The 71,732-nt window shown below is 46.4% G+C and overlaps 1 protein-coding gene across 2 annotated transcripts; it reads right to left on the bottom strand.

Moving 5' to 3' along the window:
- Positions 1 to 31,029: 31,029 nt before the first annotated feature.
- GATA5 (GATA binding protein 5) lies at positions 31,030 to 57,992 on the bottom strand. 2 transcript variants are annotated; one of them, XM_014575088.3, is made up of 6 exons: positions 57,426 to 57,992; positions 52,974 to 53,149; positions 36,078 to 36,203; positions 34,646 to 34,733; positions 33,119 to 33,195; positions 31,030 to 32,160 (listed from the first exon to the last, which is right to left on the bottom strand). In XM_014575088.3, the coding sequence occupies exons 1-6, from the start codon at positions 57,949 to 57,951 to the stop codon at positions 32,005 to 32,007; spliced, it is 1,149 nt and encodes a 382-aa protein (XP_014430574.3). In that variant the 5' UTR covers positions 57,952 to 57,992; the 3' UTR covers positions 31,030 to 32,004. The 2 variants fall into 2 exon arrangements, with proteins under 2 accessions (XP_014430574.3, XP_006126243.3); XM_006126181.5 differs by having other exon boundaries at positions 31,036 to 32,160; positions 33,119 to 33,243.
- Positions 57,993 to 71,732: the final 13,740 nt, after the last annotated feature.

The raw sequence follows: 71,732 nt of genomic DNA, 5'->3' as shown, positions 1-71,732 counted from the left end.
AAGTGAAATATATCAGGTGCTAATACGCTGCAGGAGAGGAGGGAGGGGGACTAGACACAGATTGGAACTTCAGTAATGAAAACCAAACTGGAGCTGAGTTTTTCCAAAGGTTGGGTGCAGGGAACTGAAATGTTTAGGAGCTGGCTGGTGTCTCTTTCAATAGTTTATGATCTCACTTAGTGAACTTATGAACCACTTGAGATCTATTGTGAAGGCTTAATGGGAGGTAAGACGTGTATAGACCTCTTGATACACCCAGGTAAATATCACCCTAAATATATTTTGGGGGCTTCTTAGGTTTAGCTTTTGTCTGCCGGTAAAACAGAAAAAAACACTCCCCTGCCATGCAGCAACATCCTTGAGTTAGCACTGAATTGGGCTAGTAAAGTATTGCAATGAAACAGCTGACAAGACTCACCAATTTTCATGTGACAGTATAAACTAGAAAAAATCAGACCTGCTCCTTGAAAGGCCTGCCGCAAAGACTTGGGCCCAGTCCAAGTGCTATGTACCAGCTGTAGTGCTTACCCTTGGCTACTGAGCTTACTACCAATTAAAGTCGCACAGAGGAAATAGCTATGCTTGATATTTAGGTTTTGCAGGGACTGGGTGAGTACATCACAAACTAATTGGGAAAAGGACTCCCCCCCCCCCCGCCCGTGTACATATATATATGTATGTAAAGCCAAAAGTTTTTGATAAGCTGAAAGTTGTTGACTTTGTTATTACATATTTAGCTTTTCTATAGGAGGTATATGTGTGAGAGAGTTTGTGCGTCTGCCTGTCTGTCCATCCGTCTGTTAATCCATTTGTTCAAGAACTCTTCCAAAATGGCAAGACCTAAAACCACCAAATTCGGTGTGCAGCTTCCTCATATCATAACTTAAAGCAAGGTCAGGGTTTGGGATGTGCATGGAACGTGATGGTTTCTCATCAAACAGAAAGGGAGAGGTGTGAAAGCAGGCACTGTTATACTCACGAATGACCACAGGGAGCGGCAAGCATCCCAGTCCCAAGAAGCAGCTGCTGGCCAGCAGCATGGTCCACTCACTTTGGGGGAAGCAGCTGCCAGCCACCCCCCAATCCCTGTCCTGAGCCTCCACACATTTTCTAACCTTCAGCCCTGATTTCTGCACCCCCACTTCCTGCTCTGAGCTCCTCCTCACCCCTCAACCCAGAATCCTGCACCCCCATGCTCCCAGCCTCCTGCCCTGAGCCTCCTACATCCCCAAGCCTTTGCCCTGACTCCTGCATCCAGCCCCCTACCCTGAAGGACCCGAGCAATGCCGAGTATGTCTTCTAGCATACACACGCGCACTCCTCCTACATAAAAACTAAATGTGTAATAACAAAGTCAACAACTTTTGGCTTAACATAAAAATTATATTTTAAATGTATGAAGTCTTGTGAATAGAGCATAAAGCTAGGAATAAATTAGTAGAGAATTGGATTTAGATTTGAAATCCTTTACACCCCAACTGCAAACTGAGAATAAGGGAAGTGAATCTCATGCAGGTCTGACTGGAAGAAAACATGTAACTCACTCTAATATGTCTTTGCTCCTTGTCTCCCGCTAGTGGCTACTCCTTGAGTGTGTAACTGCCATGCCCCCAATCCCTCCAAGCAACCTCATCATTCTTCATAGGACTCTAACAGGAGCCTTATGTTACAATGTTGTGGCAAACACCGAGTTAAGGCAGAGGGACCGTGGGGATCGTAGCACGGTGTGAAGGTACTTTTAGGTCATAAATTGTATTTAAAGACTCTTTCAAGACGACAAGAAAATTTAAGAGAGCAGTTAGCTTCTGGCACGTAGCTGCATAACTTTATTTGAGTATTTAACTTCCTCCCTCATTCATAAAGTAAACATTTCTGATTTATCTGCAAGTGGCCGTACCCTCCTGCAGTGTTTTCTTAAAAGAGTCAAAAGGAGCAAAGAGACAGAAAGTGATTCAGGGAGCTTGACCCAGGAAAGCATGGGTTTTTCAATTATACACATTCAGGAAATGGTTGAATTCAGCGTTTTAGAAGGAAAGGTTAAAATGTTTGTGCTGAATTGTATTACATCTCTCACTAATAAATCCTGTAGGAAGTTGAAGGAACCTACTCATTCTCAGAATCTAGGAAAGACTCCCATAGTTTCAAAGGAAAATGTCCATTAATCACACTGGACAAGTGCACTCTAATAAAAGCTGCTGTTAAATTAAGGCAACTTTTATTATTAAACATTTTCCAAATTTAGTGTATTTTTTTAAATCCCCCCCCTTTTTTTTGCTACAAAATGATGGAGAATCCTGGTTGCCTTTTAACCTAAAACAATATTTTTAGAAAGAAAGAGAGCCTGTCTGAGCACTAGGAAATCTAGCAGGGAACAGCTTAATTTTTGACAGGGATTTCTTTACTGCCAGTTTGTTGGGGGTGTTTTAATAAGAACAGAAGAGAACTTGACCTAAACATCACCTTTGTTTTTTTTCAAAACAACACAAGATACATCAAATGGTAATAAGTGCCATGATTTTAAAGCAGAACTCTCCACTGCAGTTCATGGGAAGTTGTTTGAAAGTGGTTGATACTATATAGACTCTGGAGATATGTGTGGCATATGTGTGGCATAGGCCACTGTCTATCCTTAGCCACGGCTCACACTCTGTGTTCTAGGACAATTTTTTTTTTTTTTAAGGGAAGGGGGTACAGTGTCTAAAGCAATGGGATTATTCCAGGCTCTTCATTTGGCTGGTAAACTTCTGGCCTAAGTCTTTGATTCAGTGCCTAGAACACAGTAACAGGAGACAGGAAAAGAGAGCTCGCTTTCAATTCCTGTCACTGACATACTATTTGACCTTGGACAAGTCACTTAACCCCTCGGTGCCTCAGTTTACCCACTGGTAAAATGGAGCTATGTTCAATAGCTGTGTCAGAATGGAGAGGAGTCCTGTGGCACCTAATAGACTAACAGAAGTGTTGGAGCATAAGCTTTTGTGGGCAAAGACCCACTTCGTCAGATGCAGAATGGTGTTGTAAGGCCTCATTAGCTATTGTCATGACATCACTTTAAGACAGTGGTTTCCAACCTTTTCAAGCACGAGATCACTTTTTGAATTTAAGTGCAATTCAAGATCTACCTCAGATATAAATACCCTTGCCCCTGCTCACTCCATACTCCCTCTCTTGCCCATCCTCCCTCACTTTCATCAGGCTGGAGCAGAGTGGTGCAGGCTCTGGTCTTGGATTAAGGGATCTGGAGTGTGAGAGGGGCTCTGAGCTGCTCTGGGGCAGGCAGCTGGGATGTAGGAGGGGATTCTAGGAGCAGGCTCTGGGATGGCATTTGGATGCAGGGGTGCTTGGGGGGTGCAGGAGAGGGTTCATGACTGGGGTAGGATTTGGGATGTGGGCTCCAGCTGGGAACTGCTTACCACAGGTGGCTCCTGGATGGTGGTGCAATGGGGCTAAGGCAGGCTTCCCCCTGTCCTGGCCCTGCACCACTCCCAAAAGCAGCCAGCAAACTCCCTCCCATGTCCTGTTGTGCCCCCTCTCTGCTCTGTGGAGAAAGGATACAGAGTGGGACAGCAATAGAAAAACCTGGATAGACAAGCAAGTAGAACTGAATTCTAGTGCAATTTTACTCCCCCCCACTCCTTGTTAGATACTTAATTTCCTGCCAAGAATTCAAAATTCCCTTGCACACCCACACATTGACATTTTGGTGTCCAGTGCTGTGCAGAAATCAGGCCTCGATGGGAAAATTGACCATGATGTGAGTTAGACATTTTTATCCAAAGGCTCATAACGGTGTCAATTACTTTAGGCCAAAGCCCTTGAGGGTGGGATCATTGTGATTAAAACCTACGGCTCAGAGATGAGTTATTAATACTGCACACGGCTAAATCCTTTCTAGCTGTGTTTTCCTAGCAGGTGACGTTTCATGGTTTAAGACTGCTGCCAGTCGCACCCTTCCATGTGGGGAAGGCTAGGAATAAAAGCTATGGGCAGGAATTCTGGAAAGAGTAAGATGGTAACTTTGGACCCAGGTCTGCAAAGTGCAGAGCATCTCTTAAAACAGGAGTGGGCAATGAGCAGCTTGTGGTCTGGAGGTGGTTTGCCAGGATTAGACCATGGTGGGCTACTAGTGCTTTAATTACCTGCGCATCCACAGGTATGTCTGCTCACAGCTCCTGTTAGCTGTGGATCACTGGTCCTGGCCAATGGGAGCTGCCGGACAGGGTCCCATTCTAGGTTGTTTCCCACAACTCCCATTGGCTGGGAACGGCAGACTGTAGCCAATGGGGACTGTAAGCAGCCATGCCTGTGGAAGCTCAGGTAAATAACATGTCTGGTGGTCAACCAGAGATTAACCCTGACGAACTGCATCTGGCCTGCAGGCTGCTTACTTCCCTGCCCTGTCTTGAAAGGTGCTGAAGGCCTTCACCTACTCCATTGAAAACAAAGAAAAGGAAGTTTTTCTTCACTAAGTGCACAGTCAACCTGTGGAACTCCTTGCCAGAGGATGTAGCAAAGACTAAGACTTTAACAGGGTTCAAAAAAGAGCTAGATAGATACATGGAGGTTAGGTCTATCAATAGCTATTAGCCAGAATGGGTGGGAATGATGTCCCTAACCCCTGTTTGTCTGGAAATGGATAACAGGAGAGGGATCATGTGATGATTACTTGTTGTGTTCCCCACGTCTGGGGCATCTGGTATAGGCCACTGTCAGCAGAAAGGATACTGGGCTAGATGGACCTTTAGTCTGACTTAGTATGACTGTTCTTATGTTCTTAGGCCTGCAGTGGGAATGGAGAGCTCTCTGTGTCTAACAGGACAAGGGCCTTTAAAATCCCACCTGCATGGCCACTGTGTTATCTGTCAGCTCTAAGTTCTTGGAGAACCAGGGCATAGTACTCCTGGAGGACCTCCCCACCCCTGGGCCTCTGCATGAGCCAAAGCAATTAAAAGGCAGTGGCAGACACACCTAAACTCTCTGGACAAGGGTGATAGGGTTAAGGAAACATCCCAAGCCTCATCTGCATGGAAGTTAGGGCTGCCAGATGGTTTAACCAAAAATACTGAACACCCCCCCCCCAAAGGAAAAATCAGGAAAAAAATTCTGTTGAAGAAAAAAAAAGGGGGAGACAAAAGTTGTTGAGCAAAAAAAAAAAAAAGACCCCAACAGCAGTTATTAAGCAAAAAACCAACCAAACAAACAAACCAAAAACAAAAAAAACAAAAAACCCCCCCAGCATGGCCCCTTTAAGAAGAGGCTGTTTTTTGGCAGCGGCCATTTTGTTTTTCTGTTCCAGCCACAAAACAAGCCCCTGGGGAACCAGGTAAGTTGGGTGGAAGGGGGGGGCCAGTCGCTGAGTGTGTTGTAGTGTTGCCAGGTGTCCGGTATTTTTGCCTCCTGGCAGGGAAAAAAACCCAGAAAATACAGGACGTTTTAGTTCTCCGGTATTTTCTGAATTTTTTTTTTACCGGACAGGAGGTGAAAATACTGGACTGTTCGGGTCAGTACCGGACACCTGGCAACCCTACAGAAGTCAGGACAGACAGACATCTACATTAGCATTCAGACTGGAGAACGGCACTTCCAAAGCAAGAACCACACTGAATGATCATTTTCTATTTTCTAGTCTAAACAAAACAACATTGGCCTACTCCCTTGAATTATCTGTTGATTCATAAACAAATCTAGCATCCCCTTTAAACCACTGCTCTTTCCCTTCAGAAACCCATACCCATGCTCAAGTAAAGCGTCCTGATGGCTGGGTCTAAAGTCTGCATCAGTTCCACTGGGACTTCATCTTCTCCTGACTGATTGTGCCGGGACTCTGTTCTGCCTGGATCCAACACTCTGGACTTCCAGCTACCATCACCACCTGGGATCCCCGGTCAGTTCAAGCTTCATGGAGCAGTGAGATCTCTCATCCCTGCCTCTGGGTATAGCCGCCTGGCTAGGGTTGCCAGATGGTTGAAACAAAATACTGCACACACACACACCCCCAAAAAACTGGGAAAAAATTCTGTTGAAGGGGAAAAAAAGGGGGGGGGGAGAAGGACCAAAGTTGTTGAGCAAAAAAACAAAACAAAAAAGGATTCCAAGGACTTATTAAGATAAAACAGCATGTCCCCTTTAAGAGTGAGTGAGTGAGTGCAGGGATAAGAACAGGGGAGCGGCTGAGACTAAGACCCAGGGGACAGCATTTTGTGCCGGCAGCCTTGGGGAACCAGGTTGGGGTCGGGGGGCTGGGGTGTTGGGAGCCATGGGGGCTCAGAGGCGGGGAGGCTGGGCGCTGAGTGTTTGTAGGGTTGCCAGGTGCCCAGCATTTTTGCCTCCTGGCCGGGGAAAAATACCAGACATTTTAGGTGTCCAGTAGTCTCTGAATTTTTTACTGGACAGGAGCCAAAAATACTGGACTGTCCGGGTGAATACCAGACACCTGGCAACCCTACTCCTGGCCCTGCTTTATGTGATCAGTTATGGTTTGCTATCCCTAACGTTTGTTGTCAGATATGAGTCAGATTTAATATTGTAGCCATTTTTGAACATTTCAGCAATTACACAGTAACATGCATCTGTGTCGCGGGGTGGCAGCCAGCTCCCCGGGATCCAGTGTGCGCTGGAAGCTGGCTTTGTATCTGGCTCCTGGCGCGTACCATCTCCCACCTGCTGCCTTGCACTGCTGTCTCTGAGGCAGCAGCCGGCTTCCCGAGAGCAGGACCCGGAGCCGCGTGTAATCCTGTGGGATAACCAATAAGCCTGATTACCCATTTAAACAGCTGCACTCTTTCATCCCTAGCCCAAAAGGTATTTTTGGCACCTAACTCCCATTGATTTCATCAGGAGTTAGGCACTGAAAATACCTTTCAGGAGCTGGGCCCAATCCACATTGCCTATCACAGGCATCAATTGAAGGACAAATCCAGCTGTGTCCTATCAGCTGGCAGGCTCCAGTGAAGCCATGGCCAGTAGATTAGCGATGGGGTGCTTAATAGCCCTTAATCTACAATGATATAATAGATTTTAAATGCTCCCAGACAGTAGAAAAATATACTTTTTGTTCTTCTCAGTAAATTCCCATGCAAGCTGTGAGGCTCAGAGGAGTGCTCCCACTTACTTCCAAATGCACATCAACAATAGTCTGTTGTAGAAATCCCCCACCCCCTGTTTATTGTTGGAGGGTTACAAATCAGGGAGGAAAGATGACAAAGGTCAGGCTGTGTGATCACGTTCACACTGTGGTCTCATACAAATCACCACAATTTCTATAGACACAGCAGTGCTGGCTGGCATGCCGCAGAGTATCACTGGCAGCAAACACCTATTCCCAGTGTCATTAGTGCTCAATACTCTCCTACAAAACAAACAAATCCACATGTGTTGCTCCCTCCAAAGGCCAATTTATGGTGTCATATACGCATTGCTTTTCCACATTTACGACTATATGCTTGCAGATCCATACGCATACACTGCTTCTATTGCAGTCACTGTCCCCGACAGGGTAAATGATTAACCTCTTCCTGCACAGATTCGACCTGTCTGTTTCAAACTAGTCTTTCTGTTCAAATAAAGAGAGGTGCGTGCTTCTCCCCATGAATTATTTTAATCTCAATACTCTGTAAGGAAATACCATTGAAAAACTCTTAAACATATATTTCAAGTCAGATGTTACACTTAATTCCTGTGGTTAAATGCTTACCCATTTACATTATCGTCACAAGCAGGAGTCATTCGTTTTTATTACACAAGAAGAGAGAACAGATGGAAAGTGATATTTACACTTGAAATAACAATAGCTTAAGGGCTGTTTCCCTGCCCCCTTTCTTTCCTTAATTGAGCTTTCCTGTGGGTCTGCCTGGGTGTTCCCTGGATGCTATCTTCTCCTCCAGCAGGGTGGAAGGCCTGGGACAGGGACACAAGCTGGAAATTTCCTCCATGAGCATATTTGTAGGTTATAAAAAGGCCAAATCTTCAGCTGCAAGATTCAGATCTGAATGCTGAACCCCTCAAAATCTAGGGAGGTTTCTTTTGGGTAGTGGTAGGGAGTTTTATTGGGGTCCATTTCAAAGCATGTGTCAAAAGCCGAGCAGGGATAGTACTACAATAAATAAGAATAAAGCCTGAATTTCATCCAGTGATCATTTGGGCCTTTTTTGTTTGCTCTTCATGGACAATTGACTGAGAAAAATTTTCCCCACAAAGTGTTCAGTGAGAAAGAAAAAGTGCTGCGAACACTCATGCAAATATGAACTGACGCATGAATATTTGGGTGAATAAGGATTTACATAAGTGTATAGCCATCCTGCCAAGGCTTTATGGAATTTGGATTAAGGCCACGTCTACACTACAGAGATAAGTCGACTTTGGTTATGCCAATGATCATAAACCGCTGTAATTACAGCACTTGTGTATGTTCATACAACACTCCTTGTTATTTCCATTCCATCTGATGAAGTGGGTTTTATCCATGAGTCTATATACTTTTGTGAGTCTCTAAAGTGCCCAGGACTACTCATAGTTTTTAACACTCCTTGTGTTAGTGGAGCATGTTGATAGCTTTTTGCCCACCAACTCTGACTGAACACAACTTGGCTGGCCCTGCAGCATGTCAAAGATATTTTGGCCTTGGAAAGGGTTCAGAAAAGGGCAACTAAAATGATTAGGGGTTTGGAACAGGTCCCATATGAGGAGAGGTTAAAGCGACTGGGATTTTTCAGTTTAGAAAAGAGGAGACTGAAGGGGGATATGATAGAGGTATATAAAATCATGAGTGGTGTGGAGAGGGTGAATAAAGAAAAGTTATATATTAGTTCCCATAATAGAAGAACTGGAGGACAGCAAATGAAATTAATGGGTAGTAGGTTTAAAACTAATAAGCGAAAGTTCTTCTTCACACAGCGCATAGTCAACCTGTGGAACTCCTTGCCAGAGGAGGCTGTGAAGGCTAGGACTATAACAGAATTTAAAGAGAAGCTAGATAATTTCATGGAGGTTAAGTCCATAAAAGGCTATTAGCCAGGAGATAGAAATGGTGTCCTTGGCCTCTGTTTGTCAGAGGCTGGAGATGGATGGCACGAGACAAATCACTTGATCATTGTCTTTGGTCCACCCCCTCTGGGGCACCTGGCGCTGGCCACTGTCGGCAGACAGGCTACTGGGCTAGACGGACCTTTGGTCTGACCCAGTACGGCCATTCTTATGTTCCTATGTTCTTATGTCGTGAGCTGCAAATCTGTACATGGTACGTATACTGTGTACCATGGAAAGAAATAATTCAAGACTTATGTTGACATTGACAGAGCAGCTGCACCTGGTGGACTCTGAAAACAAGCACTGAGTAGTAGAGTTGGGTTGTAATGCAGGTAGGAGATAACAAGCAATGGCTACAGAACTTTCATGTGCACAACGCCATCGCTCACACCCCCTGTCCTGCAGCGCAAGGGCACCAAAATGAGAGCTGCCCTAAGGATGAGAACGCAAGGAAGAAATACTGTTGGGGGAAAGAGTGAATGGCCTTGCAGCAATAGGATTCCCTAATTGCGGTGGGGCGATAGATCTCACGCATATCCCAGTTTTGGCCCCCGGACCATCTTGCAATGGAATGCGTCAACCTGAAAAGGTTTCCCACCCCTGCAATAGGAGATGTAGAAATGCCCTTAGTGATTTTGGAAAACCCAGCCTGCCCCTTACTCCCATGGCTCATGAAGCCATACCCTGGAAACCTTGACAGCAGCAAGGCGTGCTTCAACAACAGTCTCAGCAGGTGCAGAATAGCCACAGAATGTGCATTTAGCAGATTGAAGGGCTGCTGGTGCTGCCTTTTTGGCATGTTAGACCTCAGTGAAGAAAATATCCCCATGGTCATAGCAGGCCTGCTGTGCTCTGCTTAACATTTGCGAAGCAAAGGGAGAATAGTTTCTCCAGAGCTGGAGTGCTGAGGTTCATTGCCTGGCCTCTGATTTTGAGCAGCCAGACACCAGGGCTATTAGAGGGACTCAGTGAGGGTCTATCGAGATCAAGGAGGCTTTGAAGCAGCATTTTGACAATGAATCAATGTGTCTATCTGTAATGATTTGAGCTAGGCTTGAATGGCCACCTTGAATGGCCCTAGGGAATGATTCCTGTTGGAGTGTCAATGGCAGTCTGCAAATGTGATACCTCTGTATTGCAATCAGAATTGCTGTTGCAACTATGCTGTTGTGGTAGGTCGCAAATAAAGAATCACTGTTTTTGTAGGACTCCATGTTTGTTACACAGATTAACATCTCTTACAAGCAACATGACAGTGAGCAGCACTCTCTCCAGCAGGGCTACTCAACATGTGGCCCGCGGTGCAGTTTGAGTTTACGTGGGGCTCAGCATATGTCCCGCAAATGGGAACCAAAGCAAAAAAAGTCAATATAGTCGTCTTCTGTTGATACACGTTTTAGTAGTTAAATCCCTGGACTGTCACTGCTCATTAAAAGTGTTGTCATATGGGTGGAAATCAAATAAATATTGCATGTTGTTAATATCAGCAGCACTGACTTAAATCGGGCCTGTGTGTTGTGTAGTCTTGACTTAATCTTTAAATTCATGCAGTCAGTGTCAAAGAAGCTATTTGCATATATTTGCATATATATTTGCATGTATATGAAACCACATTTAAGTTGCAGCCCTCAGCATGTGCTGTGAGTATCATTGTAGCCCCCGGGGCTTCCCAAGTTGAGTAGCCCTGCCCTACAGCAAGGCTCTCGTGGCTGTGTACAAGTCCAGCCACCATTATGGAAAATCTCCCTACAGGATGAGTGCAAAGAGTAATGCAACAGGCCAGGGATGTGGGAGGAATGGATGGGGATCGTTTCAGGAGGGTAAGACGGGGCTGTTCTGTATGCACTGCAGGTGGAGTCACACGTGCATGTGTTCTGCCTGCAGTGCAGTCAGAGATCTGAGGGTATGTCTAGACTACATGCCTCTGTTTCCAGAGGCATATAAATTAGACTACCCGACATAGTCAATGAAGCGGGGATTTAAATATCCCCCGCTTCATTAAAATAAAAATGGCTGCCGTGCTGTGCCGGCTCAGCTGATCATCGGCACAGCGCAGCAGTCAAGACGCAGATCGGTTGACAGGGAACGCCTTTGTCGACCGCTCCTGTAAACCTCCTCCAACTGGACTTAGTTGCACACTGCTGCAAGTTCCTTTTGTGCCCCTTCTCATCTACGCCACGAGCAATCTGCTCATTGATGTCAAAGTTTCTGTAGCTGGATTAGAGCGATACCTCTACAGCCTCCCCTCCCCACAGATAGCCAGCATGGTCAGCTAGAAAAATGTGATGTGACCTGTCCATGCCAAGCAAAAAAATCCCTAGGGCTTCAACAGGGCAGGGGTGTGTGCTGGTGCATCTGGCTTCAGCGCAATAGAATAAAAATTGCTTACCAAAGCGGTCATGCCGGGCATTGTGGGTCTCCCCCTAGAGGCCACTTATAGAATGACACTTTGTCACTCTTACAGAAAGCTCTATGGTCCTCGTTGAGGTGGTAGCGGGGGAGTTAAATTGGAATGGGGAGCATGGTTGTGTGTACACCGCCACTGCTTTGTCAATGAAACCTGACCGCTGTTGACAAAATGGTGTAAAGTAGACAAGTCCTGCCCCAGAAATACTGGCACATGATTTAGGTGACTGCTGAAACAACAGTAAATAGGCACTGCTGAGTGCTGACTAGTCCTTGGACAATCCATTGGCTGAAATACATTTGCACACACCAGTCATCAGATCATTTCAAGTAACAATTTTCTCCTTCTGCCACTTCCTTTCTCCAGTGAGGATAAATCTAGACTCCGAAGTTTCAATTCAATGAGACCTTAGCACCATGTCAAGCTATTAAAGTGTTGCCAAAGTATAAAAGAGACAGATCCACAAATCTCTCAAAGGGAGATTAGGACTGCCCAGCATAGGGTGTGTTCCTGAGGCTGCAAGTGCTGATGTATGTGTGTAACATTACTCACAAGAGCAGTCCTGTGGCACCTTAGAGACTAACAAATTTATTAGGTCATGAGCTTTTGTGGGTAAAACTCACAGTTGAAGTGGAAATTACAGAATCCAGGGTACATATAACAGCAAAAGAAATTACCTGTCAATTGTAGGACCAGTGAAGCTAATTATGTCAGGTGGGATGTGTCTCATTCACAGCATTAGATGTGGAAATGAGAATATCAAAGATGAAATTGCCTTTGTAGTGTATTAACCCATTAAGATCTTTATTCAAGCCTAAGATGACAGTCTCAGAGAGGTAGGTATGTTAGGCTGTAACTTGAGAAACAATAAGTAGTCCTGCAGCACCTTAGAGACTAACCAAAATATATAATATCATGAGCTTCAGATGAATCACAGAATCATAGAGTACTAGGACTGGAAGGGACCTCGAGAGGTCATCGAGTCCAGTTCCCTGCCCTCATGGCAGGACCAAATACTGTCTAGACCATCCCTGATAGCCGTTTATCTAACCTACTCTTAAATATCTCCACAGATGGAGATTCCACAACCTCCCTGGGCAAAGTCTAAGTATACCACATCCACCACTTCTCCCTTATCCACAAGACTCGTTATCCTATTAAAGAAAGCTATCAGATTGGTTTGACATGATTTGTTCTTTACAAATCCATGCTGGCTGTTCCCTATCACCTTGCCACTTTCCAAGTGTTTACAGATGATTTCCTTAATTACTTGCTCCATTATCTTCCCTAGCACAGAAGTTACACTAACTGGTCTGTAGTTTCCTGGGTTGTTCTTATTTCCCTTTTTATAGATGGGCACTATATTTGCCCTTTTCTCGTCCTCTGGAATCTCTCCTGTCTCCCATGATTTGTCAAAGATGGTAGCTAGAGGCTCAGATACCTCCTCTATCAGCTCCTTGAGTATTCTAGGATGCATTTCATCAGGCCCTGATGACTTGCAGGCATCTAACTTTTCTAGGTGATTTTTAACTTGTTCTTTTTTTATTTTACCCTCTAAAACTACCCCCTTCCTAATAGCATTCACTATGTTAGGCATTCCTACAGACATCTCAGTGAAGACCAAAACAAAGAAGTCATTGAGCATCTCTGCCATTTCCAAGTTTCCTGTTAATGTTTCTCCCTCCTCACTGACCAGTGGGCCTACCCTCTCCTTGGTCTTCCTCTTCCTTCTAATGTATTTATAAAAAGTCTTCTTGTTTCCTTTTATTCCCGTAGCTAGTTTGAGCTCATTGTGTGCCTTTGCCTTTCTAATCTTGCCCCTGCATTCCTGTGCTGTTTGCCTATATTCATCCTTTGTAATTTGTCCTACCTTCCATTTTTTATATGTCTCCTTTTTTATTTTTAGATCATTCAAGATCTCGTGGTTAAGCCAAGGTGGTCTTTTGCCATATTTTCTATCTTTCTGACACATCGGAATAGCTTGCTTTTGGGCCCTTAACAATGTCCCTTTGAAAAACTGCAAACTCTTCTCAGTTGTTTTTCCCCTCAGTCTCAATTCCCATGGGACCTTACCTATCAGCTCTCAGAGCTTACCAAAATCCACCTTCCTGAAATCCATTGTCTCTATTTTGCTGTTCTCCCTTCTACTCTTCCTTAGAATTGTGAACCCTATGATTTCATGATCACTTTCACCCAAGCTGCCTTCCACTTTCAAATTCTGAACCAGTTCCTCCCTATTTGTTAGGATCATATCCAGAACAGCTTCCCCCCTGGTAGCTTTTTCAACCTTCTGAAATAAAAAGTTGTCTCCAATGCAGTCCAAGAACTTATTGGATAGCCTGTGTCCTGCAGTATTATTTTCCCAACGTATATCTGGATAATTGATGTCCCCCATCACCACCATGAAGAAGTGGGTTTTGCCCATGATGACTCATGATACTATATATATTTTTGTTAGTCTCTAAGGCCATGTCTATGCTAGGAGATTATTTCAAATTTACTAAGTTTGACTTCTGGGTACCCGATTTTACAAATTCAAATGTCCATGTCCTCACAATGGGGAAGATGAGTTTACTAGACATAGGAAAATGAAGCAGCAATTTAAATAATTCCCGCTTCATTAAAATAAAAATGGCCTCTGCACTGTGCCGACAAGCAGCTGATCCGGCACAGTGCGGCAGTCTAGACGCAGATCGGTCGACAAGGGAAGCCTTTGTTGACCACTCCCTTATGCCTCATGAAACGAGACATACCGGAGTGGTCGACAAAGGCTTCCCTTGTCGACCACGGCGCGTCCAGACTGCCCCACTGTGCCGCCAAACAGCTGATCGGCACAGCGTGGTGGCCATTTTGATGTAAATGAAGCAGCAATTATTTAAATTGCCGCTTCATTTTCCTATGTCTAGTAAACTCATCTACACGGCTCCGTCGATGGAGCCATGTAGTCTAGACATACCCTATATGTGCTTCTACACTGCATTCATCCTGTACTATTTGCATGCCTCCTTAAAACCCAGAAAGAGTCAATGCTTTAATATTGCCCTCTACTTCCCCTGGGACTCTGCTTTTTAATTGTTTCATTGTTTATTCATTTCCCTTTCGTCCTCTGTTCTCTTTCTGCCTTTCTCCTCTCCAGCAATCTTGGACAACAGACGCAGGATGAGATACTTGTTTCAGAGCAACATCTATTTACACTGACTGAAGGCCTGGCCCTTGATGATCCAGATCAGAAGGTGAGATTTTTCCAAAACCAGCAAGGTTGGTCTCACTCTGCTCCCACTCAACTGAATGGGAGTTACAGAGAGTCTGAAAATCCCACTGTGCCTTACAGGCCTTAACTGAGATTCCAACATTAATTTGGCCTTATTACACTGAAAAAATCCTACAAGAACAGCTTAGCCATGCAAAAATATAGTCCTGTAACAAACAGTGTCAGGTTCTGTGAGACCAGAATGGTTTAAGTCTGTGATATCAGCATCCTGGTAATTTGCACTTTCTCCCTTTTCCTTGTGCGCTTTGGACACAGGTTACCTTAGTGGTATAGTAGCTGTCTGCTCTGCCAGTTTTGGTTGAAATAAAATTAGAATCCGGGATGCTGAACAATGTTCCCTCTAATATTTCCATCCATGTGCAGAATAAATTTTTCTGTGCACCAAGTCATGTGCCAATGTGCACCACCAGTTGAAACAAAACAAAAAAAAAACCCTAGTGCTGGGCGCTCTGATAATCAGCTGGGTGGCATTTGACTCTCTTCTGAGTGGCAGCACTGGCTCTTAGCTTACAGCAAACACTGATGCTGAATACAGTAGGAAGGCAGAGCAAGGTCCTTCCAGTGTAGGACCTCTAGCTAATTTCCACTGGAGAAGGCTCTACCTTGAAATAAAAGCGCTTTTCTCCAGGTGCTGTGCTTGTGCACACCTTCACTAAGGGTATGTCTACACTGCCACCCTAGTTCGAACTAGGGTGGCTAATGTAGGCATTTGAACTTGCAAATTGCATTCCTCCTGCAATGAGGAGTAATGGTAGTTCAAATTAGGAGCTTTAATTCGAACTACCTAGTCCGTGCCACGTGTAGCCGCGGGTAGGTAGTTTGAACTACGGGGCATTTAAAAATGGCGGCGCCCGGGAACATGCAAATAAAGCCCGGGATATTTAAATCCCGAGCTTCATTTGCAAGTTCGAATGCCTACATTAGCCTCCTTAGTTCTAACTAGGGTGGCAGTGTAGACATACCCTAAGTGCTTTCTGGGCAATACAATGTAAATTCATGCCAAATAAAAGACAGTTGGAGAAACACCCCTTGGGGGAAAATAAAACATTTTGTAAGGAGAATCCCTCCCACCCCCAATAAAAGGACAATACATTTATCTTCCTCAATGGTGCATACAATGGGAGGATTAAATATTCACTTCGGGGGTTTATCAGCAGCAGAGGTAAATAGCTGACTCTTAACGTTGCCAAGACATTGATTGGGACTGTAATGCACCCTGTTTTCCTTCCCTCCTCTTTCTTTTTTGTTTAGTATAATATCCAGTGAATAATAAAAGTGTAACCCACGTACCTCCTGGGTGTGGCCCCATGTAGTGGCACTTAAAGCACTTACAGAAAGAATGAGTGTGCTCTACAGCAGGGGGGGTAACCTCAGGCTCAGGGGCTGAGGACCCAGCCCCTGAGGCTCAGAGACCTCCCCCCAGCATTGGGGAGCCCATGCTGGTGCTCCAGTCCCCTCTCTACCTCACCAAGAGGCTGAAGAACACAACAACTACCAGGGTAGGCCCCACCAGGCTCTGGTGTGTGAGGGGCATGTGGGGAGGGTCTTTCTCCTCAGTTGGGGACTGCGTCAGGGAGGAGGGTGGGTTTTATGGTTTGTTTGGGGTTTTTTGGTTCTCGCTTGTGTGCGGCCCCCGAATGATTTTCCTGTGGGTCAGCGGCCCCTGACCCCCAAAAGGTTCCTCACCCCAGCTCTACAGCCTAAGCTGAGAGCCAGCTGGCTTTTAGCTCAAGCGGGCGAGGCTCATGCTCTAAGCTCCAGAGATCCCAGGTTCAGTTTGGCTTGTGGGTGTTACAAGAGTATCAGAGATGAACAAGTCCACTGAGGGTAGAAGGCAGGCCACAGGAACACAGGAGCTCTGGAACTGTCCTTCCTTTGGCAGTTGCAGGGCGTGAACCTCGGTAGAAGTACGAACCTGAAGGCAAGGTCTAGATTTGCAAGCCAGGCTTTTAGCAAAGCCAGGGAATGCAGATGTCAGACCCAGGACACGTTCATCGGCCAGCGACACATGCTTTAAAAATCTGGGACTCACCCCAGGTGGAGCAGCCTGACGTGAGAAATCTACTCTCACACCCATCACACAGGGTGTGATTGATTGTCACCACCGGCCTTTGGCTCTTTCCCAGGAGCTGACGGAGGCTTGAGGTGATGATGTACTCAGCCCTGTAGGAGGAAACCACATTCAACATATCTAAGGAGGGGCATTAGTCTCCGAAAGGCGGGTTCATCGCATGCAAGGAGGGCTGCATGAAAAGAAGGGATGAACGTGTGAGTTTGTGGGGAAGGGGCAGGAGAATTGGGCAGGGCCCTCACAACTCCATGTGGGGTAGAAAGCCCCGTCAGAGAAATGGATATGCAGGGGAGGCTCAGTATAGACAAAGGGTGATTGAGTAGGAGCTGGCAATACTATCCTTTGAGCTCTGAGATCCCATTAGGCCCCTGAAAGCATTGGAGTCAGCAGGCCTCATCCATAGCTAGTTGAAACCAATGCAAAGACTCCCTCAGACTTCACTGGGCTTTGGATCGGGCCTAAAATGCAAAAGAAAGTTGTGTGGAATGGAATCCTGGCCCCACTGAATGCGCTGGGACTTTTGCCATAGATGTCAATTGAGTCAGGATTTCTCCCTGGATCGCTACAGTCCGTCTTTCTCAAACCTGCTCGCCTGCGCAAGACAGTTTGCCGGCTTTGCGCAACTTAACATTTCTGGGCCCCTCCTCGGCGCCTGGTCTTGATGCCCTCATAAGCTGATGCCTGGCCCACTCTGACTTTCTACGATAGTGGTAGGCAACCTGCGACCGGTGGGCCCCTCAGGGCCCATCAAGGTTCTATGTGTGAGTTGCAAGACATTTTGTTTACCGCTGCCCATGTGCAAGGTTGTCAGATTCCACTGGTATGTCCATGTAGTTTTCCTAGTGGTAGTACTAATGTGACACACACATAAAGCCAGGCCACGGGAAGGGAGGTGCATGCAGATTGTCTGTGAGAGCCGTGCGTCCCTCTGCATCCAGTCCAAGTGCTGCTATGGTTCAGTCGGCGCACCCCGCAAATTCTAGGTACGCAAGTGCAGTGAGCAAAACTACCTTATCCCAGGAGACTGTCTTGATTACAACAATCTTGTGGCCGTATCTACACTGGGGGGTTATTTTGAATATAAATTCGATTTCTGGACTCCCGATTTAACAAATTCAAACTTCTGTCCCCTCACTACGGGGAAGAATTGAATATAGTCCGAGGCAGTCTCCATTAATGTAGATGTGCTACCTTGGACTCAGAGCCCTAGGAAGCAAAATGGGGAGCTGCAGGAGGCCTCCTGGAGGCCAATTAGTTCAAATTAATGGCACTGGAGCATCCACGCAAATGTTATTTCAGACTTACAAGTTTGGAGTTAGCATTATTCCTCATGAAAAGCAGGAGTACAGCGTTCGATTTCCACGGCCCCTTATTCCGGAATAACGGGCTTGGTAGTGTGGACTCATCGCTTACTAAATCAAACTTGGGTGGGAGGTTTATTTCAGACTAAGGTCCTAGTGTAGACCAAGCCTACGGCCCACTGAGATGCAAGAGAGCCACTTGTGAGGCCCACTGACTAGCCTCGATTGCCCAGCACTGATCTAAACCCATGGGCTCCATTACAGCTCCACAGCAAAATGATGCCAAAGGAAGCCCAGACCAGGTGCTGCTGGAGAGGATGGAGGCACATTGGGAGAGCTGGGTGGGGCACTGACCTGTTCTAGCCCTGGGTCAGGACCATTAGTTCTGCCTTTCAAAACTGGCATGAAAATGTAGCAGCTCGGCTAGAAAAGTCCAGCTCCTTCGCTGGCTTTGCCATTCAGAGGAGGGGAAGAAATACACAATAGTAATAGAATAATAATAATAATGAATAAAACACCAGGCAGAGGATCTTTTACTCACCTGGCCAAAAGCAAATCTGAAGAGCCTGGCCCAGGGAATGGCGAGGGTGGGGTGGTTAGAGTTTGACACAGCTGCGTGAACCCCTGATTTGGCACCCAGCTGCCAGCCTAAAGAGCTGGCGAGAGAACGAGCCCTGACAGAAGGAATTCATCTCTCTGTACCACAGAGCAGCTCTGGAGCCATTCAGCAGCCGCTACTGGAGTCTGCAGACAACACTAGCCCTGCAGGAATAGCAAGGCTGTTCATGATGCAGGGAGGGAGCAGCTATAGAGACCAGGTTCCTTCCCCTTTCCCTCCCATGCTCATTCCCGGGGAAGGCCTCTGGAGCTGACTCCAGGGCATACATGGAGGTGTGCCTGGCTCTTTAACTCTTGCAAAGCCTGCACTGGCTCCTCTGGTCCCACCGCTAGGGAGGCCTCTGTGAAGCCAACTCACTTTGGAACATTATGGGGCAGCTATTCGACTGGTATAAATTGGCGTGACTCTATTGTCTTCCATGGAGCTACACCGATTTACACCAACTAAGGACCTGACCCCATTATTTATATAAAGGCTTTCTAAGGAGCAAGTTTAACTATACTGGTTTATTGACTGACTCCTTTTTTAAGGCCTTGTCTTCACTCCACGGAAGTTTGCTGTTGACGTGATCTATCTTCTGGAGTTCAATTTAGTGAGTCTAGTTAAGACTCACTAAATCAAACTCAGAGGGCATCCTTGCCGGTGTCGGAAAAAGTAAGAGAAGCCAACAGGAGCGTTTGCTCCTGCCAGCCTCCTGTTGTGGTTACGTCACCATGCTCGGCTTAAGGTAAGCCAACTCCAGCTATGTATTCTACGTAGCTGCTCATTTACCGTGTTTTAGCACATATAACCCGCAGGTTATGCAAAGTTTTACAACCCTCCACCCCCCCCCCCCCCCCCCCCGGCGGGCTATACTCAGCTGCGTGTTATACAGGTTTATTTTTACTGAAAGTACAGGAAGACAAGACTGATTCTTACTTGATAAAAGCAGCATATTTTAATTAAATAATAGAGGCAGTGATGTTAAAATACATTACAAGTTAGAACTTTACTGTGCAACTAGAAAAATAATAAATATATGGTAAAACCATTAAAAAAAGCCATCCTCGCATTGTCATAAAATTCATGAGTTCATTCATTCTGATTATTACAATCAGCATCAGCAGCATCCTCCTCAGCATCTGAGTTTTCAAAATCGTCAAAACTTTCGTCATAGTCGCTGTCTTGAAAAACGTCCATTAAATCCATAATCAAGGCTAGGCAAGCTTTAGTGACAGTTGAGGTCTGTGGGGCCGAATCAGAATTGTTGTCGTAGTCAGATTCAGAGCTAAAAGAGTCAACGTCAGGAAGAATTTCACATTTACAGAACCCATTGTGAATAGCAGCTGGTTTTATTCTGTGCCAAGCAGCCAAAACCCATTTGCAAACTTCCATGAAAGTTGCATGGCGCTGTTGACCTGCCGGAATGAATTGTTCCCCATTTGTCATCCAATTGTCCCATTTCACTCGGATGAAGCACTTGAACGGGTGGTTGACAGCCACATCAAGTGGTTGCAACTTTCAGGTCAGTTCACCTAGAATTATGGCGATATGTGCACCCACGGCATTTGTATGTTTGTGAACTGAAGTTTCTTTGTGGGTGGCCAAGGAATCTAAAACCAGCAGAGATTTAGGATTTAAAAACTACCTTTTTGTGCACAAAAGCAGCTGTCTGTCCACATCTTCATAACATCTGTGTTCATCCAGCCCTTTTTCTTACAAACCACATAAACGCCAGCCAGCAGTTTTTCTCTAGGTATCGTTACCCTCTTAAAAATCACCATTGGTTTTAATTTATCACCATTTGCCGTGCATGCCAATACTACAGTAAAACAGGTGCATTCATGACCGGTGGTTGCTACACAGACTGTTTTCGATCCAGTTTCTACAACAGACCGAGTAGCGGGTATTTCAAATGACATGGGCACCTCATCCATGTTAATAACATTGCTTGGTTTCAATCCCAGCTAGTGAATTTCTTTATGTACAAAAGTTTTAAAATCATCCATTTTGTTTTCCCATTTGTCGGGAAGCCGTTGGCCAGCAGATGTGGGTGCGCGAACTGACAAGATTGTTTCTTCGCATAAATTTGTACACCCAATTTCCCGAGCCCCCCTTAAAATAATAGATTTTCTGTTCCATAGCCATAAGTCGAGCCTTGAGCTATATGGCTACCATTGACACCACTCGTTTGTCCTCTCTCTGTGCACGAACTCACTTCAACAGGTTTTCTTCCAGATTTGGCCACTTGGCTTTCCGCATTGCTCTCTTTTCCTAGGGTGTAGTTTCTCAAGCTCTGCTTCTTCCTTTCTCCACTCCCAAACAGACTTTTCGTTGACAGAGTATTTTCTCCCTGCCGCTCTGTTTCCATTGTCCTTTGCATATGTCACAACACACAATTTAAAATCGGTTGTGTAGGATTTGTGCTTAGGCATGTTTAAAAAGTTTTAAGTTTAAAATACCTTTTAAAAATTCAGTACAAGTTAAAACTACTAAAGGAATAAAGGAATAAATGAATGGTAAAACGGTGTGGTTCAAAGGGGTTATATACCAGCAATAAGGGTTGTAGCATATTTACTGCTCAGCGTCATCAGCTGCAGTTCATTAACACTTCATTACAGGTGCTGTTCATCTCCTGCAGGCTATACACATGCGTGAATTATCTAAGACTTTTTTAACACAATCAGGAAAAACCGCGGGTTATGCATGGGTGCGGGTAATACACATGCGCGGGTTATATACGCTAATTTACATTTGAACTGCCATACAGCTTTCAGTAAAAGGCTTCCTAATGCAAAGCACTGAAATCATGACCCTCTCAGACCCACTGTAAAAATTACACCCAATTAGAAAGTGTAAGGGAGTAAATGCTCCAACCAGAAGTGCAGCAAAAACTTTCTATTTTCCATGCAGAAGAATAAAGGAAACAATTAATAGAAAGCCTCTGCGCTAGTGAGCAAGGGTTTTATCGTGCTGTTCATATAACCCTAGACAAGACCAATGTGCGTTTAGCAGCTCAAGTGCTTCATTAGTTACTTGCTGACTTGGGGAAGACACTGAGGCATCTGCAGAAGGGGAAAAAAGAAACGGATGGTGGTAGTCATGTTGTGAATTCATCTGGCCAGGTGACCTTTGAAAAGTGGCAAGTGAGAGCTCAAAAGCAGCCATGCAACAGTAGGCAAAGCCAAACAGATGGTTACAGACAGGCTGGCAGGCACACACAGTAGCACAGTTACAGCTAGCTCCTTCCCCTGTGACCTCCTTGCAAGCCACACAGTGGCTCCTTCAGTTAGGAGAGGGAAAAAAACCTGCCTCTTGGGTGATACACTGCTATTGGGAACTGGATAGAATTAGACTATGAGTGTTGCTCTAAAGCAAATATCTAATCTTGTCCTTGTGTGTGGTGCTCAACAAGTTTGCAATGCTCATTATTGGTGGTATTGCAGAATTGTCTGGGGTCCTCAGTGGGGACTGGCTCCTCATTAAGCTAGGTGCTGTACATATGTAGTGGGAAGATGTCTCTGCCCTGAAGGGATTACTATGCACTTAGAAAAGACAGATGGGGGCATTGGAGGGGAAGCAGCAAGAGAGAAAGGGGATGAGGCTTGTCCAAGGACACAGAGCATCAGAGCTAGGACAAGGACTCAAGTTACCCTGTAAAGGACAGCCCCAAATCCACCGGATAGGAGCAACATACCCCATGGACAGGGCCAGCCCAAGAGTTTTTGGCACCCTAGCTCAGTGGTTTCAAACTTTTTTTTCTGATGACCCAGTTGAAAAACATGGTTGATGCTTGTGACCCAACAAAATTTGACTAGAGTGTGTGCTCCGGGGTGGGCATGAGGATCAGAGCTTTGGGGTGTAGGAGGGGGCTCTGGCTTTGGGGGGTTTCAGGGCTGGGGCAGGAGAGGCTTACCTCGAGTGGCTGCTGGTCAGTGGTGCAGTGGGGGTGCTAAGGGAGCTTCCTGCCTTTCCTGCACCATAGACCACGCTGCACCCTGGAAGCAGCCAGCAGCAGGTTCCCAGCCAATGGGAATGCGGAGCTAGTGCTCAGGGCAGGGGCAGTGCATGGAAGCCTGTGTGCTCTCCCCCCATCCCCCGCAACCTAGGAACTGGGCCTGTTGCCAGCCATTTCTGGGCCCAGCGCAGTCTGCGGTGCCAGGACAGGCAGGTAGCTGCCTTAGCGCCCCCACTGGTCACCTGATCCCCCCATAGCTATGAGGCTCAGTGCTTAACATTCCACGATGCAATACGGGGTCATAACCCATAGTCTGAACACCACTAGCCTAGAGAACTATGACTTTGCCATCCCCTCTCCCCCATTCCATATGACTCGCCTACACTGGGCTACTGAGAATGACTGGACTGCCAGATCTGGCCCCAGGCAGCAAACCCAGGCGACGCTCTTTTGAAGCTATGCCAGGACACGTTTTACCTGTGTTTACACATGCAGCCCGGCTCCACAATGTGAAATAGATATTACTACTCAACATGGCAAGGATGCACTGTTTTACAAGTGCAATATTTGGTACTTTTGTTTATAAGCGATAACGTATTAATAGCTATTTTTAAATAGCGAAAAAAATTCACATCTGTCTAATTTGGCGCCCCTTCAAGCCTGGTGCCCTAGGCCAGTGTTTCTTAAACTATATTCTGAGGAACACTGGTGTTCTGTGAACAACTCGCAGGTGTGCCGCGACCTCTTCTTTGTTTTTGTCTTTTTTTGTCTGGCAATTTTTTTTAAAGAACATTTTCGTAGGGGTTCTGCAAAAAAAAAAAAAATGGTTTGGTGTTCTGTGGTCTCAAAAAAGTTAAAGAAACATTGCCCTAGGTGACCACCTACTTTGCCTATATGGTTGGGCCGGCCCTGCCTGGGGATTTTGGCTACATCTAATTCCAGTCGCTTGCTCCTGTTTTTGCCGGGCAGTTGCAAAACCCTCCTACTGCCAGCACTGAAGCAGCAGCTCTACAAGGATGAGCGTCTGGTAAGAGTGCTGCATTTCCACTGGTGAAGCTGGCTGCTTCCTCCTGGTCCCTTGCATTAAATGATACGCACCTTCCACCAGGCTCGTTCCTCACATTTAAGGCAGAGTTTAGCTTCTCCCCCTGCCCCACCAAAAACAGACCTTGATACAGTGCAGGAGGAACAACAGCCTCCCTGGGTCCCTGCACTAGATGCCCAGGGTGGGCGGTTGCCCCAGAAGGAACAGGGCCTGGGGCAGCCAGTCCTCAGAGCTGACCAGAGAACATCCCCTCCCCAGCCCTTAGTGCTGTCCGGAGCTTGTGATGAGGTGCTCCTTCAGTGATGTAAAGAGCCCGAGGCTCCGGCCTCTGCTGCAGTAGTGTTGGCTGGGGGCCCCAGCCTCCTGTGAATCACTGGGTCCTGGTGCAACAGCCCCCTTTGCTATCCTCATCGTCAGGCTGATCGTGTATTTGTAGAATTAGTTCTGCAGTCCTTCTGCACACAAAACGGCCACTAAGTCAAACACATGGGGGCCAAGACCTGGAATGCAGCACAGGCAGCTTGGTGCCACAGGGCACGAGGTCTTGGAAAAGATCCAGAGAGAGCTGTGCTCTAACAAGACCACGGGGCAGCGTGTCACATTAGCTCTCTCCACCAGAAGGTAGAGGATTGTGGGTAGTACAGGACTAGGTTGGAGGAGGCTTATGGAGGCCCCACATCCCCAAAGGTAAGGAATTCCCTTTGATTTCTTTGAGGATCTGGGCCTGGGTGTAGCCAGCGGATGGTGTCAGAAAGGAAGGCTACACCCATCCCCATGGTTTTACTCTTGTCATAGTGTCAGGCCAGAGCTGATCCAGGCTTTCAGTCAACATTTACTGACAGGCAGGCAATCAATAACATTGCTGGAGCCATCAGTGTCAACATCTTGGCATTGTTTGTGTCTTGTGGCTTGCCTTGCAAGGGACACCCCCACACAAAAGCAAGCAGCCCTTTCTATTGTCTGTAGAAGTTATCCTCTTGCAGCATCCTGACACCGCCCTCTTGGGAGCCCTGGGAATTGCTCATTAACCTGTAGTGCCCCTCTCTCTGGATGGCGTCTCCCCATGTCCTCACTCCGCACTCATTCCAGACCTGCATCGCTCCCAGACCACGGCGTTCCCTTCTGGGCATTACCCTCTAGCAGTGCCCATTGCAGTGTTTCTCAGCCCCCTTCTGGGGGGTGTTTATCAGTCTCTGTACGCTGGGTCCTGCCCTCCCAGGGAACCCCCCGAATTCCCCTGTACCCACCTTGCCTCAGTGACCCACTACCACTCTTCATCTAGCCCTTTACCTCAGGGGCAACTGCTGTCTGAAATGGCCACTCATCATTGTGCTCCCCTGAAGCCCTAGTACTCTCAGGCCTTGCTTCAGGCCCTGTAGCCTAGGAGTCAGAGATCCCCAGCCCTGCCTGCCTTTCTTTCCCCAAAAATGCTCTGTTCCAGGAAGCCCCCAGCTTCCATGGCAACCAAGTCCCTCCTGCTCCTCAGCTACAGCAAGTCTGCTCCTTCTTCCCTCCTGGAGCCCGTATTTATGTAGCCCCAGCTAAGCCCTTATTGGCTAGTATCTGCCACAGCTGTGGGCTTTGCACCCAGCACTCACCCAAGGCTAGGTGTTTACTTTTAAAGGGCCAGTGCAGGACAGACACCCCATCACACAGCCTTGAATTTAATTGGTGTTTTGACTATATTACTGATTTTGCACATTGGGCTTTTCTTGTTCCTAGCTACTTTCAATCAATGCCCAGCCAAATGCATTAAGTTGGGAGGAGGTTGCTACCTTCTGTCACCCTCTTTACGCGGGAGGTAGGACTTTGGCAAGGCACTGCTCCAAACAGCAGTGCTCCATTTTCATAGGAACAGAGGCCACCTGGGTCTAGATAGAGCTTGGTGTGTTGGGAATCAGAGTGCCAGTGGGTCATTGAATTCATGGTAGACCCCTATGCCCCCCCAACACACTTTGGCCGCCCCTTTCTCTGCAGTTTATCCGGCTGCAGTGAGGATCACCTCACGCATTCAAGGAAAGAGTGAACTCGCAGGACTGGTACAGCTCATCAAGTGAACTCTTCCTCCATGGACAGGGTGACGAAACAGGTAAAGTACTAAAAAGTCTTGTGGGGCCCTCTTCCTGAGGCTCCACCCCACCCTCTCCAGCTTCTCCCCCTCTGTCACTAGCTGTCTCTCCACCCTCACTCTCTTTCACTGGGGTGGGATGCAGCAGGAGATGTGAGGTGTGGGGTCTGGGAGGGAGTTTGGGTGCAAAAACAGGTTCAGGGCTGGGGTGAAGAGCGGGCTGATGGAGAGGGAAAGGAGTGCTAGTTCTGGGAGAGGGCTCATGGCTGGGACAGGGGGTTGGGCTGATGGAGAGGGAAAGGAGTGCTAGTTCTGGGAGAGGGCTCATGGCTGGGACGGGGTTGGGCTGATGGAGAGGGAAAGGAGTGCTAGTTCTGGGAGAGGGCTCATGGCTGGGACAGGGGGTTGGGCTGATGGAGAGGGAAAGGAGGGCTAGTTCTGGGAGGGGGCTCAGGGCTGGGGTGCAGAAAGTGGTCAGGGCTCCAGCCTAGAAGAGCTTACCTCAGGCAGCTCTCAGTCCATGGCACAGCAAGGCTAAGGCAGGCTCCTGGTCTGCCCTGGTGTCTCCCAGAAGTGGTTGGCACATCCCAGCAACACCTGAGGGGGAAGGAGGGAGGCTCCACATGCTGCCCTCACATGCAGGCTCCATCCCTGTAGCTCCCATTGGCTGCAGTTCCCGGCTAATGGGAACTGTGGCATTGGCACTGGGTGTGGGGGCAGAATGCAGAGAACCCCGGACCTCTCCAACCCAGTGACATGCCAGCTGCTTCTGTAAGTGGCACAGGGCCAGGGCAGGCAGGGAGCTTGCCTTAACCTTGGAGTGCCACTGGATTTTTAACTTCCGAAAATCTCCTGGGTTGGCTGCAGTAGCCTCTGAGAGATAAAGTCTGATTCCGGGGAGCTCCCAGAGAAACTGGCAGGGTTGGTAACCCTAAGAAAGCTCACTGAAAGTAGAAAGTCTGTGACTTGAGCAAAACCAATTAAAAAAGACAAACTTCTTGGCTATGATAGAGGGCTATAAAATCATGACCGGTGTGGAAAAAGTGAATAAAGAAAAGTTATGTACTTGTTCCATAACAAGCACTAAGGGCCACCAAATGAAATTAATAGGTAGCAGGTTTAAAACAAACAAAAGAAAGCATTTCTTCATGCAATGCACAGTCAACCTGTGGAACTCCTTGCCAGAGGATGTTGAGAAGCCTGGGATTTTAACAGGGTTCAAAAAAGAGCTAGATAAATTCATGGAGGATAGGTGAATTGATGGCTATTAGCCAGGATGGGTAGAAATGGTGTCCCTAGCCTCTGGCAGAAGATCGGGATGGAACAGTTGATGATTCCCTGTTCTGTTCATTCCATCTTGGTCACCTGGCATTGCTCACTGTTGGAAGTGGCTAGATGGACCTTTGGTCTGACCCAATATGGCCATTCTTCTGTACTGAGCCTCTGGGATCTGGTGGAGATCAGCCTTAGAGGCAACAAAAAAATGTGGGCCAAAGCTCAGCCATGAGAAATGCTGCCCAGGAGATGACATATGCCTGCTGATAGTTGAGGAGTGTGGGGAAGGCTGAATGAGGTCAAGTGGCTTCAGCTGTGTTACTGAGCATGCTCAGTACAAACCAACCAGCAGACTGGTCGGAGGCACATGACCCTGTCTCCCCCGCCCCCACTCACTTCCCCCATCCTCTCTGACTCCAACACACAAAATGAAAGATGCTGTGCACCTATTGCCCTGAAAGCAGAGCCCTGGGGATAGCTCACTGCACGAGTTCTACCTCAGCAGCTGTAGCAGGGTAAAACCATGGACCGACAGACTGGACCCTCAGAACCCCAGCAGGGATAAGGGCTTAGAAAGACACCAGCTCCCCAGACAGGTGAAAGCAGCACTGGCTAGTGGGCAGGGCTGTCTCCAAATTACCCCAACTTTCATAGTGCCCTCTGCAGCTGAGTGCAGCGGTCAGCCCCAAACTTCAGCAGCACTGCCTCCCCCCCCCCCCCCGGTTATGCCCAATCCTCACTCCCCAGGTAGTGGCAAGTAGCGTGAGCACAGACCAGGGGACTCAGGAGGAGCAGAGGGGGGGGTCAGATAGCTGGTGGCTGGAGGGAAGTGGTAGTTTTCTCCTTCAAAGCACCACTTCTCTTTGGCCAGCTGCATGGGCACCCTCTGCACCTCCAGCACATGCTCGCACTGCCCGTGCCTCCTGCCTGCTCCCCTGCAGCTGTCCGGTGAGCCTCCCATCCTGGCCCACTCTTGCCTAGGGTTGCCAGCTCTCCTGGACCAGATGGACCAGACATAAACTTGCTGCAATAGCGTCCAGTCCATTCAGTGCAGGAGAGCTGGAAACCCTACTATGCCCCCCACAGCTTCTATGGCTGCTCCCCTCTCAGAGAGAGTTGCTGGTGCTGGGCCACGTAGGGCACCAACATTGGCAGGGACGGCCCTGCTAGTAGGGACCAATGAGCAGGGAAAATCTGGCCAGGCCTGTCAGGCATGCATCTCCATACAGAAAAGTCTCAGCGGGGAAGCCATGTTAGGCCATGTCTATACTTATCTGCGGATCAATGCTCCAGAGATCTATCTTCTGGTGTTCAATTTAGTGGGTTTAATAAGAGCCTGCTAAATCAAACACTGAGGGCATCCCTGTTGGTGCCAGTATTCCTGCTCCTTGTGAGGAGTATGGGAAGTCAATGGGAGCATCTCTCCCATCGACCTCCCACTATGGAGACGGCACCAAAGTTTGAATCAAGGTACGTCGACTCCACCTAAGCCATTAACGTAGCTTTAGGTGCGCGTCTTGATTCGAACTTCTGGGTAAGACGTGGCCTTAGTCTGTACCTGAAAAACATGAGGAATCCTGTGGCACCTTAGAGACTGAATAGATTTCACAGGGCGTAAGCTTTCATACGTAAAACCCACTCCATTGGATGAATAGTCTCTAAGGGTACGTCTAAACTACATGGCTCCGTCGATGGAGCCATGTAGATTTGTTTGTTAGGCAAAGGGAAATGAAGCCGCGATTTAAATAATCACAGCTTCATTTAAATTTACATGGCTGCCGCACTGAGCCGACAAACAGCTGATCAGCTGTTTGTCGGCTCAGCGTGCTAGTCTGGATGCTCCCCTGTTGACATGAAAGCCTTTTATCGACCTCCCTGGTAAACTTTATCCTACGAGGCATAACAGGGAGGTCAATAAAGGGCTTTCAGGTCGGCGCGGGAGCATCCAGACTAGCGTGCGGAACCGACAAACAGCGGATCAGCTGTTTGTCGGCTCAGCGCGGCAGCCATGTAAATTTAAATGAAGCTGCAATTATTTAAATCGCGGCTTCATTTCCCTTTGCCGATCAGCCTAATCTACATGTCTCCATTGATGGAGCCATGTAGTTTAGACACACCCTAAGATGCCACAGACTCCTCATTGTTTCTCCATAGAGTCTTGAGTGTTTAATTCCAAGCCCAGCAAAACACTAAGGCTATGTCTACACTGCATATTAATTTTGAATAGTTACTCCAGAATAGGTTATTTTGAAATAGCACATCTACACTACAGGGAAGCCTCAAAATGAGGCCAAGGCAGGATTCCCTAATGTACACGTGCTATCTCGATTTAGAGCCCCAGGAGGCACTGGGGAGGGGCTAATTCGAAGTAGCAGCAGTGGAGTGTCTACACATGTCTTATTTCAAAATAGGTATTTTGAAATAGGCTTTATTCTTCGCAGAAGGAGATTTACAGATTTTGGAATAAGCCAAAATTATTTCGAAATAACGGAATGGCTGTGTATTCGCTTGCATAATTATTTCAGAACAATGGCTGTTATTCTGAAATAACTTTGCTGTGTAAACATACCCTAAGAGATTGCATGCCACATCATGAGGTGATGTAAATCAAAGTAGATTCACTGCTGTTAGGGAGCTGCAAAGATAGATGAGGTCACCCATACTGTTTGTCTGGAACATATTCTTAATTCACTGTCACAAAGATGTGTTGCAAAGGGAGACAAGTGTCTCTTCCAGTTACTGTACAGCACTGATGTTTTATCTGGTCTGGGCAGCGAAGGAGACTTTTGAGTTAAACTAAAACAAACTGCTAAATAATCTTTGTATAGGTTTTTCAATAAAAGGCTGGATTGCAATCCATGGTCTCATTAAAGGGCAAAGCCGATATAAAGCTGGAGCTATTTTGCTTCCTAGAGGGAATGGATCTTTATGTCACTTTTGAAGTTAAGTGATGTTGAAAGGGAACTAAGTTTCCCCAAGTTGCTTGGAACATCTGCTTTCTCTCTAACGAGGATTAAATGGCGGAACAAGTTCCATGCTCCATTTCAGATGAGACAAGATTTGATGCCAGATCTCGCTCTCCCCCGATTGTATTTATCCTGTTGTTTATAATAAAAATTGAGCAATCCATTTCATCTGACAGGAGGAAGAGCGGCTTCAGGAAGTCTTGTACCAGTCTGTGGCTATATTAAGGGACAATTACTCGACAGCTTCCTAACCATAAATAGCTATCCAATGAGGCAGAGTTTTAATATAGATGTGGGAAGTAAAGGAGTCTGGAAGAGGATTTTTATGATGTTACTTCTCTCCCCCCAGCCACACACACACTTTTTTGCTTTTCAAAAATGGGATGTCCCTGATCATGCTCCCAACACCACAGCACTAACTACTCCAACTACGCCATCTGTGCTCACCCTCAACCAGGCAAATCACAGAAGCTGCAAAGAGGAAGTCAGGCAGCTCCCAGGAGCTAAGTGCATCAGAAGTGACAAGAGCACTCAAAGAGAAGATGGTGCGTTGAGTGGTTTTTCTCTCATGCCTCTCCTCTGGGCCTTGGAGAGGCTGCTTTTGCCAGGCAGCTGTAGAGGGCAACAGGACGTGATGCACTGGGATTAACATCACCAATTAGGCTGTCTACCACCTCCAGGAGGCTCCAGCAAAGTCATTTCCATGGCTTTATGGTAAATTGACTCAGCTTGCTTTGGCACAATCCAGGGAAATACAGAACCCTATAGCTGTGTCTAGACTCCACCCCTTTTGCGGAAAAGGGATGCAGATTAGACACGGCGCAATTGTAAATGAAGTGGGGATTTAAATCTCCCCCGCTTCATTTGCATGAACATGGCTGCCACTTTTTTCCGGCTTGGGGCTTTGCCGGCAAAAAGCGCCAGTCTAGACGGGGATCTTTCGCAAAATAAAGCCTTTTCCGAAAGAGCCCTTATTCCTCTTAAAATCAGGAATAAGGGATCTCCATCGGTGGCAGGAGGAAAGTTAAGAACGATTTATTTTCTCACTCTTGTAAGAAGTTATGACTTAGGATGCGCACCGAAAATGGACCTGTTGTACACCAGGCTACCCTTTTACAGAGCCAATTCCCAGACCATAGTCCTGGCTCTGAGATCTCAGATTTAGGCATCTGTAAGCCAGGCTCGTCCTTCAGAGAGAAGCTTGAGCACATGAACCCCAAACATTCCAACACCAGAAGGCAAACAAACAGAACCACAAATTAGTTGGCAATACTGGAAACAGCAACAAAATAATCCAAAAGAAAAACGACATTTCAAGAAGTTTTTTTTATTATCAGAATCTTTTTTGACCATTTTTGTCATGTGGCTTGCCGAAAAAAAGAAAAAGAAATTCTTTCTTTGGAGACAGAACCAGAAGAGCAGCGTGTTTATCTCGTGGATGATTCATGGGATCAGTGTTGAGAGGCTAAATGCTTCAGAAGCTAACATTCTAGAGAGATGATTGTTTTTAATATAAAACAGCATATGTTTAAAACAACAGGGTCTTTTTTTCCTTTCCTGCTGTGCCCAGTAAACATAAGGAAGGCAACACAGTTTATGTGTTAATAGAATTAAGTTACTTGGTGCCATCACAGTCTTTATTAGAAAGTGGAAGAAATTGCACAGATAGGTGACATAAAAGGGAGAAATAATCGTGAATAAACATAGATTCTGGGATGTATTTATTTGTTTAGTCTCAGGAAGATAAAAGGCGTCCTCGTTTCACTTCTGCAGAGTAAAAGATTTAGAGGAGCGAATACCAGTCAGTCAGGAAGAATGAACTTGGCAAAAAACAGCCAGCGTTTTCTAAGCTTTCACTCTCAGCCTCCAAGAGAAATCTGTCTTTGAACATAGAATCACGGGTGGACTACTTGAAACCTTTCAGTCCCAAAGCTCTAAGGCAGCCCTTCCTTTTGCCTGTTATCCATTCGTGGGGAAGGTAGAAAGGTTGGTCCAAAGAGTTGTATTGGAAGCCCCGTTTCTAGGCCAATGCCAGTGCACACCAAGAGTCCTGACGGAGGGGAACACTTAGTCCTGACTGTTGAGTCATGGCAGCAGAAGTGAAGGCATAATCCTCAGGTTCAAATTTGAACTCGGAATGGCCACTGGCCAGTGTCTCATTCGACTGGCTTTGAGCCTAGGAAGATTAGGAAAAGGAGAAATTATTACTAAGCCACAGATGTATTTCAATGTATATTGAAATCAGCAGTTTCAAAATGAGAAAACGGAGTTACTATGACTTGTGTTTATTTACATTTGTGTGATGCGCTAACGGATTGCCAAAGAAATCTAAGGCCATTGAAATGTAATGGGAATGCGGTGCCTATCTTCTTTAGGTGCTATTGAAAACCCCAGAAATTTAGTGAACAATGTTCCAATTTGGAATTAAGGGGATATAATTTAATAGTGTTCATATGACAAATTATGAATGTGATCAGTGAGTTCCAGCCAGAACTGTAGGCTCAAAAGAATCCTATGACTAGAGAGGAGGATTGCTTGATTCAAAGATAAAGGCTCCTTAACAGAGTTCTCTGGAAGAACCCTGTGCTATACCTATCTCTGTTGCTTGGCTGAATGTGTCAAGTTTGGAGATCTCTGGGCACAGGTATGTTCTTTATAACCATAACACCAATCAAATGCATCAAAGTCAACCAAGAACCTCTACTATACACTACAGAGGACACCAAGCCTCGAGAGATGGTTTCAACAAAAATACCGGACACACTTGACATTACATCACAATCTACATTACACCTTATTTAGAAAATACCGGACATTTATATTTTCTCAATTTGTTTCCCGAACAGAAAGCTCAAATACTGGACTGTCCGGTTCAAAACTGGACACCTGGCAACCCTAGCTATGCTGCCCTGAAGCTTAGAGGGAACACTGGCGGCAATCCTTTATATCTGTGCCTAATAGTTTCCAGAGCAAAAGGTGTTTTTAGGGGTAGAAGACAGGTTGAGAGGTGGATGGAAGAGTTGAATTATTAAACTGGCTTGTTATAGCAACAGACAATGGAACTACTTAGCCCTGTGCCTAGTCAAAAAATCAATCGGAACAAATACAAGCAGCTTTCTTTTCGCAAGCTTTACCTGGGAGACTGACACTATGGTTTGTCCTGGGTACTGTGATGTCACATTGGGCTCAGTTTTTAAAGTGACGGTGCTGTCTGAGTTTGTAATGGAAGAAGGAGAGTTAGTGGCTGAATTTGTAGACCCTGAAAGATAATTTTTACAAGTTGATAAAGTAACATACACATAAGTCAGTTCTCAAAGAAACAGTCAATAATATTTAAATAGCTCCCTGGACTTTTTAGGGGAGAATCTCATGGCATTATTATAGCATGAGAGTACTTTAGTGTGGTTGTTTATTTTTCAGCTAAAACACAGAAAAAGCAAAACTGAATGGTACATCACATGCTAGAGTGGGGTGGGCAATAAAATGGCAGTAGTGGGCCAGCACCACTATATTTACCTGTATCTCCACAGGTACAGGTGATTGCTGCACCTGTTGACTGTGGATTTCCATTCCCTGCCAATGGGAGTTGCAGGAAATGGCATACACACTGCTTCCTGCATCTCCCATTGGCCGGGAACAGTGATCTGCCATCAACAGGACCTGCAATTGCCTGCCCCTGTACAGGGGCAGGTAAATATAGTGGCACCAGCCCATCAGGGGCTAATCCTGGCAAAGCGGAGCCAGCCCATGGGCTGGTATTTGTTCACCTGTGCACTAGAGGTACTTGGGAGGGAGGAAGGCACATGACAGACATGTACATTATTCTTCCTGGGTGGTCATTCCTGTCAGAGCCTGGAGAAGATTCCACTCATTTGCTCCCCACCGTAACACCCCTCAAGATACAGGCCCATATATCATGGCTTCCATGCAACAGATTGAACTGGGCAGGAATTCTTTCAGGATCCATCAGTGCTGCTTTTAATCCAGATGAGGGTCGCAGCAGAGTGTGGCTAGAGGGACTCCCCTCACTGGCCCAGCAGACTACGTGAGGCATTCCCAGCCCCTGCCTTTCCCTTTTACACCAGTTGCACCCTTGCTGCTTAGCGTGGCCTGAAGTTGCTGTTTAGGAACCACCTTTGCATCATGTAGGAGGAGTACAGCAGTGAAGTGAAACTGACAAGCTCTTTCTCAACAGCTTCTGGGGGGATTTTTTTTAAAATTCTCTCTTAACCTTTCCTAGCTCCCTCTGCCCCAGCAACTCTTGACAATACCCAGGGTCCTACTGCACCCACCACTAGATACTCCATCCATCCCACAGCAATGGAGGGCATCTGCATGTTCCCTCTACAATGCCCAGCAGTGAAATAGCTAGCAACAACGCCATTTAAATCACCAATGCAGTTAAAGACACTCCTATGAGAAGAATGGTTCTGTTGTTCAAGGCTCAGGAAAACAATGGTGCATCAGCTCGCACATGGAGGATTTTGTTTCCACTCATAAAGACTAAACAACACTTTTTTTTCTTATAGGAAAGGTCAGATTCTGCAGCAGGAATTAATTTTTAGCCAACTTCATAGCTGCAGAATCACTGAAAACAGAATCACTAGGTTCTGATTATGATCTAAGCCACAGGGAGGAATAAAATTAAAAAAGAACCATACCTGTGGAGGTTTTGCCTTTGGTAATGTTTTTAGGCTTCCGTTTCCTTGTCTGGATGCTTTCCTTTTTCATTGCCAGAGGTCGTGGCACCTTGACACCCACAAAGTTTGGAATCATTAATATTGTATTGTACTTAGCTCTCCCACATGTGTTGCATTTATATTTACATACCATGACTTGTGCAAAGGCCTTGTCCTTCACTATGTGCTATTTTTCTCCACAACAGGCCTTGGCGGGAAGATGTATAAGGCTGAACGGTTGAGGCTTTCACACAAATTTTGTTTTTTTTCCATTATTTCCTATTTTCCCTTTCCTGATTTATTAGTGACCTTTGCAACGGTGTCTTGTTAAATTACACCAGTGTTGGGGCACTAGATGGCTCAGAAGGAATGGTCATAGGATAAGGAGGCTTTAACCTCTAAAGGGCACTGGCTCAGCTTAGCCCAAATGGAAGCATAAAATCTGCTTTGTGGCCTATGGACAATGCATTAGTGGTTCCTGTCCTGAATTGATAAACGTCATCAAACCACCACCACCACCTGGTGCTAACTGCCCTCCTTCCTAGAAATCAAGAACTGAATGGCAATGGCGACTGAACCAGCCTGCCTCCTTCTAAAAATGCCCTTGCAGCTCTGGGCAGAGGCATAGTCTTGCTCTGGGAAAGTTTGTCCTGCTGCTACCTTGGAGGTTCCTCTTCTATGGAACCAGCGGGTTCCAGGCTAGTAATCTTACATCTTTCTGATCCACTAAATTCATATTGAAATGTTAGCAGACACAGAACCACACTGGTGTCCCTGAGATAATGGGAAAGCAAGAAGCATTATCGTCCTTAAAAATGAATCGATTTTAAGGCCAGAAGGGTCTGTTATATCCATCTCCTCTGACCTCCTGCATCATGCAGGCTAGAGAACCTCACCCAGCAATTTCTGCCTGTTTGGTCTACAGCAGAATGTTCAGACAGACAGCAAACCTTGAACTAAAGTCTTCAAGTGATGGAGATTCCATCCCATGCTTAGATAAATTGTTCCAATAGTTAATTATCACCACTGTTAAACATGAGCACATTATTTCTAGTCTTAATTTATCTAGCTTCAGTGTGTAACCACTGAATTTCATTTTGCCTTTTTCTGCTAGATTAAAGAGACATCTATTTTCAGAAATGTCTTTTATGGATATCCTTGCAGAGCACGATAAAATCATCTTTTAACTTTTGCTTTGATAAATCAAACAGATTGAGTTTCTTAAGTCTCTCCCTGTAAGACATGCTTTTCAGATCTTACATCATTCCTTTCACTCTTCTCTAAATTCTTTCCAATACCTGGACTAGATAAAGCTGTCCCTTCCAATAGGAAGTGAAGGCAGGATATTTTAAATCTGGTGGGAAATGATTCAAGACAAAAATGGTTTCCTATAAAGGAGAAATTAGCGCCTTACCCCATGGAGTTTCATGTATAATCCACAGGCATTGCAGACGGGTTCTCCCTCTGCATTCCGTCTCCAGAGGGTAGTATTGGTTGTGTGACAGTTAGTGCAACAAAGCCCAGCACGTCTTGATGAAGACTAGAAAAAACCCACACACGTGAAAAAAAAATCAAGAGTTTGCATGAAGGGGGAACGGAAAAATCTCAAATTACACTGATTTACTGGACAATGAAAAATGTTGACTAAATGCACAAGATAACACAATTCCCATAAAAGAAATAGCTGTCTAGTGAGCTCACTCTGCTTTGCAAACGACTTGATAAACCTGGCAAACATCCTTTTAATCCCATCCACTGAAGTTAAACAAATATGTTCCAAGAAATCATATTTCATAACGTGGTGCAACAGTTCCCAAATGATCCACTCAGAGGGAGGTGGTTCTTATAAGAATTATTATCCAAGTTTTCAAAGCAGCAATTTTGCAAACTCCCTAGAAAAATGCTGTTGCTTTAAAGGAACCGGTAAAGATAATGGGGACTGGACTGATCTCTGGTATAACTCATCAGTGGCGTTTTAGCATTGGAGCATCATAAAAAGAATGATCCTTTGCATTTCACATCTCTCATCTAAAGATCCCAAAACACTTGCCAAACAATTCATTCCAGTGTTTGTGGGTGGCTCGACTGGAGGTCTTGTCCTAAAGCGAACGTTTCTTTAGCTGGACACAGAAACACTTAGTAGAAGCAGCAGACCTATCTCTGTCAACTGTGTTCTCAGCCAGTAGAAAAGACAGAGTTCTCAACACAGGGTTTTAGCTTGTTGGATTATGGGCGTTTCATTTTAATGTCTCTTAGCAGTAGGCATTCGAACTATTCTAACAGGAAACTTCACTAAATGTAAAAGATATCGGTGCCACATTAAGGTGTCTGAGTGATGTACTTCAACCTGGAGACAAAAACGTCAGTTCAACACAGAGATAGATGTTGGGTGATACAAGTAACAAAGAAATCCACGTCTGCTTTGTTTTTCCATTATTGCTTCATATCACTACCAAGCAGTGTGATAAATTGGGTGAAGGGAGAAGGAATACAAAATAAAACATTTTACAAAGTTGGTTGTTAAGTAGAGATTAGATTTGCGTTTCAGGAGACAGGTAGGGCAAAGTGACAGAACCCTCCTTGATTCATTAGTTGCTAAGTGATGCAGCTTCGGCAACTTGTTACAGATAATTATATTACTTGACAGATTATTGATTTTCCAAAAAATAACCTGCCAAAATCTAAACCTGAGATGCAAGTGGATTACTTTTGCACAGAAAAAAATTATTATGATTATATTCCAAATATTTTCCTACCCATTTCCTGTGCAGAAGGGATGGGATCATGGTTATACCTGGCATAGTTAGCCTGGGCAAAATCTTGCCCTCAGATATGCCTCCTTAACTCTTATTGGACCCTATTTGCCTATCTCACATCTTGTGCGGAGCTGAACATTCTCAGCTAACTCTGTCAGGCCATGTCTACACTACGAAACTATTTCAAAATAATTAAATTCGACTTAATAACTCCCGATTTAACAAATTCGAACTAGTGTGTCCATATTACGGGGAAGCCTCAAAATTAGTCCAGGGCAGGCTCTGTTAATGTGGACACACTACCTCGATTTAAGAGCCCCAGGAAGCACTGCGGAGTAATTAGTTTGAATTATTTTGGGGAGAATTTATTTCGAAATAGCAGTACCGGAGTGTCCACACTACTGCTATTTCAAAATAACTATTTTGGAATTAGTGTTACTGCTGATGAAAAGCAGAAGTACAGATTCTGAAATAAGGGGCCTGTTATTTTGAAATACCGGGCTTAGTAGTGTGGATGCTCTGCTTATTAATTCAACCTAAGGGGATAATTTCAAAAGAAAGTCCTAGTGTAGACCAGGGCTCAGGTAGGAAGGAGATCAGCACCTTGCAGAACAGGTGCAGCCAGGTTGCAAACAATCCAGACTTTCCTGTCATCAGCAGTGCCAGGGAAGCAGCATGTACAGCAACAAATGGGACCCTCACACTAGTTGGGACCCTATCTGGTATTAAGAGAAGAGTTTTCAAATGCTTGGTTTTGGCCTGCCCCTGCTGAAAACAGGGGGACATCTACCATGGCTGAGTGCAGAGTAAGGCCAGTGCTGAAAGCTTTGGAAACTCCCACTCCTAAGTGTTACCAGAATCAGTACTAAAAGAGGGAATGGACCCACAGCCTGGGATGGGCAAGTAGTTTTCATGACATGGGATCAGACTTGGTAAAATCGGGCACTAAATTCTACTGCTAGGCATGGCCCCAAAGTGGTCTTCCATTCTAGGTACTTCTATGGCCTATTGATTCTATGGCCTTTTCTATGGCTTATTTGGGAGCCTCAAATCACTAGAGGTGTGTCTACACAGCATCCTAAACTGGAAATAAGATACGCAATTTGCGCTATGTAAATTGTGTGTCTTATTTCAATTGAATTTCGAAATAGTGTATTTCAAAAATTGGCGCATCTAATTTCCAAATAACACACTATTTCAAGACATCCCTTAACTGTCGTGGAATGAAGGTTACAGGGATGCGGAAACAGTGCCTCTGCTATTTCAAGACCTATCTCAAAATAGTGGGTACATTCGAAAGTTGCATTCAAAAGTGGGTGCATCCCGAAATAGCCCTGCTGTGTAGACAAACTGTAACTGATCTTATTTTCTCCCCACCACTGCAAGATAGGAAATTGCTATTTCCATGAAATAAATGGAGAATGGGGCATACAGTAGATTAAATGACTTCTCCAAAGTCAGAGAAAAAGGGTTTGCTTACGTGGCACTTTAGTCCACACCAGATGGGAGTAAATTTTAGTCTGTGCAAGGGCATTGCACATTAAATGGCCCACATAGATCCTGCTGGTGCACACTAAAATCTTCTAGGTACAGGTTAATGTGGTTCCATTCTAAACTGTACTAAATTAGCACACACCATCAGGGTCTACTTGGGCCATTTAGCATGTGACACTCTAGCCCAGACTAACATTTGTGCCCTCTCACATGGACTACAACACCATGTAGACAAGTCTGAAGTCAGCAGCTGAGCTAGGAATAGAAACCACATCTCCTCAGTTCCAGTTCAGTGCCTAAAATCCTTCCCACTCTGTAATCTTTGCATTATCAGTCACCACGAGGCCGGATGCAGCAGCTGGAGCCCCCGCATGCAGGGCCGCCAATGTACTGACATCATCGGTGGGCGCCCCGGGCACCCCTTTGATGTCATCATCGGGCGCCCCGGGCGGCGGAGCCCTAGGCGGCGGCCAAGTCCGCTTATAGCCATGGGCCGCCCCTGTCAGTCACAGAAGTACCACAGGGACTAAGAGGTAACTGACAGCATTTCAGAACCAGCTACCAGCTATTTTTAATAAACTTCTGTTTCAAAGTAAGTTTACAGACCATGGGGCAATCTCCTTCTCCTAGGGCAGCGGTTCCCAAATGCCGGTCCATGGACCAGTGCAGGGCCACGAACCACTGGCTGCCGGGCCATGGCAGTTGCTGGAGCTGAAGCAAGCTGTTTGCAGCAGCTTTGGGGGCTGGGGCTGAGGTACACCCCAGATCCCTGAGCCGTCACACAGCAACCGGCTTCAGGTCCGGCAGCCGCCATGTGGCAGCTACTTATTACAGCTGAAACTGGCTGTTCGGGGTGGCCTCTTAGTAAACCAATACTGTTTTATTTGCATATTTTCATATTCATTATAAACAGGGCTCGACAAATAATGCAATCTACTCACCCACGGCGAGTACATTGCTACCCGGAAGAGCCAGGTTCGGGCAATCTGCGCATGAGCAGATTGCCAGACAGCGCAGCTGGCGAGTGGGGCTCGCCGCAGTTTGGCGAGCCCTGATTATAAATATGCAAATAAAATGCTACCGGTACACCAAAAGTTTGTGAATGGGTTTCCCGCAGGGTTGCCAGATACTTTCACAAAAAATACCAAACATGGTGGGAAATTGGTTGAGCTAAAAAAAAAAAAAAAAACGGGGGGCGGGGGACTGAAGTTGTTGAGAAAAAAAAAACACTGCACAAAATGCAGTAGGGGAAGAATATCCAGTATTTTTTTTACCGGACAGAGGCTGCAAATACCGGACACTGGCAACCCTAGTTTCCCGGTCCTCAGTATAAAAAAGGTTGGGAACCACTGTCCCAGGGAAGTCACCGGGAGTATGATCAGGCCCAGGGTTACCAAAATACTGGGTCTAAACACTTTAAACATTCTCTGGAGTTGCCCATTGTGACTTGTGACAACTTTCCACTGCAGCAAGAAAGACAGAGTCAAGGCTACTTTTGCTCGCTGAAGGACAAAGGTACAATATGCTATTGCTAATTTCCCCGCAGTTTACTTAAAAGAGAGAGCATTCTTGGGACTACCCCGCCCCCAACTCAAGTCCGCTGTTATAGCATTCTGACCTTGTCTAGGAAGTTGTTGACTTCAACATTGTACTCCAGTGTTTATTTATATAAATGTAGCGTACACTTAAACAAAAAGCCCTTCATGGGCTGCACTTGACAGCCAACTGCTGCTGATAAGCTCTTGGAATCATTCGCCTGAGCATATTTAATAAAATGTACGCTAAAGTTAGCTACATGAAGGTCTGACAGAGCTACTGGCCGAAGAAACTCAGAATTAGCAGAGGAGGGTCCCTCTGTGGAGCTGCATGTTTACAGAAAACTACAAAGGCACCGGAGACTCGGTTTCATTTTTGAACATGGAAATGAAATCAGAGGAGTTTAATAGCAAATGTCTTTGAACCCCCCAAAAAGCTAATTAAAACGCAGCAAAACGCATTGCCACTTTAGACAGGCATGACTCTTGGGGCATGGGCTCATTAGACAGTTTGCAAATGATGGGCAAACGGTAGGTCTTCTGGGTCAACTGACCCTTTGTGAACCCTCTGAAATCATCCTGACCCAGACAGAAGGCACAGAGTGTTGCAAAACACACAAGTTTGAAATCCACAGATGAAAAACACCATATAAGAACTCGGGATTATGAATTTAATTATTTTTCCCATCCTACCTCTGAAAAGAGCCTAAAACTCAAGGGGTGGGAAATCACACGAACTGAAACCAATGGGACAGTTAATCAAAACACATCATATATTTTTGCACAGATCTAGATACCCATCAGTTCACATGGTATTTAAGCTGAACTCCAAGTCAAGGTCCTCAATGGATGATACAAGTGTCATTACCTATGCAAAAAGACTTAAGTAAGGCTGTAGCGTCCCCTTTTCTGAAACCCCTTTGTCAAATGAATCTACTTCCTTAGTTCAGAATGTGATTGATGTTATTGATTTTTATGAAAACATTATTCTTGTTATAAAATCATGTTAGTAATTTTCATTTTTTTCCTGTTCTTTGCTTTTTTGCTAATTGCACAGTAACTTACATGGAACAACATCCCTGCAGATGTTCATACTCTATGGAAATTCTCTCATGAAGTGCTGCAGTAAATGCAGTATTTTTCTGTGCCACATCTGCAGTGGAAAGTTCTATATCTGCCTTTAAAAAACTGTAACCTTAGTCACTTGGACAACTGTTGATTCTCAGAAAGGGCCCAATCTTTCAATTAGTAGATGTTTGCACCTAATAAGAACCAAGAGTAGAGCAAGTGGATAACTGATTTTTTGGTCTGACAGCCAAACCAAAAGAATCTGAAAAATATTTTTTTCCAAATTTTTCCCCATTTTTCCATTTTATTTTGTTTTAGCCTTTTTGAAAAATAAATAAAAATAGCTACCTTTCTAAACCAAATGTCATAATGTGTTATTTTGAAAATGTCAAAACCATCCAGTGTGACTTTCTTGGGAAAAATTATCTTTTTCTTTTTTTGGGGCAAAACTGTTCACCAAATTGGACTTGGGTTTGCAAATAGGCTTGCCTTATGCTTTCAACAAAAACATGGCAAACTTGGGTTGAGAAAAAAAAAGAAAAAAAAAGTCGCCGCACCTTCAAATGGCTCTGCGTGCTCCTTACTCCCTTGCCAGGTGGGGCAGGGGAAAACTGTCCGGTATTTTCTGTTTTTTTTTACCGGATGGGGGATCCAAATACTGAACTGTCCAGGCGAAAACCAGACACCTGGCAACCCTATTTGCAAATAGCTTGGGTCGATATAAAACTGCATGGCTGTGTCTACACTGGCCCCTTCTTCGGAAGAGGCATGCTAATTTCGAACTTTGGAATAGGGAAATCCGCGAGGGATTTAAATATCCCCCGCGGGATTTAAATAAACATGGCCGCCGCTTTTTTTCTGGCTTGGGGAAAAGCCGGAAAAGAGCATCCAGTCTGGCGCAATCCTCCGGAATAAAGCCCTTTTCCGGAGGATCTCTTATTCCTACTTGAAGTAGGAATAAGAGAACCTCCGGAATAGGGCTTTATTCCGGAGGATCGCGCCAGTCTGGACGCTCTTTTCCGAAATTAGCTTCCTGGTGGGGCAGTGGTCCACACACCTCTTTGCCAGAGATGAGTGTCCATTACAGACTGCAGTTGGCCCCTGAGGCAAAGGGCATACAGGGAAGACCCTGGAGTACATGGGGAGGAGATAACACCACCCCACCCCAGAAGGGGACTTGAAATAGAAATAAGAGATCCTCCAGAATAGGGCTTTATTCCGGAGGATCGCGCCAGTCTGGACGCTCTTTTCCGGCTTTTCCCCAAGCCGGAAAAAAAGCAGCGGCCATGTTTATTTAAATCCCGCGGGGGATATTTAAATCCCCCGCACATTTCCCTATTCCAAAGTTCAAAATTAGCATGCCTCTTCCGAAGAAGGGGCCAGTGTAGACGTAGCCCATTAGTGTAGCCTGCATCCAGCCCTTCTGCTGTGGGGTCTGATAGGTGTTAGGTGCACTCAGAGCATGTTGCAGGATTGTGTGCTGCTGGAGAGACAGACACTCAATCCTGAATCCTTGTTTCAGCGATTCCAGGGCTTTGACTTGGCCCTGGCTCTGAGCTGCTTGTTAGCTGTGGGACAGCATCGCTTATGCATTAGCTCAACTTTAAACAAATGAGCAGTCCCATTAAAAGCAATGGGACTGCTCACGTATGCACAGTTCCATGTACTTTCCAGATCAGGGCCTTATTTATTTTGTAAACTGCTTTAAGATACCGTGACTATAAAAGGTTCTTTCTAAAATAAAATTCCATTCCAGCCCCCCAGTCGGATTGCTTTGGATGGAAATTGACACAGGGCACTTGCCCTGCACTGGCCCTTTAAGGGCAAACTCCAGCCCTGAGCAAGGGCTCAGAGTAAAGCCCCAGCTGAGGCAGGTCTTGCTAATTAGGGCCCAGCTGGGGCCTATATAATGAAGGACTCCTGGGCTACATCTACACTGACATGAATTTCCGGAAATGCTTAAAACGGAACAGTTTTCCGTTATAAGTATTTCCGGAAAAAGAGCGTCTACATTGGCAGGATGCTTTTCCGGAAAAGCGTCTGGGGCCAATGTAGATGCGTTTTTCCGGAAAAAAGCCCCGATCGTCATTTTTGTGATCGGGGCTTTTTTGTGGAAAAGACTACTGTGCTGTCTACACTGGCCCTTTTCCGGAACAGTTTTCTGGAAAAAGGACTTTTGCCGGAGCGGGAGCAGCATAGTTTTTCCGGAAAAGCAGCTGATTTCTTACAGTAGATCATCAGTGCTTGTCCGGAAATTCAAGGGGCCAGTGTAGACAGCGCGCAGCTTATTCCAGAAAAGCAGCTGCTTTTCCGGAATAAGTGGCCCAGTGTAGACACAGCCCTGGAGAGAGTGGGAGAACTGGCTGTGGCTCTGGACTGAGAGCAGGGACCTGACTGCTGGGGAAGCAGGAGGCTTCCTGGTGGGGCAGTGGTCCACACACCTCTTTGCCAGAGATGAGTGTCCATTACAGACTGCAGTTGGCCCCTGAGGCAAAGGGCATACAGGGAAGACCCTTGAGTATATGGGGAGGAAATAACACCGCCCCACCCCAGAAGGGGACGCAGAGAGACCGGAGTGGGCACTGCTGGATGGCAGTGCCCTGAAGAGAACACTGTGGACAAGAGGAATACGGGGAGACACCAGCTATAGGGAGGCACCCAGAGAGGTAGGCGAGCTAATTCCCAGGACTGCCAGCTGGAGGTGTCAGAGTGGTGAATCAGCCCCATGACAGAAATCAATAGGGTTTCATTCTGTTTGTGTCATAGATAAAAAATGGTATGTCACAAAACCCTGTCTATGTTTCCGTATTGTATATGGGCAAGTAACCGTATTATTCTTATTTCCCATATCTTCTTACACATGACTGCACTGCTGTGCACAGAACGGCCAAGTATTGTTCTTGCTGTACTGTGAGGAGTTATATTGAAATCTCGAGTACAAAACACACCTTTTATTTTCATGCAACTTTGCATAGTAAAAGCAGCATATCCAGCAGGCAAAATAATAAATAGTGGAAGTCTGTGTAGGCTGGTTACAGAATAAAGCTCATAACATCCAGACAAATTAAAAACATGACTTTCCTACAAAATATATATTTCTATGCAGGGTACAGGAGTGTAATTCAATGTTTCATCACCTGAATGAGACTTTACTATGTCATTGAATTCACTGGTTCAAACACAGCACCCTTTTACTATCAACCAAGCTAGTAATGATAGTATTTAGGGACACTGCACAGGAAAAATCTGTGCAGAAAACATTTTTTTTTTAAGTTTAGAACTTATCTCAGCAGAAGGTTTGTTGCATAGGGATGACAATACTCGGACTCTTAAGCCTGGGTTTACTCTTAAAAATTAGCTCAACCAAGCTTTGCTGCGCAGGGCTATGAAAAATATGGTGTCCTGCCATGTAACCTAGTTAGGTTGACCTAATTCTCTGTGTAGACAGCTAGTTTGACGGAATCATTCTTTAGTTGACCTAGTTACTTCCTCTTTGTGAGTGCATGGACAGGAAAAATGGGGGAAGCGACCACGCTACAGCAGCAGGGCTACAGAGCCATAACGGTGCTACTGAAGCAGCTTAGAACTGGAGCACAGCTCATCTCCAGTTTCACTCCTTTTTGCCCTTTCATTTCTGCTTTCTTCCTACATCTTTCCCCTGACTTCAGTGAAGATCATGGGAGTTCTGCTATTGATTGAGTGGCATGTGGGCCCTGTATTCTTTTTCTGTGTTTTCAAATGATCTTGTTTATGGAGCTTAGAGACTGGCTTGTTCCAGGCTGGCTGCCATTTCTAAAATCCCTTTGGAAGCTGGATTTTGTAACTGCGGCAGGATGTGAGGGTGTGGACCAGTCCCTTTGTTTTAATCACCAGTAGAACTGTGTTTTTTTCTTATCTGAGGAATAAAGAAAAGTACAAGACTGTTTGAACACCCGTAGAAAAACCTCAGTGAGAGTCTGAAAAGCTTTGACATGAAGGGCTAGGTTTTCCAGTGGAAAGGGTCAATCAGCTCTCACTGTGACATTCATGGCTTGATTTCCAAAAAGGTGCTGTCAGCTGCACTGAATTATCCTGCAAATCTGGCCCCTTCCAGTGCCTAAAAGGGAGATGAGCTCTTTTGAAAATCTGTCCCAGGGGCAATGTTCCCTCTAATTTTTTTACATCCATGTGCAGAATAAATTTTGTTATATGCACCAAGACATGTGGATGTGCACAACCAAAAGAAACACATGTTGCTGGCTGTGGGTTCTTGGCTAATCATTCAGGCAGACCCTGAATCACGCCAGGATGCCCACCCAAGCGAGTAGCTTACAGGAAACACTGCTCCAGGGGCCAAAAGTGCTGTCCAGGGGACTCCCGCTGAAGTGAATGGGAATTGTACATGTGGGTTGCTTTGGAGTGAGCCCAGATCCTGCCATAGACATTCTGGCTCACAGGCCTTCAGCCTGGGACCATGCCTGCCTACATGGAGCTGCTTACAGGAGCTGGTCCCAAGGTTTTCTCTTTCCAATTCACAGCACTGAATGGTGTGTGAACAGTCGTTTGTAAATGATGGAAAGCAGTCACTGCGCATGAACAGCCCTCTGGGGAGTGCCCCGTGGCTCATTTAAAATGTGAATATAGCAGACCCAACCATTTATTTCTTGACAAATGATGTCAGTCTGTAGTCGCCTCCCGGCTGAGCCAAGATTCCCGTTGACTTCACCTGCAGTTATGCAGCAGGAGAAAGAGTTGCTGACATGAGCATCTCATGTTTTCACCTGTCTAAAACTTCCACAAGAGGCACAAGATTCATGTCACTAGGGGCTCAATCCCGCAGCACTCAACTCTAAGACCTTTGCTGTTGACTTCCATGGATGCCAAGACAGGCCCTTTATGTGTAAAATCCCACCCCACCAGGGCCTGCTGCCACGGCCAGAAAATCCTTCTCATGGCCATGAACCCTGCCCTAATATCGGGTCTGGATTCTAAATAGGAGAGGCTCTGTGTGGGTGTGTCTGGCATCTCCCTCACTTCTGCCTCCCAAAGACTCATTATCAGACAAGGAGACACTGCTCTCCTGTCTGTGGCACACTTTGCACATGGCCCGAGACCTCCAAGGTTTGAGATTTGGGGTGGGGCAGAAAAGGGATTGCATATGCATGCAGGGGCTTGTCTAAAGGCTAGGTTAGTTCCATTTGCCAATCCTAGCTGTTAACTGTAGTGAGTCAGCAACCACTATCCAGTGGTAGGCAGGCAGCTGGTACCAGGAAATACTAACAATGAATAAATCCTAGTATTTCAACAAAAAGCCTTCGTAGCACATTCCAACTGGTCCTGCGGCAAAGCCTGTGGATATATGCATATGAAAATGCAACACTCCCCTCAGCATGGAACAACCACCAGAAATACCAGCCTAACAACAGTTAGGGGTTGAGGACTCTGGTCAGTGAGTACTCAGAGCAAATGGCTGTTACAGATCTCTGCTTTGAGCTCAGAACATGTAGTAAGTGGGACTGTGCTCTGAAATCATCCCTAACAATCACCTTTCCTCTTAGAGCAGGTTGGAAAGCTGAATTTCCAATCCATGGGAAATTCTGGGGGTTTTGCTTTTGGGAGCATCTCAAATCAGACCAGAAAGTCTCTCTGAAGATTCACCTCGCAAAATATTCTGGGATACTCCCGTTTCTTCCTGATTGAACCCTTCAGTTCTGATAAGAAAGATCAAAATTTTTTTCGGTCTGAGCATTTCAACTCTGTAATAGTAGATCATTGCAAAATGAAATGTTTTGATAATTCCCTCATGGAGCAATTTAACAAAGTAAAAATCCACTCTAATGGCTTGTTTTAGACCGTGTTGACTCAATGGTTTTCAATAGAAAATTGTTCCATTGGAAAATGTTGGTCCAGCTATTGCATAAAGGTGGGTGTGCAGTGATCAAGCCTAATAACCATGGAGCCTAGGAAACAGCCACAGCTTCTTTAAGCAACTTGGAACACAGTACAGGTTGAACCTCTGTAATCTGGGATTCTGGATGATAATCCGGCAGGACTACAGGTGTTTCTGGAACAGAGAGTCCCTGGTGGCTGGGAGCAGGGGCTGGCTGGGAGTCCAGGGGCACAGGGCCAGTGACTGGGAGCCTGGCCAGGGGCAGGGGGACTGGGAGCCTTGTTGGGGCCTGCAACCGGGACTGGGGCAACAAGCGGAAGGGAACCTGGGGGCACCTGGACTGATGGCTGGGAGGGGAGCATTGAACTCCCCTGGTCCAGCAAGCTCCCTGGGTCAGGACTGGTCAGGTCCCAAGGGTAGGATGCCAGATGGTTTAACCAAAAATACCAAACACCCTACCCCACTCCAAAAAAAAACCAAAAAAACAAAAAACACATCGGGGGGAAAAAACTCTGTTGAGGGAAAAAAAAGGGGGGGGAGACCAAAGTTGAGGAAAAAAAAAAGGACTCAGAGTGGTTAAGCAAAAGCGTGGCCCCTTTAAGAAACGCTTGTGAGGCTTTTTGGCCCTAACAGGGTGCTGGCAGCCATCCGTCACCTTGCCTCCCTACGCTGGGCCGGACAGCTCCCCTGCAGAACCCGGTAAGCACCTGGGATATTCGCCTCCTGGCAGGGAAAAAAATCAGAAAATACCTGGCAACCCTACACAAGGATGCCAGACCAAGCAGGTCCAACTTGTACACAAGTGGGAAGGTAGAGGGGTACATCTTCCCTAACGCCAAGCACCCTTAATAATAGTGCAACTTATATGTCTCCATTTTATCGGCTATATGTGTTGAAAGAAGTCTGGGAAACATGTAGTGTCACACTTTAAAATCAGTTATAATGCTAGCATCACCGAGACCAGAATCTGTTGCTGCTTATGTTTGTCAAAACCAGGGGAGCTGTTCTAGATTTTCATCAGTGCGACTGAGATCAGAATGTTCCTGTATACAGACACTATTCACGTGACAGATGGTCAGAAGTTTTCTGACAAAATGTTTATCCATCAGGAAACGCTGATTCACTGAAAGCAAAACATTCCATGGAAACGTGGATTTCAAAGAAAATTTTGTTTTAAAATAATGGGATGGAGCATTCTGCTAACATCAAATTGATCCATTTTGAGAATGCAACGTATTAATTTTCAGGTTTGAAACATTTTGTTTTGATATTATGTATAATGTAAAAAAAATGCAAAAGCAGAAGGGAAATGTTTCATTTTTATCAAAACAAACCATTTCCATTCACCTGAAACTATTTTAAAAAATGTCACTGAATGGAAAATTTCACATTTTGAGGGGCTTGTTCCACTTTGGAAGGGGAAGAATGAAATCACAGATTTTTCTGTGAAACAGAAAATACAGTTCCTGACCAACTCTGCTTCAGAAACAAGCATCTTGACTATTTCCAGTGACTGACTTTGAAGATATCAATAAATACCAGAAAGCAAAACACAGTAAGATTGATGGTAATATTACATTTTAAACATTTGTTTTTCTTAAGAAATTGGTTATAATAAGAAGTTGGAATCCATTAAAAAACTTATTAAAATTGGCATTACACTTCTAAAACAGTTTAACTTTTAATTTAAAAAAAAACCTCTTCTGCCTAGATAACTTGTAAACAAAGCTTCAATGGCAATATGATAGAAAACAGACAATTTACCCTGATTTGTACAAATGTAGCACAGAGATTGCATTTGTTCATAGAAATATTTGTTGGAAACCCAAGTACATGTATAATGACCTGGGTAAGATGTATCATCATGCAAATGAAAATGGGTTTTTCAGAGGTCACTGAGCTATATGGATCTGAACCTGTAAGTTCCTGGTCAAAGCTGCCCCTTGACATCCAAAGAGTTTTACTTGTGTAAGGACTGTCATGTCCTATTCCTTTCATTACACTGTATCTATAACAGTGCCTTCAATACCAAAATACCAGCGTCTTTACCAAATCATTCATCTATAAGCCCCAATTCGGCACACATGCATTACTTTACACACATGCACAGATTATGTACACATGTTAAAATTAATCAGTGCAAGTGTCTTTACAGCTTTGGAGACCTACATGTAAAAAGTAGGGATTTTACGTTAGCATTGATAGAGACCCTCAGCGGTAGCAAAGAAATCTGTTTCCAACTAACCCTTTCTTTCACAAAGGGTGCATCTTAAACATTTCAACTGCTGTGATATTCCCTAATTTTGGTGGGAGGGAAATTAAGAGTTTGTGGGATCGAGCTCTGCGACCAATGACTGCAGAGTGAAAAGGTAAAATTTTGTACCACTAAATTCAAATAGCTGAATGTGGCTTTGCATGAAAAAGATGCACCTTCTCCTCCTTCCAGTGAGACCCAGCTTGGATGGAATTGAATATACAATACCTGCAAGATTAATATTCTAATCTGAAAAGATACAGGCAACTAATTATGAACACAGTGACCTTAGCTCATCCTTCAGCCAATCCTGACAGCCAGAGACGCACCAGTGACTGTATGAAGCTGCAGCCTTATAGTAATTGAACAAGGACTGTTCTGTTCCCATTTAAGTTAGTGGCAAAACTCTCATTGACTCTATTGGAAGTAAGGTTAGGTCAAGTGTTTGTTTGTTGTCCCATATTCATTCCACTCTAAAAGGTAAATTAGAAAGAGATGGTCACATACATTTTAGCAGCTAGGTAAACTGATTATCTATCTATCTAGACTGATTGATGGGTAAATTAGATGTATGAACTTCTTTTTATTAACCTGATACTAGACCTATTCCATGAGCCTGTGATTATCTAAATGGTTGGAAATTGTGAAACATACTTAATCTGAAAATACTGTTTAATTGCATGTCATTAAATATTCTACAGTCCTGAGGGCACTGACACTAGGAAGAATAATTAAGATATGCTCATTATTTCAATTTATTAAAGGCCAGATGGACTTTAATGGGAGTTGGCGCTGGCCCTAAATCGGGACCTTAAGCATCTTATCCTTGAGCCCAGCCTATAGCCTTCCAAAAGGGCTATTCCACTGAATAAGAATTGCAGGATCAGCCCTTTCATTGAACACTCAAATAGCTAGGGACCAAGCTCTTGTTTTGGTCAAGGTTTTCACAAGGACAGGCACGTACCACATCACTAATAACTCCCTGTTTGCATGTTTCAGCTGGCTAATTTAAACAACTCTCAGCCACATGATCTCTCAAAGTGGTTCCTGGTTTGTATAGGGATCATGGGCAGCAGGTAAATATTCTACAGCCTATTTTTTTATGGTGCTCGCTTGAAAATGGCTCTTTTCAGTTAGCACTGAGCTATGATTTCTGATCCGCTTTCTTTCAGGCCAACGTCCCCCACAAATCTCAGTGCTGTGACTGTGTAACCCTGCAGGCTCCTGGGAGCTGGTGATTTGCAGGCATGACAGAACTCAGACCTCTCTCTTGGGGAGCAAAATTGGGAAAACTGTTCTGCAAAGCCAGAAAAGCACAAGGAGCTTTGGAAAAGGGATACACATAGTGCTCTAGGCACAGAACCAGGCCATCCTTACTTGAGAGCACTATCAAAAATATCCTCAGCGTTCATACACTTTTTTTAATTGATTAGCCTGTGCGCAGCAATGCGTTTGGAGCTGTGAATTCCTGCAGATAATAATTCACAAGCTAAGTAACTAGAGGATCTTAATAGGTCCCTGCCTGTCACTTGAAGAGGCAGAAAACTTGGAGGCAGAAAACCACAGCTACTCATGTTAGCATTTGAATGTAAATACAGCCTGTGCCATTGACTCGCATTTTAAAGATCTTTATTCCCATTAATTTCTATTTTTTATTCTCTGGCTAAATTGCATGGCTTTTCCTTTAGTAGATGCTTAGTTGTCTAATGCTTACCTCTAAGGGCAGTGTTATTTCGGAATAACTGACATTATTCCAAAATAACAAAGAGCGCATCTATGCTACAAGCCTTTATTTCAAAATAACATCGAGCTAGAGGACTTCTTACTCCAACTCCTGTAACTCTCATTTTACGAAGACTAAGGGAAGTTGAAGGAAGAGTGTTCTTCCTTTGACTTCCTGCTATGTAGACAGCACCAAAAACCGAATTAAGCTATTTCGACTTCAGCTATACAATTGACATAGCTGAAGTTGTGTAGATGTACCCTAAGAGAGCAATGCATACCTGTGCATGAATGTATTTATCCCAATAAAATATGTCTAAAGTGGTCAGATTCCCAGCAGAGGGTCAGTCATACATACTACAGATCATATTAATTTATCTTTAGCAGCCTTCCAAAAAAAATTGTTTTGCTAAGCATTACAGCAGGAAATTTCAGGAGCCTCAAAAGGCAAAACTTTGAAAAGATAACTTGATTATTGACATGAAAAGCAGATTCACTTCTTCTACATTATAACATACAATATTCTCGTAAATGGCCAGCTACACTAAAATCCTGATTAGGCTTCCTTACTCGCTTCCTTCCTTTCTTGTCAAAATATGTCCAATGATCATTAAATAACTTCCCCTAAATTTAAACACAGACTTTTTTGCTGATAGAGGGCACATAAAATATTTAGAGAAAGGCCAGTCCTAGGGTAATGTAAAGGTGGTCAGATTAAAACAAAAAAAGGACATGACCTAGATTGCTTCGCTCTATAGCTTCTGCTTTTATACAGACCCAAATACTACAGATTTTCCCCAGACTAGCAAGAACCCCTGAAATTTGTTTGAAATGCCAAGGAAACAGACAGAGGAAAGGGGAAAAGACAACCCACTTGGGATCAATGTAAATTTCATCCTGCTTTAACAAAAGCACCCAACTGGGCTCAGATCAGGCTCCTCAGATTGCGGGGAAGTGGTTATACCTTTGTATTTCAGTGTAAAATACTGTGGGATTTTTAAAATTTTTAAAGCAAGCAACTGGATTTCTCTTTGTGAAAAACACTGAGGGGAGCTCATGTCACTCTGTTCAGAGGAGATAAATCATATGCTTAGACTCATTCGAGGAGGGAAACGTTTGGTTCCTTTACCCTGTCATTTTCTGCCCTTTCCAATAACTCCTGTGTGAAGGAACACAGCCCAGTGTGGCATTAGACCTTCGGCTCGTTCCTTTTCTTACAAAAGTAGCAATTCTACAATGCCTCCCTGGGTACAGGCTAAGGTCACCTCACCCTGTGGAACAGCTTAACCTGGGCGGGTGGGATGTGCCCGCTGGGCTTACCCCGGCAAATCAGAGCCAACAACTAAGGAGCAACAATATTGTCCCTACTCAGGATCGATCACCCCCGACCCACGGCGCAGAGGGGGCTGGGATGATGGCGCAACAATCCCTCCTTCACGATTTCCCTTCTCAGCTGCAGGATCTCGGAGTGAACCCTAGAAAAAAAGCTCCAAGCCCCCCCCCCCACCGGAGCCCGCCAACCAGCCCCTTCAGCCCCTTAGCTATCCCCCCACCCCAGCATGCCAGGCAAGAGGGGAAGGAGGGATCAGTGAGTGGGGGTCGCTGGCCTTACCAGCCTCTTCTGCGGCTTGATGAGCGGCCGGTTGATGCCGTTCATTTTGTGATAGAGCCCGCAGGCGTTGCACAGATAGTGCCCGGTGCCGTCCTTCCTCCACAGCGGGGTGGACATGGCCCCGCAGTTCACGCACTCTCGGCCATCCCCAGGGAACTCCTCCAGGTACTCTGAAACTGAGCCAAACACAGCTGGTTAGGCACATGGGCCTGGGAATGACCCTGGGGGGAATCCACAGGGAGCCAAGCTAGGCAGAGCCTGCCCACCCATCCCAAGGAACCCAGTGGGGTTTGTCTGGAGGAAAATACAAGGCCAAGGGTCCTTCCCCAGTGCTGGGAGCACCGATCGCTCCAAGGGACTCTATGGAGAGCACCGGGCTGCCCCGCATTCAGGTGCCACTGAAATTCACCATTAACAGCCTCCCTGTTTTCCCAACCACATCGTGAGAGTCTTTGGAAGAGCAACCGGCCCTGGGACACCCAGCGCCGGATGCACCAGGGAATCTGGCTTTTGTGCAGCAAAATTTTCCTTCTTCCTTCAGGCTTTGGCAACTCTCCTTCCCCCCTCACTCCCCGCAAAGCACGGTGCCCATTGGGATGATTAGCCCTGAAATTGGGCCCTGGTGTACAAGGATCCAGCCAGCTTGCGTCCCTCCATGGCAAATAGTTGTAACCCAGCCACCCTGATTCAACGTGCGCTGATGTTACACTCTCATCTCTGCCTCCCTTTCTCTCACTGCAAGCATGCGAGGAAGTGAGGTGTCTCTCACCAGAGCTTATGCCCTAATTGCCTAATACGTGTTAGACTTCAAGGTCCCACCAGTCCGGACTCATTGTTTCTGCTGAAAGGGACTAACAGGGACCGCTCTGAAACCTGCCACCACAGATCCCCCGAGTTGGAAAGAAACTTCATTTGAAAAAAGGGGCGCAGCCCTGTGCGGTGGGGCCAGGGAAAACGTACCTGGGAAGTGACACAGAGCCATGGCAAATAAGGATCAGAAATAAGGAATGATGGGAAAAGCCCCCTACCCCCTCCAACAAGTCTCCCACTTACAGTTTTATCCCCTCCCTAGCACAGGTGAAAATCCCACACATGAAATCCTGGCCCTGTAAGAGTCAAAGGGACATTGCCCCTGAGTCCAGTGATGTCTCTTCCCTTCACCTGTGCAGGATTTGTCCCGACGGCGCTGGGGGCCCTCTCTGCAATAAAGATTCCCAGGGCCCTGCCTAGAGGAACTCTGCGGAAGCCAAGAGGGCAGTAGACAATCGGTTTATCCCCCCTTCGCCCTCTGCAGCGCACACACTTCACAGCTCCCTCACTTTCCATGTCCTGGAGAAGTGTCAGACCCCATCCTGTCCCCCTGGCACTGTCCGCTGCAAAACTCCCCAGCACTCCAGCCATGATGGGGTGAGGAGACAACTGGCAAGGGAGAAAGCAAGCTAAGGTCTTTCCCACCTGGCCTTAGTGCGGGGGCCTGGGCTTTTAAGCAGGACTCGGCTCCCTGGCAAGCAGAGGGGCTATTCTGCTGCAGACTCAACCTCTTTCCAAGGGCACGATCCAAAGCTAGGAGAGGCCAAGATCCTTTTCCCATTGGGCTTCACCATGTGGACCAAGCTTTCTCCATTGCACAGCACCTGAGGGGAGCTGCCAGTAGGGACATGGTACATGCTCCCCAAGCCTCAGTGTCTCCAGGACCTGGGCCAGGCAGCGAAAGATGCCCCGTCCCGCTCCTCTGTTTTCTTTTTTACTTAACCTTCTCATGGAGCATTGCAGGATTTTTTTTAATAATAAATATCCCCGGGCAGGGGCGATAACGAAGAAGGATTTGCTTTCGTTTCCCTGCGGGCTGCCCCCAACCGCTTCTCATGTGGCTGGAAGCCGGAGCGCAGCGGGCCGGGTGCAGCCCAGCTCGGTTGTAAAAATAAATGATCGCTATGATGTTATTGTAAGATGATAAAAGGAGGAGGCCGGAGGGGTGGGGGGGAGGGGGAATTGGAAGACTTTCCTGATTTCAATCAACTGGTGTTGGTTGCTGACTGGTGGCGACAAGCAGGCTGGGGAAGGCCTGGTGGAATGTCTAAGGCTGATGTACAACTTCGGGGGATGCTGGCCTCTAGGTATCAATCACCCCTAAAGCTCTGGGTTGACAAATGACAGACTCTGGGGGGTGGGGAGAGGCAGCTTTCTTGAGTCGATATTGCAGCTCGCTGGAGGAGCTTGGGGTGGTATGTGGAGATAGACACACACACGTTGTAAGATAGATCCACAATTGTACCCCATACATATCCTAAGTAATGTGTGCACATACAGCCTATGCATATGTGGCTATACAACATATATGTAAAACGCTGAATACAAAATAATCATGCAACGTGCGCGCACACATTTATAGCCACATAGGTGCTCAATTGTTTCACACCAAACACACACATACTCAAGAATGACATAGGTTTTAAATACACCCACATTTTACACATGTGTATACTTTCTGCATCCAAGTCCCAAATATTATATATTCATGAAGCCCTTAACTGGACATTTCAGCTTGAGATCTGCTCCCCTCTTTCAGAAATCAGAAGGGAAAGTGAAAGGTTTTGTTTCTTCTGACTAGCTTTGTGTATCTCTCCCAGCTATACATTTTTGCCTCAATTTTTTTACAAGAGGGCGATACAGAACAACCTCCATTATTTCAGTCTTAGTATAGACTGATTTACAGCCTTGGGGTTTTTTTTTTTTTTAAACAAAACAAAAAACAAACAACAAACCCCTCTCTTCTCCCTCCCCTGCCCCTAATCTGGAAGAAACTTTTCTTCATGGTTTGAAACACTGTCTGTTTTCTTTCCAAATAAAAATGCACTCCAGGTTTAACCTTCTTTGAACTTGTAAAAGAAACGATCCTAAAAATAGGAAAAATTGGGACTTTTGTTGTGGTGTTCAGGCTCTTTACATTCACTTGCATTTTCTCGCAGCAAAAATAAAAAACTAGGAACACTGCATTTTGGCAGGCCAATAAAATACAAAACGCATGGCATAGGGAATGATCCGGCAAGGAATCCGCATCTCTCAACAGAAAGGGGATCATTTGTAAACTGGGGTGGAATTAATGTTTGCCTTGGGAGTATTAAAGAGTTACCGAGGATCACAGTTACATAGTGAAAAAGAAAAAAAATAAGATTGTACATGACTTTCCAAGGCTAATAAAAGCGATTTGCAGCAATCATAAGGAAGCAGCTGTTCAAAGTGCAATAGAAGAAAGTAGGCTCCGCACTTTGGAAAAAGTCTGTAAGAAACGCGGAGTGGGGGCATTTGTTCCGAGTTTACTTTGTTCTCACTACAGAGATAAGATAATTCGATTCACTCCAGAGAAGACGATAAGAAGGATGAGATTCTGAAGTGGATTTTAAAGTACTTTTCAAAACATAATCTTAGGAGAAGAATAGCAAAAGACCCAGGAGTTAGAAACCAGAGCTGGTCCTATTTATTTAGCAGACGGGGAAAGGTCGGGGGAGGAGGGGTGAAAGCTGGAAAGTTTGCTAGGAACTTGATTTAAAAGGGCTCTCCGTGTGGATAAAAACGAATTGAAGTGGGTTTTATTGTTCAACGCCTGACTAGATTTCACTGTCTCTCCAGAGGCAGCAGATTGATGCAATTGGGGAATTGTTTGGGTGAAGGCGAATTAGGAGACCAAGAGTCTGTTCAAATATAAACTAATTTACCACAATAAATTACTTAAAAGGCAAGGAGCTATAAATCTGCCCTCCTAATTTAAACACAAGGGCAAGTATTGAGGCAAATGCACAAAGTCGATATTGTGGAAAGGAGAGATCATTTTGTGGTACAAGGGCGAGGCGTTTAGACAAGCCTCCATTTTTTCGGTCCTCCAGGGAAACTACTCCTTTTGAAATGTAATGTGTGCTTTACACACACACACACACACACACACACACACAACATCCCAAGGCCCTCCCCAGACAGGGTTAAAGATACGGGACTCTTTCCAGAGAATCATCTTTTCCTTAAGGTTCACTCCGATTCTCCTGCTCCCTTACGCCCATTCCCTGACTCCTGGAATAGCCCCATTCATTCCGGAGTCAGGCGCTGCTCACCCCAGGAACTCGGCGCAGCCACACCAACCCACCAGGCTCCTAGCAGCTGTTCTCTGCTGTCCGCGGAAGCTTCCATGGGGCACAAGCGAGGCCTCCCACTCGAGCTCGCTTGGGGTTTCCCCACGTGGGATCCCCCCCCCCCAGGAAACGGTGGGGGGAAAGCCAGTGTGGGTCCAAACCCTCCCTCCTCCCCCTTGGTCCCAGTTCTCTGGCGGGGCCCTGCACATCAAAGCGCTGCAGCTACCCCCATGCCTCCGGGACTGAGCGCTCCCGGGAGCTGGGCAGGGGCCCCGAGCCTGGCTGGGCTCCGCGGACAGTCCCCCCCGCCCCAGGGCCGGTCACCTACCGAAGGTGGATCTGCGGCCGGGCAAGGCCTGCCGGGTTTGCAGACTGTGCAGCACGCTGCTCTCGAAGTGTCCCGCGCTCCAGGAGGGAGGCATCTCCGGGCTCACGTAGGCCGGGTAGTGGCCGGGGTAGGATCCGCTGACCGAGCGCACCAGGGCGTTGCCGTACTGCTCTCGGCCCCCGCTGCCCAGCAGCAGCGGGCTCTGGTAGGCTCCCTCCCGGCCCGCGCCGCCGCCGCCGCCCGGCGGGCTGTGCGAGTAGGCGAAGCCCGACGGCGGGTGCGGGCTGCCCGCGTTGAAGGCCGATGCCTCGCCGCCGCTTTGCGCCCAGCCCGGGGGGCTGCCCAAGGCGTGGGTCTGGTGGGCCGGCTCGCAGCCTTGCAGGTAAGGCAGCGTCTGGAGCATGGAGGGCACCCGGGGGGTGGGCACGTACACCGGGGAGCTGGCCGAGGAGTGCAGGAAATTGCTGGCGTCGTGGGAATAAGCCGATTGCCCGGGGTTGGGGGCGAGGGCTAAGCTCTGATACATTTTATATCCTGCCAGGCAGCCCAGCTGGCCAGGCGCGTTCCGTGGCGTGGCGCTTCCAGGTCCCTACGCAGCGCTGGGCATATGGCGCCGGGCTGCTCTGCCGCAGCTGTCTCCAGATGTGCGGGCTCAGGTCAGGAGCAGGGGCCTGAAACAGAAGAGCGGACAGATATCACCGTGTCTGTGGCCCGGCGCGTCTAGCTCTTAACCCCCTCCCCCCGCTGGCTCGCAGCAGCTTCTTGCACCTGCCCTGATCCGGACACTGGGGCAAGAGGAGGGAGGTTTACCCCCCTTCTTCAGCAAAGGAAATCGCGGCTGAAATGCGACGGAAGGAAATCGGAGGGCTACAGCACTGGGTGGGAATGAAGGAGCTGGATTACTGCGAGATGCAGATGTTTATTTCAGTACTGATTCGGCTTTTAGTTGTTCAATTTTGCCATAACAATTCACTATACAGAGAAAACGCACTGTGTTGTGTATTCATACATTGCAGAATAGATATATGTTGTATGATGGAACATCAATATACTTATACAACACCCACGATCATAACATGTACATAAATGTATACAATATAATTATATAAGCTACATGAATTTTTATGTTTAGCATATATATTGAAATCTATATAGTATTTAAATATTTGCTTTACAGCTGAACGTATTTTATTTTGCTTTGCTATGGAAACGCAAGTCTCAACGTTACATTTAGGCTAGAAGAAATAAAATTGTGTTAAACGGGCTCCTTTTATGTTTTAAACCAATACCCTCAACTTTTGTTACCAAGAGATTTTTTTTTAAAACGGATTTTTTCACAAATATTCTCTCCTCCGTGTGCATGTCACAGAGTTCTGATGTGCTTTGTTTTTTCTTTACAACATCGATCTGGACAAATAAAAAGCTCGAAGCTGTTTGAAGCATTTACTATTTTTTCCCCTGAAACGGATTCTTGTTTTTTTTTTTTAAGATACGTGTTCAATCATTCCAAAGAAGCACAAACGCGACACATAAAATCGACACTTAAAAAACACGTTTCTGCCATATAAATAAGCCCGTTGTGTTTAACTCTGCCAAGAAGAGGCACCACACACACTCTATGCAACAGCCACTGTAAAAAGTCGCACCACAACTCTACTGTTTCCTCTGGGATTTTAAGAAGTCAGGAAATTAGGTGGCTTTAAAAACACACACAACTCAGCAATCGCGGCTGGCCTGTAAATATGCCCGGGTGCAGAGATAACGAACTCCACTGCTACTCGCAGGAGCAACAGAAAACAGGGCATTCAGCAGATCTTTTGGAAGGAGACAGCAAAGCGAAGGATTCGAAGCGTTGCTCATTCCCCCGGCCTGGGGAGGGAAGGAGCCAGTATTGGACCGCTCCTTTGATCAGGAGCAAAATAATCCGAATCTGGACCCTCTCTAAAAAGCCCGTCGGAAAACGAGCTGCCTTTTCAGATCAGAGAGCACGTAAATCACGGGGCAGTATCGATAGCTGCGCCTTGCTCCCGGGCATTATCTCCGAGATAAGGACCGCGGGCCGATAAATCCGCGGAGAAGTACTTACATTGCGGCGGGGAAGGAGCACAACCGTGCGGGGCTGGGTGGGATTTAAGAAGCCACTTGAATCCAAATCCTCGGAGGGGAGGGGCGGGGATTCCAGGAAAAAAAAAACCTCCAGCCCCCTCCCCAGGCCGAATCGGTGACTTTAATCCCCGCGCCGCCTGCCCCTGGGAAGGGAGGGGTATCGCTCTGCAGGGCTCGGCCCCCGCTCCCCTCCCGGCTGTCACAGGCTGCTTTCTCGGCTCATCTCGGAGGTAAAGTGGTTTCCCTTCGCTTTACAGCAGGGCAATTGTAGGGCCCGGGTCACGTGACGGCCGGGCTAGGTAGGCCGGGGAGTTCTCTAAGGATTGGGTGTCTCCCAAAAACCAGCCTCCCGCGACAAACTTTCCAGGGGAGGGGAAAGCGGGAGCGTGAATCGCCCCTTTAACGCACAGGGCTGCACAAGGGGCATGGTTGGTGGGTACTGCCTTCCTCCCGGAGGGTCGCTTTAGTGGGCAGGGATGGTGCTGCCCTCTGCGGGGGTGTCTGAAGCCGCTGATTGCCTGGCACCCGTGGGATGAAGATTTATTAATACAATGATTAAGAACCAGCGAGTTTCAGAAAACCAGAACCGGGTTCTCTGCAGCGCCGGCTGTACCTAGGTTGCTCTACACGCGTTCACAGGGCAATGTGTCTGTTCGATCTGGCGCTGAATCCAAACACAACCCCCGCATCTCCCGTCTCCACCCCCGCTCCCCCTTCAGACCTGAAAATGTCGGAGCTGTTTCGCTAACGTGTAAAAACATGGGTGGGTTTCTACAGCCGGCGTGGAAAGGACTTTGAAACTGCGCGCGTCTAGTTTGAAGTCGCCGTTTCCTGCAGAAATAACGATCAAATGCGCCTGATTTGAAAGTGGCAGAGGAGAGATGATTTTCCTCCCTCTCCCCAAGTCCAACCACTTTTTTTTTTAAGTCACTTTGTATATGATCGACTCTGAAGCGGGAAAACAATCTGAAAACTTTCCTTCTGAGCGAGCAGTGACTGAAATAAAGGAAGCTGTGAAGTGAGTTCTGGCTTCGCAGCAACTTCCCTGCTTTATTTTAATAACAACAACACAGTGAAAAAAGGGGGGAACCCTACCATCAGTTTACAAAATCACTCAAACCGTCAATTGAACTAAATCGTATCCCACGGTCCAGGCGAACAGGTGGCAATATTTTTATTCGCAGCTTCTCTGGGGCAAAGCTGTCAGAACCCAGATTCCTATAACACACTGGGCTACTCCTGGATTTTACTTCTAAAACTTGACAATTTCAATAAACTACCAAAGAAACTGTTTAGTAGACTCCTTACTGAAATACCAGGAATAATCAAAGACAGAATTCAGTTCTAAGTAAAAAGCCCTTGGTATTATTGTTAAATAAAATAAATATAATTATTATTATTATTATTAATAATAATACTGGTAGTATTAGCAGCAGCAGCAGTAGTGGTATGAAATCATTTGGAAAGCCAGAATTATAACATGACCATACTCAGTTCTTGAACATTAGGGAGTTGTTGTTAAAGGTGTCACCGCTTGAAAGAGGTTAAAAGAGCAGGTACTATTATTGTAAGGGAGGAAAAAACCAAAACAAAATCAGAAAAGAGTTTATCTTGAGTGCACAGTCAAGTTGGATTTACTGCCACCCTTTAATACACACGGTTATAATGGATTCTAGATTTTCTCTCTAAAGGAACAGAGTTCATTCATAAACATACACCCACCTCAGCTTGTACATGCTTAGCAACTATTTTAATTAACATAGTTGCTAAGCATGTACATGATTACGGTGAATACTTAAACAGCTCAAATCTAGAGCTTGGATTTTGTTCTGAAAAGAAATAATGAAGAGTCGATTCGAATCGCATGGACTAAGCGAAAAGGTGGGAGGGAAAAAATGTGATTTTACATGCAACCTTTTAAGCCGTTTGCCGGACAGAGATCGGTTAAACAGATCCAATAAACAAAGTCTCTTTTTTCTGTGACTCGCTGGACTAGTTCTTGGGGTTACCTGAGCGAGTTAGCAAAGCTAATCTCTGGAGCCAAAGGGTGTCTGAAATACCTGTGACATTCTTTCCCTGTTGCGGGCAAGGAATTAGCCATCAACTCAACGCGGCAATCCAAAATCCAGAGCTCATACTAGCTAGCGAATCCTGCCAACATAATATCCGAGTATCTATTTGAGTATCTCCCCCTTTTTGCTCACACGGAAAAAAAATCGAGGACGGGGGTCTCATTCCTTATCCCCCTTTACATCCCATTGTTTACTGCTTCCTAGAAAACGAAGGGCCCGATCTTGCAGGTTGTATACATCAAACCGGGGAGCCCCTTCGGATCTAATGCACTGAGTGCAGGATCGGGCCCCATATTCTAAGCTTTTCATTTCCTGCATTGGCATTTATTGCTAACACCCTATAGTACAAATTAAGTATTAAGCGGCTTATTTAAAAATATGCTGGCATTAATAACTAGAAAAGAGACACAAATAGACTAATTAGAACGCAGTAAGAGCTGGACTTTATCTCTCCAGTTTTGTTTATCATGTACTTTTAGCTTGGATATTTTACAGTAACAAAAAAGAAATGCTGGAGGCATAGAAAATATCCCATTCAAAATTATGCTGTATAAGAACACGGGCTATTTACTACGGAACATTGCGATGCAACTGGCTAAACAAAGCGGGTCCATTTACTTGTTACATTCTAGCTGCTTCACGTAAGATTCTGAAATTTACCACTTACAAGATACTCTCTGTACTCAGAAAAGTAATTCAAGAAAAAACAACAACTAGAAGATTCGAATCTGTAGTCTGTGTTTCTCATATGCATGGCAATTAATAAAACCCCTTTGAAAATAGCTTTCCATGAACCTTTACGGGAAAACTGGGGAAACCGGTGGTATCTGGAGGTAACTGAAAATATTTCAAAATATTTTAAATTAAAGTATTAATTATTTGAATTTAAAAATCGTTCTGAAAGATTTATTTTAGGGTAAGTATGAGTGTAAAATAATTATCAATACGCCTACAGGCACACCTATCCACTTATAAAGAGTTGTCAATATATATAATATTTAGGCTAAAGGAAATCTTACATAAAGCACACACATATAAAAACACACATATACTCACACACGTGGAGGTATTTATATATATGTATATGATGTATGTAGAGACACATACATTATAAATATTAATCTTATGTCTCGTTGTACTTTTAATTAGATTAGGTTTGTAGATGGCTTTAAGTATCCTTGCTTCTGTTGCAGAAAGAGGTTCTATTTCCATTAACAAAGGCGATCTATTGATTGTGTGTGTTTAAAGGCTCTGGGGGCACATATTCATTGTATTGTAAATGCACGGATAGCCTTCACGGGGCAGCAGAAGGTGTTGATGCCAAGTGTCACACAATATCCTTACAACTGTGGATGGTATCATGAGCTTTCGTGGGCACAACCCAATTTTACATGTTTTGTTAGTCTTTAAGCTGCTGCAAGACTTTTTGTTGTTTTGTAATTTTTTCCAGTTACAGACTAACTTGTCTGCTCCTCTGAAGCTTACAACTGGTCACTTTAAACCCCAAATAATTATAAAAAGCTGCGGACATAACCCACGTTTCAAAAGTTCTCCCTCGATGTCTTTCTAGACAGAAAATATGTCTATGGAAAATAATTGTTTGGCAAACTCAAAATTATTTATATTGGCCTTTCCTAAAGGCTCATACTTCCAATCGTTTAAAAGGTGTGGGTGTCATTTGTCAAAGGTGCATTATGTGTGTACACATAACTGCATATATGTATACGGAATATGCACATGTGTGAGCATATACACGTTATATATACACGACACACATACAGTATATTCATAATAAAAGTGGGCATGTAGATGTGTATATATTTGTTTACCATTTAGATTAGTTATCTATCCTATGTGTTTGTATTATGGATGGATACAGCTCTGTGTACACGTATACAGTGTTAGTATTATGTAAGTTGGTGTCTATATGTGCCCGAATTCTGTATGCATGTAACTATGTATATACAGTTAGAACTATGTGTATGTGCGCGTATTGTTTGCGTCTGTGTGGGCTTATTATGTATATAGCTGTCTAGAAGTGTGTATAGAGTGTGTTAGCGCTCCTTGTGTATGTCTGTGTGCGTATTATGCATGCGAGGCATATATCTATACTGTACTCCTATATAGTTAGTATGTGATTCAAGTTTGCCTACGTTTTTAAATAATAGCGATATTCACGTGGTCGACATGTATTTATATGTACGTGTTATATGTGTTTATAGCGAGTCTATTTTGGGGATAGGGCTGTCCCCGTCGCACTTTAAAAACCAGCCGTGATTTTACATTGAGAGCGTCCTTTTGCTTTTAGAAACGGGTCTTTGCAAATGTTTCCGATGGCTGAAAACGGCAACTTTTCAACCTGCTCCAACTTCAACAAACAAAAACCAAACATCCTCCCCCCTCCAACTAAAAGAGCTCTGGGGTGCGCGGGGGGAGCCCATCTAGACCAAATAAAGATCCTGGGAGCCGGTCCGCGATGGGTGGGATAGGACAGATTTGAGAGACAGTCGGGCAAGGATCTGCCCGGAGTTACTGGGGGGCTGCCGCGGGAGGATTCAGCCCCCACTCCATAGCCCAAGTACACTCTGCAGAAGTGGTGCGGACTCCCCGTCTGTCCCCAGGGGTTGAGGCTTTCGGGTGTTGCACAAAAAGCTGCAGCGGCCCGTGTCCTTGCTCCGGGTGAACCGGGTTTACCAGACACGTTCCTGCTGGAAGCTGGGCGCAGCCTGCTGGCAACAGAGCACAGGACGGGACCAGCCCCAGTCCCGTAGGGTCCGCTTCTCTTAAAGCTCTCGCAGTCCTGTAGCCCCAGTGTGACAATCGGGGTGAATAAGGGTGACTCCGGCTAGGAAGGGTTGGCAGGGCTGAAATCGAGCACCTTTTCGAGCGCCCGCCTTGTTTTCCAATCAGGTTTGCTGAGCTGGAATCCAGGTCGAGTGTAAACGTTTCAAAGCGAGGCAAACTCAGAGCCATCGGCCCAGAATTTCGGGGTTAGGGAGGCCGGGGGAGGGGGGAGCGCAAGTCTGGAAAGAGAACAGCGCTTAGGGGTGAGCACACACACTGCCGCCGAGGCCAGATCCCTTCACCTGGATCTCTTGTCACCGCAGCCGCGTGTCTTGGAGACAGGCACCTGATGGGAGAGACCGGAGCGCTGGTTTATGGCTCTCGGTGCACCGACCCTTTCCTCCCAGCAATCATGGGCTGGGGCTTGGCACCGCTCACGCCGAGTTCACGGATGTGTCACGCTCGTGTGCCCACGGGAGAGCTGCGTGTGTGAGCGAGAGACAAGAGCGCGCGGGAGAGAGCCCAGCCGCAGAGCTCCCCGTGGAACCTGGGGGACCCGTCTCTCCAATACGGCAGCGTGCACAGAGGGTCAGGCCCGAGGGGGTCTAGAGTCCTGCCCCATTCCCGCCCTACCAGCCTCAGAGAGCCTGATGTACCCCCTCAGCGTCGGACAGGGCTGCAGCAAGGCGCTGGAGCCAACGCGCAGTCACACAGCCGTGGCAATAGACGCGTAAACTTAGGAAGAAAACGAAATAGCCAGAGGGAAAAGGGGCAGGGCGCTTTTCCAGGAGAGGAAAATCTCTTTCCCCCCCCCCTTGCATCCAGGTGACTTTGGGAGACACGCAGGGGAGCCTCCTCTGAGCTCAACACTCAGACTCAAACCCCCTCCTGGAAAGGCAGCAGCTGGGAGCCACTCATTGAACCGCACTCCCGGGCTAAGCCCGCGCTGCTTCCGAAACTCCCAGGCGAGTCTATGCGAGGCCAGCTGCCCCTGGAGCTCCCGGTGACGCCACTGCTGCCACCAGCGGTTGTTGACCTGCAGGGTTGAGAACCTGCACAGGAAGGAAGGGTGCCCAGCACTGGGCTTTCTCACCTGCTCTTGAGCTGGCCCGTTCAGCCCAGGGCTGCATGGAAAGGCAGGGCTGGAGCCCAACTCAAGCGATTGACTCTCATCCGCTTCCCGAGACCAGTGAATGAACCAGTTTTTGGGCTGGGGATGAGACCCCCGTGACAACCCCTCCCCCGTGCCAAGGTGCATATCGCCTGGGCCGCCAGAGGCCTAGATCTTGGCCAAATCCTCTTGTGAGCCGGACAGTGGCTGAGACCCGCTTTGGGTTCCCCAACACCGCTGCGGTTGTTGCATCGGTTTCCATCTGTCAATGCCTGGGGACTGGATGGAGAGCCAGCTCCGGAGTGAGTTCGGATCAAGGGCAGGGCTGGTCCCGGCAGGATCGGGTTCAGGATCGGGCCTGTGGCTTGCACTTTGCAGCCCCTGTGGGCGATAGGGAGAAGGAGGGAAATGCCCCCGCTGAGGCAGGGCTTGGCCTCCCCGGTCCATTTAGCAGAGCAGAGCCTAGGAACCGCAGGGTGTGAAGTTTGGAGCTCACTGGTGTAGTCTGGGGGGAGGTGAGGGGGGATTACAAGCGGCTCACGGGCCCCTCCAACACTCTCCCTCGCAACTGGGGTCAAAGCGACGTGCCCAGCCAGCCGGCAGCCTCCCCCCACCTCCCGCGGAAATGCTGCTGCTCGAAGGAGAGGGGCAGGTGTGGGGCAGGCCGGTGCAGCGACCGAAACAAAAACGGAGAGTTGCACTTTTTGACCATACACCGGCGTCTAAACGCCAGGAAATACCGGTTGGGGCTCCCCAGCCAGCGCGGCTCAGCCCTCCCTCCCCGTCCAGCAATGTGTTGCAGGGATCCGCGCCGATCCCTCGCCGGGCTAATGAGAGCAGGGATCGCGGCCTGAAGCGACAGCTCCCTTGCTAGGGGTAGCCGCGAGAGGGGGAGGCGGTCCCATGCAGCCCTGCTCGCCAAAGAGCTCCCAGTCCCGCGTGGGGGTTATTGCCAGCTGTGGTACTAGCCCCCCTCCCCGCCGCCCCGCGAAGTGTCAGTCCCAGCTGCTCGCAGGCAAACCCAGCGCCTGTCGGGGAAGAGGCGAGAGAGATTTAGGAGCTGGACTGTCCAGGTGAGGCTTTTTCATGGCTCTGGGACAGACTGAGCGGCGCCCCCAGCCCCGCTTGTCCTAATCTCCCCCCCAGCCCTCACATCGCCTTTGATGTGTAGGATATTCTGGGAACCTAGACGGGGAGGCATTTTACAGGAGCAGGTCCCTGGGAAGTGGGGACTGGGGGAAGGGGGGTGCCAGGGGACATTCCTGCCAATTAAGGGGAAAGGGAAAGTCAGACCTGGGAGCCTTTTACAGAAAGGAGAGCGCAGCGGGAAAGAGACTCTGGTGCTTGTTAGATTTTAAGGCAGGAAAATTTCCGATCTTGTCTCCCAGTCTGGCTGGGGAGTAAATCCGGAGGGGGCACGCCTGAAAGAAGGGCAAATGCAAGAGACTGGCCTTTAATTAGGCCAGTGGCCCCAACTACACCAAGTCCACTCAGACAGCTCCCATCCTTTTTGCATCTCAGAGACGGGCTTGGAATGACGTTAAGAGTAAAACAGGTGACACGCCAGACCACTCGGCAGCCTTTCATTTCCCTTCTCGCCATTGCCCCCCCCCCCCAGGCAACTAAAAATCCTTTCAACGCGGAGCGAGATTAACCCCACGGGCGCTCCGAATCCGAATCCCAAACCACTTTACACAGAAAGACCCGGGTAGAACCGCGTACGCCGGTCTAATGAGAACTGAGCCACTGAACACGTGTTGCGAGTTGGAAACTCACGCCCAAATCCCCAAGACTATTTGCTCCCGCTTTATCCATCGCTCGAATTGCTCGCTCTTGGCTCCCTAATGCCACCTACACACACATTCAAGCCAAATATTCTCTAGACCCAGAGAGCATGTTGTCTCGCCTCACTCACAAGACTTAGCAGCCTCCTTGAAAGGACCGTACGTGTTTCAAACCTTTCCCAGGCGTTCCTGCCCCTCGTCCTCGATTCGCTTTCCTCTCCTTTCCTGTCTACATGAAGCGGAACGGAAACAAACCGGAATAATGGCTTAATTTCCAAAATTCGTTAGCCAAGTTTTGCTAAACTCGGTAACACTGCCGTGCCCTCAGTTTTTGATACCCAACAAGATAAGGAGCATTCATGAGCTTATTGCCCATTTTGGGGGTACAGGAAAGAGTTTAAACCGCTTTAAAGAATCAAATCGAGATCTCATCCCCAGCCCCCGATGAGTGATCAAATACCAGGTTTTTTTAAATGAGAGCTAACATTTCCCCAGCCGGGTAAAGTCCCAGAGAAATAGTTACCTTGCCACCTGTGAAAGTGAATTCTTTGTCTTTGTCACAGGGTGTCGGTCTCAGGTACCTAATACAACCTACACGAGAGGCTAATTCCTGCAGGGACCCGTGGAGAGGAAACCAAGACCAAAGGCTTGCTGGGAAGGAAACACCGGGAGATGGAGGAGCGCACAGACTGGCCAGGGGATGTGCGAAGACTGAGCCCCATCAGCTGGAAAGAGAGATAATGGTGTTGTGGTGAGGAGATGCCTGCCACTTGAGAGACGCTGCTTGAAAGGGTTAAACAAACAACACGCCTAATGGAAAAATATTTATCTTATGTTCCATGCCTGTAGCAGCGTCTCAAGGAGTGGTGTGTGTGTGTGTTTGTGTGTGTGTGTAGTATTTTTATATCCTTCCATAAAAAAAAAACAACAACAAAACACTATCCATTTTATTATGATATAAAGCTTTCCTGAGTTGCACAGTTCACTTCATCGGGTGCATCTGAGGAAGTGAGTTGCAGCTTGTCCCCTAATAAAATTGCTAGTCTTGGGGTGTGTGTACACAGCCTCCCAAACTTGAAATAAGATATGCAATTTGCGTAGTGAAAATTGCGTATTTTATTTCAAAACCATATTGAAATAGCTTGTTCTGAAATTTGGTGCATCTACTCAGTGCCAAATGTTGAAGTAATGTGCTATTTCGAGCCATCCCTTATCTCTCGTGCAACGAGGTTTACTGGGATGGTGAAATAGTGTGCCCATTATTCTGAAACATATTTTGAAATAACGGGTGGCTTGTGTAGATGCAGGGTAGCTATTTTGGGATACACTCCGGTATCCCGAAATAGCCATGCAGTGTAGATGTACCCTAAGGTGCCACCAGGCTCTTTGTTTTTGCTGAGACAGATACACCAACACTTCTGCACCCCAGAGTGGATGCTTGGTCACAGATAGAGGTGTAGAGCACTTTAAAAAAAATATTTGCAAGGGACTAAGGATTTGTGTGTTGAATTACAGAAAGCACAAAGTTCCTAGAGACTTTTAACACTGAACTCTGCTTGTAATTTGCTTTCATAATGTTGTTGATAAAGTAGTTATTTAAGAGTTCAAATGCATCTTTGCCCCACTCTTGAGTGAATGTGAGATGGGGATTTTCACAATCAAGTTGTATAAATTTATTGGAAGATGGGATGGGGTCTGAGCAGAATGGAAGTCTGTTGTTATTGTCCTTATAAAGGGAATGTAATGAAATCATATTCCCTTTATAAAGACAACAACAACTTGTCCTTACCAATTTTCATCCCATAGGCTCCGAGAATGTTGCAAACATTAATGTAACTTTCCACTCTCCCAGTACAATAGGTAAGCATCAGTGTATCCATATTCCAGCTGGGGAAAACTGAGGTACAAAAAGGTGAAAATTATCACCCCCATTTTACAAAGGGGGACTGAGGTGGTTTGTACCCTGGGTATTCCTAGACTGAAGAGTTTTTCCAGGGTATCCAGACGCACTTTTTTGGCATCTCTGTAAACCTCATTTTATGAGGAAGAAGGGATGTTCCGAAAAAGGGATTTTTCCTGACTTTTGGCCCAGTGTAGATGGGCCAAATGTCAGAAAAGCCTCTTCAGAAAAAAGAAGCGGAAAAGATTTGCATATCTTTTTCTGGAAGAATGGTGTAGTCTAGACACAGCCCCTGGGAGCTGTTGAAATTCACCTTTGAGCAGTCAGCGGGAGACTCAAGCATACAGCTGTTCTCAGCATGTCTCAGCATTGTGCCCAATTTAGCCCAGGGACAGATCCTGCTCTATGGAAATCCATTGGAGTTCTGCCACTCATTTCAAGGGGCCGGGGTCCTGCAAGCATTTAGATATGTGAAAACTCGGTGGGCCCTTTCTCCTGTGGCTAATGGAACTCCTAGGTATAAGGGCTTCAGGATTGCAGGACTGGGGCCTTCGGGGCAAAGCAAATTTCTGAGAAAACTAGAAGTAGAATCTAGGAGTCCTGCTCTCCACCCCCTCCTCTCTACCTGCCCACTGTACACCACTCAGTCTGTGTGGGGGAGGGAAGGGAAGGAGGTATTTCATGCTAACAACATGGAAGTACCAGATTTGTATCTCTTGAGTCCTTCAGCTGGTGCTCAGGACCCGGGGAGCGGGGGGAGGGTGCAGGGGTGGGGTGCTGCAGTTGAACGTTAAGCTCACTTTTAGTGCTGTCCTGCTGACATTTGGTTTCCACTGGCATAGTATCCTCCCCCACCCCAGTCCAAAGGCAATAAATGAAATGAACGGGGTGGGGGGGGGGGGAGAAGCTATTTTGGTATATTAACCTTCTTGTGGCCAGGTGAAAGGTTAAATTCACATGATTCATTGGAGGCTGAGAGACAGCACTTTGTTGCTAGGATTTTGGGGAATGCGGAGGGCTCCAGCGAAGGAGTCTGAGTAATCTTTAAGGGAGAGAGCCAGGCTCCTGTCTGACGGCTGCGGGCCCAGCAGTTCTGTGTTTCATTTCAGACTGTCACTCTCCTATCTCTCAGTTCCCTCCCAGCTCCAGTTTGCTGCCAGATCTTGGGAACTGTTAACTCAGACAAATTTATAGATGGAAAAAGAACAGTTAGCCATTGTTCCGCGGGGCGGGGGTGGGAAGAGAGAGCCGGGCTTCAGCCACCTAAGCCATGATGTAATATGGTTATTACATGGCCCAGAGAGACATGCCAAGGGTCTTTCTCCTCCTTTTCCCATCAGGAAAGCTGCTACCATGACATAGTTCCGAAAAATAGAACTCGGGCTTCTAAGCCACTTAGTTGCTTTGGAAAACTCTGTTCTAAGTGGACCAGTTTCTCCTCTCCTGGCATCCTGGGAACAGGACTCAGTTGCCGATTCTCACCCATTCTAACACAAGGCTTGCGATTGTTTTTCTTAAAGCCTCCATCACGGGTGTTGTGTGGTTGTCCCAGACTCGCAGCTTTCATGGAAACGAAAGTAAGTTTCTAGCCAATCCCCAGAGACCAGCTTGTCAGGGTGCTACAGGCTCAAAAACTAGAAGGCAAATTGGAAGACCCCAACAGGCAGGGGGGCTTAGTGGTTATATCACTGGACCAGGAGACCTGCACCAGCCCTGCCCCTCTGGTAGCGTGGCTTTGGGCAAGTCCAAGTACTTCCACTCCGTCAGGGGGACCGACAGCTTCTGTGGGCCCCAGGCAAGGTGTGTGTGGGGCCTCAGAAAGAAGGGACGGGGTTGGGGTCAGCCAGTCTCAGCACTGCCCGGACTGCAATGCTGGCCCTTTCCCCAGCCCTTAGCGCCATGTGGCACATGTGGAACAGTGCTCTGGAATGTGATTTAAAGGGCCCAGGGCTTTGACCCATTGCTGCAGTAGCAGTGGAGGTGGTCAGGAGCCTTGGGGCCCTTTAAATTGCCTGGCCCTGGGACAGCTGCTCTCTTTGTCCTCCCTCTCCCTCGGTCCGCAGATCTGGCCTCAGTTTCCCCACCTGTGAAATAGGGATAATGATCAAGACCTCTCTGAAAAGGACTGTGAGATCTGCTGATGGAGTATGGTACACATTATTATGTGTAAAGGTCTTATGAGAGGTGCGACTCATGAATTTTGAGTGCTTGCGCTTGGCAATGCCAGCATAGACTCCAAGCTAATGGGGGGAATATGGGAGTCTCTCATGTTTCTGCCCCTTATTCTTGCTTGCATAAGAACATAAAGAACGGCCACACTGGCTCAGATCAAAAGTCCATCTATCCCAGGATCCTGTCTTCCCACAATGGCCAATGCCAGGTGTCCCAGATGGAATGAACAATAGCCCAAGTATGCCAGCTAGGGTGGAAGCATGTGCCTTAGCTTATGGGGGTGGGAGAGGAGAGGGGATATGGTATAGGTCCCCAGGCATTTTCCCTGCTTGCTACCTCCTCATGCCAGCCTTGCACTTGCAACCCCCCTAAACCTGT

The sequence above is a fragment of the Pelodiscus sinensis genome, chromosome 17 (genome assembly GCF_052426305.1).
Source record: "Pelodiscus sinensis isolate ZL-2025 chromosome 17, ASM5242630v1, whole genome shotgun sequence".
In the NCBI taxonomy this organism is placed as follows: Eukaryota; Metazoa; Chordata; order Testudines; family Trionychidae; genus Pelodiscus; species Pelodiscus sinensis.
Note: the sequence above shows the minus strand (reverse complement) of the source record. Positions and strands in the feature narration are given on the sequence as shown.

Bases quoted from the DNA above. Each gene is read 5' to 3' on its own strand.
- GATA5 (XM_006126181.5), bottom strand. From the start codon at position 57,951: ATGTATCAGAGCTTAGCCCTCGCCCCCAACCCCGGGCAATCGGCTTAT. The intron at 36,204-52,973 runs GTAAGGCCAGCG...GGTTTTTTCTAG, and splicing joins TCAAGCCGCAGAAGAGGCTG to TCTTCATCAAGACGTGCTGG. The intron at 32,161-33,118 runs GTAAAGCTTGCG...TAATCTTCCTAG, and splicing joins CCATAGTGTCAGTCTCCCAG to GCTCAAAGCCAGTCGAATGA.